Raw genomic sequence first — 72,089 nt, forward strand, 5'->3', positions numbered from 1 at the left:
CTCGCTAAAGAATGCTGACTTCCTTATACTAATCACTCTCATGTCTCCGGATGGTCCCCTCAAAAGTTCAGCCTTTATGGACACTGGATCCACTGTGAATTTCATATCTGCCGTTCTAGCTACCAAGCTCCATCTATCTTTTCATTCTTTGCCGCAACCCCTGGTTCTGACGGCAGTTGATGGTAATCGTGTATCTAATGGTTCAATTACCTGTATCACCAGCCCAGTGTGGTTGCAGGTAGGACTATTGTTTTCAGGTTACCCTGGCTAAGGGTAACACATTCTCCCCAATTTGATTGGCACTGGGCCCAAGTCATTTCTTGGGGTTCTTTTTGCAATAAACACTGCCTCTCCGAGGTTTTCACACTTTGTGACTCAAATACCATGTCTCTCTCTCGTCTCAAGTGGCCCTTCCATAACCCTGTATGAATTTCATGAATGTCTTTAGTAAATCTGCTTCTGAGAGATTCCACATGGAATTGTCCCATTGATCTAGTTCCTGGTAAAAGTATTTCCATAGGTAGGGTTTATCTCTATCCCTACCTGAGACACAAGCCATGTCAGGGTACATATCCAAAAGTCTGCAGCTGGGCTTTTTTTACAGGAGTTCTCTTCTCCGGCAGGTGCAGGCTTATTTTTTGGCAAAAAGAAGGATGGCTCCCTAAGACCTTGCATTGACTATCGGCTCCTGAATGTCACCACGGTCAAAACCCATTATCCTCTTCCTCTTATCTCGAAACAGTTTGAGCACGGATTTTCTCTAAATTAGAACTCAGAGGAGCCTACAATTTAATACTTGTTCGTTAAGGTGACGAGTGGAAGACCTCCTTCAACACTCGTGATGGGCATTATGAGTAGTTAGTGATGCCGTTCGATCTCTGCAATGCCCTGCTGTATTCCAAGAATTTGTCAATGAGATTTTACGAGATGTCCTTTACCAATTTGTGGTTGTTTATCTCGATGACATTCTTATTATTTCTTCAAACTTATTTTCCTCCAATCTTCCCACCCCCTGCAAGCATGTTAAGAAGGCAATTACTTGTCTACAGGTCAATCGCCTCTACTGTAAACTTAAGAAGTGTCTTTTTGAAATTCTATTTCTTGATTATTGGGTCACTGGAACTGGGCTTCAAATGGACCCTAAGAAGGCAGAGTCTATGCTCAACTGGCCGCAACCCAGCGGCCTCAAAGCCACTCAATTCTTCATTGGTTTTGCCAACTATTACCACCAGTTTATCAAAGGATTATCTACTTTTATTGCTTCCATCCCTTCCCTAACCCAAAGAGGAGGGTGGTAAATATTCTGGCCTCAGGACACAGTCTCTGCTTTCAATTCTTTGAAAGAAGCCTTCATTTCCACCCATGTGCTTAAACAACCAGACCAAAGCAAACCTTTCTTTCTAGAGGTGAATGCATCTTCGGTTGGTATAAGTGCAGTGTTATCTCAGAGATCTTCCCTCGAGTTTCTATAGCTCTGCAGCTTCCATTCTAAAAAATGATCTTCCTGTGAAAAAAATTATGGTATTGGACATAAAGAACTTCTGCCCATCAAGGCTGCCTTGGAAGAATGGTACTATCTTTTGGAGGGGGCCCAACACCCAGTTACTGTTATGACAAATCACAAACATCTTCCCTATTTACAAAATGTGCAATGCCTCAATCTTCGCCAGGCTCGTTGGTCCCTATTTTTCTCTCATTTCAACATAATTTTGACTTATCATCCTGGTACTTAGAATCCAGAGTGGACGATCTTTCTAGATCATTTGACAGGTCCAATCTGTTTTTCCTCCCTGAAAGTGTTACGAGCCACCGCGGCTCGTCTCCTGGTTCTGCTAGCGTCCCGGCCGACCACCTTGACGACCGGGACGTCACTTCCGCTTACTGGTTGGCCGTTGCCAAGGCAACGGTCCGACGCCGTTAATCTAGCGCTGCGTCCCGGCGGTACTAGTGGCCGGGCGCATGCGCGTAATTTAACACAGCCTGTGGGCTGATTAATGCAATTATCATGGGGGCTGTGTGAGACTCAGAGCTAGGCTCTGATTGGTGGCTTGTGGTATTTAGGGCAGTGAAGTCTGCAGCCTCACTGCCGGTTATAGCGTTCTGTCCTCAGTTCTGCTGCCTGCTTGTGCTATCCAGTTTGGTTCCTGCTACCTTGGATTTGACTACCCGTGTTTTGACCCCTGCTTGTTATTGGACCTGTGACCCTTCTCTTCTGACCTTGACCTTTTGCCTGGAATTCGGATTTTGCTTCTCTGCCTGTGAGTTTGACCCTTCGCTTGCCCTTGGATATTGCATCTGTGCCTGTGACCTTTTGACCTAGGATTCTTCTTATACTACAGTCCACCAATCACTCCACTCCTGGGAACTCCTTTAAGTCAGTATACGTTACTCGACCCTCGGTCGGCCCGCAGCCCAGTCTGTCCCCACCACTAGGGGCTCCAGCGAACACCTGGCCTTCTGAGTAGTTCCCGAGTTTCACTGTACTGACTTGGGAGTTCCTAACAGAAAGTAAACCCATTATCAGTCCATCCAAAGTCATGACCTTGACTGGTTTTTCGGTGAAATCTCCTCCTGTTGGTCGCTCTTTTGTGAGCCCTCACATTTGTCAAATTTTCCGGACATGCTGGCTCCAAGAAGACCATTGGCCTCCTTTCCCTCAGCTCAGATGTCTGCAAGTACGTGCAAGCCTGTAATGTCTGTGCTCAGCATAAAGTCCCTAGGTATTCTCCCTCTGGTCTTTTCCTTCCTTTTTATGATTTCAGATGCTCCCTGGACCAGCATTACCATGAATAACTGAGTTACCTCAAAGTCATGGCTATGATACCTTTTGGGTCATTGTGGACCGTTTTGAAAAATGGCCCACTTCAATCCTTGCAGAGGATTACCATCTGTCTCCGAACTCTCTCATTTGCTCATTAAAAACATCTTTCACCTCCATAGTTATCCATGTGACATCATCTCTGTGGTGTGCAGTTTGTTTCTAAATTTTGGTGGGCTTTTGCAAGAATCTTGGTATAAGTCTTAAATTCTCTTCTGGATATCACCCCCAGACCAACAGGCAAACAAAAAGTGTTAATCAGGACCTTGAATCCTTCCTTTGCTACTACTCGTCTGAACACCAATCTTCCTGGAGTGACCTTCTCTGCTGGGCAGAGTTGTCGGATAATAATCATATGCTTGCATTCACTAGTTCCTCTCTTTTTTACAATCTTCAGCAGACATCCGGTCTTACCCACTGTTGCAGAAGCACTTTGGTTTGTGACTTCTCCCAAATCTGGATGCAAACTCAAGCAAAACTCTCCGAATCCTCTCAAACTGTCTGCTGATCGTCACTGGAGGAATTTTCTGCTACTTCAAGTAGGGGATTGTGTGTGCTTATCCATTCGCAGTCTTAAGTTTCTATAAAACTTGCTCCAGGTTTTACTGGTCCTTTCTCCATCTCCTAGGTTCTCAATGCTGTCTCCTATAAGCTGTCATTACCCATTCTCTTAAAATTCACAATTCCTTTCAGTTCTCCCCAGATAGAGAGAAGGGGTACTGTCAGGTGCCGTCCCGCATCTCCTCTATGCTGCAGGGATGGCCGTCTGTCATTTCCGGCCATCGGGCACATGCAGTAGTGCATCCTTGGCACTGTCAGCGGTCAGAGTCATCACTGACAGCCCCACATTCCCCAGCCAATCTGTTCCCTCCTGTCTCTATTTAAACCTGGCTCTAGCACCAATAGGGTGCCAGAGTGTCAGGTCTAACCTGCCTCCAGCATTCCTTGTTGCCTTGTGCCTGCACCTAATACCGTTACTGCTTCCCTTTGGCTTCGACCCAGCTTGTCTCTAGACCACTCTCCTGGATCGCGATTTGGTTATTGTAAGCTCTCCTTGTTTGACCCTGGCCATTGCCGACCATCCTTGGTACTGTTTTGTCCCGATTGGCTTGACCTGGACTGTTCGACTACTCTTTACCACAAATACAATGGTGACTATCCTGGAGAACCGTGACCTGCACACTCCTTGCAGCCAAGTCCAAACCCCATTTGTGGAGGGTATGGAATTTCAAGCCTATATTTTGAACTTTATATATGAGGAGGGAAGTAGGGATTCTTTCTGGCTTTCAATTAATCTAAATAACAAAGGAGTCCAAGCCTATTTGAAGCCATGTTCCCTATTGTGTAGGTAGTATGTAATTTTCTCCATGACACCTTTTTGCCAGATGTTCTAGCAATGAGGAAAGGAGGTTTCTTCCAGTACCTGGCTGGAGCACATTTAGCAACTGCCAAAACGTGTGAGAATAATTCTGCAGAGTATTTATTAAGCTTCTTTTTTAGCATGGGGTAGCAAAGGGGATGACATTAGGATCATATATTGTTTTTTTCATAGCCATACAATTTTTTCGACATTTCTATCCTCTTAGTTTTGAAGCCAAGATTTTATCTTCTTTATCACCTTTTTAATATAAGACTTGAACTATTAGCTGAGCTTTCCTAAACCTGATTAAACAAATATTTGAATGTTTTTATTTTAACTAATTTGCTCATATCTTTTTACACAGAAAAAAGTGTGTTATGGACGTGAAACATGAGAAATTAGATGAGCATATTCTTCAATCTAATTCAACGCACAGATGTGAATAGCTCGATGCCTACGGCCAGCAGCAGCCAGCTGTGTAACCTCCAACACAGCCCTGAGCTATGGTGGTTTACCCTAATGAGAAGGTAAAATCAGGGATATTTGCCCAGTATTCAACTATGTTTCTATACAACTACAATTCATTGAGGACTGGTGGACTTTTGTATGGCTACAAGCCCAGCACATCCTGGAGGACGTAAGGTCCAACAACCGCTGGAAGCGACATTCACTGGTTTCCTAGGTAACAGCCACGACGAGGCTTGACCCGCACGCGGCGCATGTACCAGAGGAATATGACGTCACACACATGCGCCGTTCCTCGTGTCGGTGCCGGGCTAGCGGTTGTCAGGAGTGGATCTGTCTGCGGTGTCGGGTGAGAGACGTGACAGGTGGACGTTACATCAGCTGGAGATTGGTTTATAGTTATGGGGATCACCAGTGTGATGTGTAGAGAAAGCCAGCAGCATTGTATAGTGACTGTGACCTCTGTCAGCCTACAGGACACAGTGATGTCTCTACCTAGTGACCCCAGACAACATATGCATACTACAGCATACTACTAAGCACATTGTAGTGTTATTTTGCCAGGATACGAGGTGCTGTTCCCAGGAGAATAACTGTCCTTTATTAATGGGACCCTACTCCCTCTGACGTGCTCAGTATCTATTGATATAGGGACACACATTAATAGTGTCAGACATCCATATGCCTGTTTATTAATGTATCTATGAAGTTTAAGTAGAAATGTCTAAAGAATTGCTTTCTTTTGGAAGGTTATTCTGAACCAGTACAGGGTGGTCATTAAAGGTTTTACATTATTATTATTATTGCTACTTTTAATCTTTATTTAGTGCCTACTTTTTACATCGAATATTTAATCATTCACATCTCCCCTTGCCCCTTCGGAGCTTGCAGCTTAAATTGTCTTAACACATGAACACATACATTGGGTTTAACATTTTTTCAGCAGCCATTTCACCCAGCAGTATTTTTTGGGACAGTGGGAGGAAACTTGAGCGTCTAGAGGAAATCGGTATTATATGCTAAGGACTTCAAAAGGGTTATGTATTTACAAAGTTGCTAGATGTACCTAATTTCATCGACATATACCAGGCATTAAAGTTTTGTCCTGGGAAGGTGTTTTTTTCCAGTGGAGATGTCCCTACTCAATATTGGGCACAATACTATTCCATATTTTTGCATGCTTTGTGCATTTCTTCATCTCTATGATGTTTGTGTATATATAATATATATGTGTGTTTTAACTTTTTATGATGTTGAGTATTGAAAATGCCAACTAATTATACTGTAATCAAATTAAGTGAACATAATATGGGGATTGCAATGCAACAAGGTCCACCAAGGCACAGGCATATTCAGTGCTCTTGAAAAGTATATTGAAATGATGACAACTATAGATTTATATTTAGTGTTTTGTTTGATAGCTAAGATGGGCACATCTGCATCTACACCGCCTACCACACCGCCGGCTCCTGCTGCATCAGTAACTAAGGAGTCAGTAATATCTCCACCGGCAGAATGTCCGATGCACCAAAAGAAGATGGAAGGTATTTATTTAATTCCTGTTCATGGAATGGGGGCACCATGAATGTTTGGCTCCCATGCCCCAGTTTACAAAAATACTCAGAAAATTGTTTGTGAATCAATTCTTAGCTTGTTCTGCCTTGTTATAGATGTGAAATGTAGCATTGTCTTTGACTGGGCCTTTAAAAATTAGTAATTGACCTCCACTGTCAGAGATTAGACTGACCAGATACAGCTCTAGTGACCATCAAATGATCTTTTTATCTTTCCATCTGTAATGTTAATGTTTAACACCAACCAACGATAAATTTTCCTTCTGCGATATTATCCGGTGATAGTCATCATTGCGGTAGTATTCATCGCGATGACTACATTTGCGACATTACTTTAAACGACAGGAAAATTACAAACTAGACATGTTGTAAAAACAGACTTGCCACAAAAAAAGACGAGTAACGTATCCGACAGGTGTGTAAAATGCGACAGCAGGAAATTTCGACAGTGGAGATTTGCGTCACGCTATAGAGACATTGCTGGTTTTAAAGCAGCAATGCCAGGACCGATAGATAATCTAAGGAGCGGTTAGGATTAGAGTTTTCTGCCAGGTCCTGGCATTGCCGCTTTAAAACCGACAATCTCTCTGACACCATGGCAAATCCCCACTGCTGAAATTTACCAAACCTGTTTGATATGTTTCCTGTCTTTTTTGTAGTTAGACTGTCTTTACAACATGTCTAGATTCTAAACATCACAATTTTCCTGTCGTTTAAAATAATGTCGCAAATGTACAGTCGGAAATATATACCCCACCCATACTATGGCTAATAGCATGGTTCTCTTTTTAATTATTGTAAAAGGTGCCGACGAGTGGGAAGCTTCGAGTTATTGATGGTTATCTCCACTTATACACCAGATACTACACTGTATATTAATGATAATAAAATAAAAGTGAAATCTGCTCAAGTCCTCATCCAGCCCAGTGCTAGACAGAATATCTTGCATTTGCTCTAATTCTTTACATGTTACTTCTATTCGGCAGTAATGATGGAAATGAACATGCATGTCTATGTCCAAATAATGTATATCTGGTTGATTGGTGACATTATTATTTTGGCATTTAATTTTTTTAAATTTCTTTTTAAAGCGACAGGTTGTCCAATGCAGAAAGAGGTTCCCCAGAATGCTGAGAGCCAGAGCTGCTCAGGTCCAGCACATCAAGAAAGGGCTTATGAATATGTCCAGTGTCCAATGGCATCAAGCAGAAAAGATGACATTGATCCCAGCAATATGGTAAGATGTTACTTGGCTTTCAAGAAAAGCATGTTTGAAGATCCTCTGTGCAACACTGAATACACAGTTTTATAGTTGATTATTTTAGCTCCTAGATTTTGTTTGGTGCCATACGTTGGGGATCAGGGCATTGATTTGTCCTTAGGATATTGGCTAAAATTAGGGATATATGAATGTTGTGGATGTTATGTAAAGTTTAGGAAGTTCAGCCTTTAGATGGTATTTCTCATTACAGAGGGCTTTGTTCTAATGTAGGGAAGATGCTGTCTGTAGGTAACAAGTCACATAGTATCAGAAATTGACCTGGCCTGATAAAATTACAGTCAGAATTGTTTTGCTCAAAATATTACTAATCGTTCCCTTGCAGCTGTGGTACACTTGTGTAAAGCCGCAATCACACACAATTTTTTTTTTTTTTAATTATACTTTATATAGAAAGTTAAGTACTTTAAAAGAGTACATCTGCTTGTATGCTTAGCTGTCCTCCAACAAATACTTATCTCCTTTTGAAAGTCTCCCTTGAGGGCAAACAATATGGCACACGAGGGGGGGGGGGATTTACAGTGCAGCTGGAGCTCAGATGGGGCGTCCCAAAGCGCCTCTGCTAACTACATTGTGTGCCATGTGACTTTGGTTGTCATGGTACTCGATGACACTGTGTGTACTGTGCAGAATTATAAATCCTTGATAGCAGCCTGTAAAAACAAATGGAGGAAAATTATATTTACAAAGCTTCTTCTTATACTCTGCCACAGTGATTTATGTAAAAAAAACAAACACATTTTTGCATGGAATTGCTGCTTTAAATCAAGTTAATGAGGTATTCACTTTATGTAAATGGAGATTCATATTGATCTATATTTTTCCCCCAATTACAAAATGATTTCAGTTTTTGACATAGATTTTTCATTGATATGGGTGATGTTTTGTAATTGATTTCTACGTTGCTCTCTTCTAGATCCTTACACTTGCACTTCTCAATATAACATTTTTGCTGCCAGGGCCTACGTAGCTTGGCAACTAAAATGTCAGGTCTTAATCTGTAGTATAAGTTCTAAAAGACATGTCATATTTAATTTTCTACATATTTTTATTTATTTAAATGTTGAAAATTGTTTGGTGTTTTAACAACCACTTATTTTGCTTGACCTCTGATGTTGGTGGAGTACTTTGTTTCATTTAAAGTCAAAAAGTCATAGTAAAACATTACGGTAAGTAGTGGAGTCTACTTAAGGCTGAGTTAGCGTGCAATTAGATAATGCTGATTCTTAGTAACAAGTAAACAGTGATTTGATAACACTATACACAACTGTCCTTTTCTCTTCAGATGCCTCCTCCAAACCAGATGCCAGCCCCAGATCAACCATTTTCTCTTTCACTAGACCGAGAAGAGTCCAAAATTCCTCGGGCTGACTCTGGAAAGAATTGGGTTTATCCATCGCAGCAGATGTTTTGGAACGCGATGCTGAGGAAGGGGTAGGTTGTTCAAAAGGGATTTTACCTTCATTCTCTAGATCACCACTTTGACATCACTATGTTAGTGCTATTTACTAAGAAAATAGAAATGTTCAGTAACCAGTATCACTCTCACTTATGACCTTTGATCATCTACTGAAAGTTAGTTAATAAAGCAAATGTCTGATTGGTCTCTCCTGTATTTTACACTTTAGTCCTTTATTTGTAAATAACTCAGTTGTTTTGTGCATTATGAAGACTACAGAAAGGCAAAAGATGTCCCTATGAACACATATTTCAGTTATTCTTAGGTGAGATGTGGACAAAACGCGCCCCCCCGAGCCTTCATTTGCCGTCCCCTCAGCCGGCTGCTCCCAATTTTATCAGAATGGGGACAGCTGGTTTCCGTGTCACATGACCTCCGCTGCGCAGTGCAGGGAGGTCACATGGCATACCCCGGAGAGGAGGAAGTGCAGTGTGCTCTATCTCCTTCCTATGTGCGGCCCCTCTGAAGGCTTGAAGGCGTTCACCTCTTTCATGTTGCCCCTCGCTGCTCTAGTTATGTCTACTGTGCAGATCATTCTGATTGATGAGTATGGAATGTGAGAGCTGCTTATCACATCATCGTAAAGTCACAATTACTGTGGTTCTGTCTTTCAGATGGAAATGGAAGGAGGATGATCTTAAACCTGAGGACATGGACAATATCATTAAGATTCATAATCAAAACAATGAGCAGGCCTGGACTGAAATTCTGAAATGGGAAGCGCTCCACGCCAAGTAAGATTTCCTCCCCTATGCTGGTGTTCTGGGCTGTTTGGTGTAGAGACAATAAAAATAGATTTGTGTATTCTACTTGCACAGCTCTGGTAAATCAATCCTACTGGTTCTTGTTTACTTTGTTACCGGCAATAGAGAACAATGTGTACATCTCACAATGTTCTTAATGCACCAAGTATGTGGCAGTGTTTAACCTGGTTACAATTGCCATTATTAGGTATTGTTTTATTTGTTCTGTAGAAAAAGACCAGAGTCTGTGGAGGGGTGTTTAGGTATGTCTTTGGTATCATTGTGGCCACAAACCGCTCAACCCCGCCCCTCCCCCCATGGGTCCTCGTTCAGTTTGGCCACACGTGTGGAATGCTTTCCACTGAGCAATTTGGGAACAACAAATTAAAACTGAAGCCCAACTAGGTGACTGTTAGTGCTGCTATAATTAGAAGGGGTTGTTAGGGTTGGTGTTCATATTAACAAAAATTAGACACAAAACTAAAAACAAGTCACGATGCTCTTATAACATTTAAAATAAAGGTTGACATCCTTTCTTGTACAAGAGGCGCCTCTATAAACATCTGCTATAAACATACAGTATAAATACTTCATGGTAACATTGTCCATCTCTCTGCGTTTTAGGGAATGTCCCTGTGGTCCAACTCTGGTCCGTTTTGGTGGTAAAGCAAAGGAGTTTTCTCCTAGAGCACGAATCCGATCATGGATGGGGTATGGGTTTATTTCCTTACCTTTTTTACGTTTATTTCAGTTATATACATCACAAAGCTGTTTTAAATCCTCCTTTCTGTTCTCCACTACAGCTATGAACTCCCCTTTGATCGTCATGATTGGGTTGTTAATCGTTGTGGAACGGAAGTCCGATATGTAATTGATTACTACGATGGAGGAGAAGTAGATAAGAATTATAACTTCACAATTTTAGACGTCCGCCCTGCATTTGACTCCATGACCGCTGTCTGGGACAGAATGAAAGTAACCTGGTGGCGCTGGACCTCCTAATCTATTAAAGGAACAAGATTTGACTGTTTTGTCCATCATCTGAAGACTGCAGTAACTACAGGGCTTTATTTCAGCGTTCCATCACCAAACGCAGCTCAGTATTTAAATAATGAAATGTATATAGTAAAAATGACTTTTAAAAAAAAAATAAAAATCTTAAAATATCTTTGTCTGCATTTTAATATGGAAGAATTATAAGTTCAAGAGCGACTCTGCAACGTGTGTGTACACCATCAATTTCTGTATAGTGTGAGAGTTAGGTAGAAGAGTACATTAATATAACATGATAGCAGTGGTCAATACTTATGTGTTACAGACCACACTGAAATAGTCCCCTGTACACTCTACAGACGTGGGAGTGTTACAGCCTTTCTACAATATAGTTGGTTGTGTTTCAGTTGTATCCATGGTTTACTTTTCAATAATGCATGTCTGTCTTATGAGATTATTTTTTTTTACTTAAAATGTGCCATTCACAGTGTTTACAAAGTTAGTCATTTACAATATTATGACGGCCCCATGTGTAATCTGTTCTGTAGATAATGGAAAATAAGGTGCTGTAACCCATAGCAACAGATCAGATTGCTGTGTATCCATTTTCCATGTGCTTAGAGCACTGCTACCTTCTCTACACATTCACCTGTGGAAGAGTTTTCAGCTAAATGTTCTACAATATCTGTAGCCCGGGGACTAGTAGGCTCTGCCACCTGGATTTAGACTTAAATGCCAGCTGCTGAAATAGTGGGTTTGAATAGAATTGTGGTGATGTGAGTGTTGGATGCTGTACACCGCATAATGGATATAGCACATCATACAATCAGTCTGAATCAAGAAGTGACCATATAATTTAATTTCCTTTCTATATGACACATGGGGGTAAATGTATCAAGCTGAGAGTTTTCTGGCGGGTTTGAAAAACCAATCAGATTCTAGCTATCATTTATTTAGTACATTCTACAAAATGATAGCTAGAATCGGATTGGTTGCTATAGGCAACATCTCCACTTTTCAAACCCGCCGGAAAACTCTCCGCTTGATACATTTACCCCATGGTCTGGTGAAAGTCCAGTTCCTGGTAACCTTTGTGCCACAATCAGAGAGTGTTTCCTTAACCTGCATGAGCAGGACCTTGGTTCCGAAGGCCCACATTGCATCTTTCACATTGCTACCAAGCTCCAGATAGTCACCATTTCTACACAGAGCAGCTAACTCTATAGCTGTCCTTTACTTTTGGACAAGGCTCAGTTACTGCTCTCGTCTCACAACTAGCAAAGGAATCTTGTCTTTCACTTTTGCATAAGACCCAGGGTGCACCCACTACTCCCAAAAGATGGTCTATACCAGGCCTGTCCAACCTGCGGCCCTCCAGATGTTGTGAAACTACAAGTCCCAGCATGCCCTTCCAGCTATCAACAGGTTGTCTACTGGCAAAGCATGCTGGGGTTTGTAGTTCCACAACACCTGGAGGGCCGCAGGTTGGACAGGCCTGGTCTATACTGTGGCAGTACTTTGGTTCATACACAATTATTACTCTTAGAACATTACTGCTTTAAATATCAGGTTCACTCTGCAGGCATAACTGTAGGGATGGACTTTCAGCAAGGAAGTAGACGGAGTGTACACAGCCTAAAGCACAAAACTACCATACTAAGTAGGCCAGCCGAAGTAAGACCTGACGTTAGCCACCTCCAGGAAGAAGTGACCTAAACCCAACTAGTGCCACCCACCTACATGTCCCTAACTACGTCACTTAGTCACATTGAGGAGTGAACTACATACAATACGTTAAACCACTGTCATTTAATAAATTCAACTATTGGACTTTGCTGGGCAGTAGCTGTAACAGTGCCCTCTCTTTCAGTGAAAGGTGATCGATTGTATATACTGAGAGCAAATAAACTTACATTGCTTCATGATGAACAAAAATGTTCCAGACACTGGAGTGATTTCATACCCAAGTCCTTGTTAAATTAATATTTAATTTAACATCTTTAAAATAAGTCAGCTGCCTACAGATAGTGAGTGGAGCCAGCTATTTTGTGGGCTGAACCAAAAGCTGATTTGGTCACTAGGAACTAGTGACATGATTTATGAAGCCACTTTTGTGGCTTCATTTTAATTCTCTCTCCCTTTCCCGCAAATTCTAAAAGCAGAATCTCATAATATCTAATCATCATTACACTGACATGATGGGAGTCGTTTTAAGCGACAGAAAACACTTCCATATGAGAATCATGTTTCTCAATACTTTCCTTTTTCTCTTTAGTCATGTTGGATCCTGAATTGTTATGACGTTATATTAAAAATCTGGACCAACTTCCTTATCTCCACAGATTTGCTCCATACTGCCAATTCATTACATCCTTTGTACCTCTCTTTCATGTGGTCATGGCAACTAATTTAGGCTGTGGCTTCAGCCAACTTTTGCTCACCTACTCCAGCAACCCTCCTTACAACTGCCCCACCTTAAGCTTGGGCTGCTGTTATTTTCAGGTGACTTTAAACCACCAAGGAATAGATGGGTCATATTTGCTTGTCACTAGTAAAAATAGTTCCAACTTAGTCCTACGCTGCCTAAAGTCCCTATCCCATCTCCTGACACTGTCTAGTAGAAAACTTCATGTAAACCACTATGCCATTGTAGTTTTCTTTCTAGCCATTACTTTCACTTTAGACAAGTTTAGGGTATCCATGTGTCCTTATTCTCCCAGGACAGCCTGCCTTTTCACTCCCACCAAAAATAATAACTTATACTAGTTATTTTCCTTACTGTAAATGCCTGATGAATCCAAATTTTCAAAATAAGTGGGATAGTAATTTACCTTATTTGTGACCTAACAAGAAAGGGTGTTTTACGGCTTGAGTTGTGCTATTTCTGTCCTGGGGGTAAATGTATCAAGCTGAGAGTTTTCCGGCAGGTTTGAAAAGTTGAGATGTTGCCTATAGCAACCAGGTTCTAGCTATCATTTTGTAGAATACTAAATAAATGATAGCTAGAATCTGATTGGTTTTTCAAACCTGTCGGAAAACTCTCAGCTTGATACATTTACCCCTTAGTATTTTATTTCACCATTATGGGTGATATACAGATTTATACAGGGCTAACATAATTTAGAAATTAAAAACCAGATCACCCATGCGTTTGCCCATACCCCCATTGTTTACCCCATAGTTTTAGGTCACATGTAAGGTAAAATGGCTATAAGAACATATACCAACTTATTCTGTTAATTTGGATTTATCAGCAAATTCAGCTATGGAAAAATAAGATTTGCAAATTACAGATGTAGTTTAAAAAAGGAGATTGTGCTTTGAGATCCACAGGCACATGGTAAAAAAAAGTATATCTCACTTATTAATTTATTAAAGTTAATTATATATTTCACGTTGCTATACAATTAGGTTCTATATTCCCATTTGGCGTCCATAGAGCTGTATTTCAGAGTGGCTAATAATGTTTCACATATACTGAGAATTTAATAGAAACGTCTCGTCATTTTCTAAATAGCGAACAGCACCATCTTGTGGTGCTTAGCGTAAATACGCATTTTATATACACATAATGGAAAAGGCTGCCACATAGTGGACACTTTCCGCAGTGCAGGAGTGACAGAAGGCGGAAAGGGAAGTTCTAATCGTAATCTGAGTGTAGGTAGAACAAACATGTCAGAGGTAGCGTTGGAGGAGATCTCTGCGCTGTCAGCCATATACTGTGAGCCGGGGGAATTTGAAGTCCTCTCAAGTTCAGGTGAATGGCCCGGTGTCATGTTTTTTTTTAATCTCTCATTGACACTAGATAAATCAATTGATTTTTCGTTATTTAATGTGTAGATCGTTTTCATCTTTACAAAAGGTGTTTCTTATGTAACTATTAGTTTCAATATCCAGAGCCAACATATTTTGCAGTCCTATGCAATGTTCTAACTATATCAAAATATACATCTTTAATGCACACAGAAAATCACATAATTCCAGTAGTACAAAAGTTGTAGCTAAAACAAGATCTCACTACATAAATTAAAAATAAAAATATTTGTTGTGATTCTAAAATAATGCACATTTGTTTACCCCTAGCTTCCAAAGACTGATTTTATATTAATCTCTACAAAAAGGGCAGCTGCTTTATGATGTGTTGCACCTGGACCCATAGATTGTCACCTTGCACGCAGGGTCTTCTCACCTCTTTGTCTGTATTAACCAGTTTTTTTATTGCTGTGTTTGTCTCCAATTTGAAAGATCTATGCAGGGCCAGATTAACCCTAGGTCTAACTGGATTAGAGCCCAGGGGCATCTGGGAGGCCCCCCGGCATTCATCGGGTCGGGGGCGTCCCCGCCCCTGGCTCAGATTGTCAGCTGGAGAATGGCAGACAGCTAACAGCAAATGTTATGCTGTTAGCTGCCTGCTGTCACTGTAGTGCAGTGTTGGCTAACATGTGACACTCCAGGTGTTGTGAAACTACAAGTCCCAGCATGCTTTGCCAATATATAGCAGCTTATTGCTGCAAGGGTATGCTGGGATTTGTAGTTCCACAACACCTGGCGTGTCACAGGTTAGCCAACACTGCTGTAGTGCTTCTGCGGCGTGCAGTAATCTCTTTACTGAGGAGATCTCGTGAGAGTGAGACTATGACTCATAGGGGCATATTCATTTGTCCGCGGGATTGACGAAAACGGTAATCCTGCACGGAAAAAAATGTTAATATGGTAATTTACCCGCTTGATTTCTGCTCGCAGCTCGGAGCTGCGAGCTGAAATACAGCGAGAGATTACCGTATTAACGGTAATAGTTTTTCCGTGCTCGAACCCGCGGACAATTGAATACCCCCCCCCCAAAAGTCTCACTCTCACAACATCTCCTCAGTAAGGAGATTGCTGCGCGCTGCAGGAGCACTACAGGGAGTGACAGAAGAACGGAAGGAGGCACAGTACCCTTAACCCGGGGGCTTCCAGTCCCTTAATCCGGCCCTGGAGCTATGGAATTTGCTTGTGCTGTATAAATGTTGACGATGATGATACACTTACTTCAACACAATTGTACTTGGTTTTATTCGCCACCCTGATTGTAGCAAGTATGTATCCAGCTTTTGTAAGGAAGAACGCACCCCTCGCTTTATTAGCGTAAACTCTTGATCATGACCGTCTTGTTCTGGAATGTAATATCTGTTCAACCCTTACAAATGTTCCAGTGATTGTGAAATGTTGGTGCTTTATAATTTATTTATGATATTAAATACAATAAATGATAATAAGCACGTTAGCTTGATTCAAGCCTTCATTTGTTCACAAATTACCAACTTCCTTTTTCACCCCCTACCTCCGATGCATTTACAGCTACAATTAGGTTTAACCTCGATGTAGTTGGACAGTTTGATTGTTTTCAATAACATTGTTTGAACATTCCTATGTGTGAGATGGGGTGCATTCTAATATGAGAGGTGATGGGTCTTTTTATAAATATTTGACTATAAAACATTAAAAAGGTGTTTTGGACTTTTTGGTTTGCCATGTTTGTCCTGCAAAACCCATTGAAAATCACCCCTGTGAGTTGGCCCCAAACGTTATCAACTGTTGTTATGTCAGACACCATGTGGCGTTAGAGGATCCTTTCATCGCCCCCCTGGTGGAAATAGATGTACTGTGCAGGAGCACTGCATCTGTTTCCTCACTTCCGGTGACAGATACCAATTGTGGGCACCCTTGAGCTTGGATGGGGATCCCTAATCTCTTAGGAAGCCCCCCGTTTTTTTATTTTCGTCAAGTTGTTGGGGAATTTTACCTGTCTGCAATATCACCTGTAATGCCCACACTAAGCGACCGTTACAATCTTCCAATCTTTGATACCCTCGTAAGCGCCCTGCTTGATCCTCTCAATTAAATTGGACACCTTAAGCAGCCAATATCACCTTACTGCCATCCATGTATGCCCCAAGTGACGGTTCCTTTTTACTTGTGAACACCTCTATACTAGCCATCAAACTTAGTATCTTTCACTACGGTGGCCAAGTTAGGACATACCTCATTCATATCAGGGTGTTACAAAGATAACATACTTCACACTTATTCATAGAAGTTGAACAATACTTGAAGCTTCTCTGCTTCATTCCTCTCTTACTCCATTAAATGTATCTCCGGTAGACTGCTGTGTAATTATACTAGCCCTGTGTATCTCCCTGTCCCTTCACCCATGCCTGTTACAGTGATGCTTTTATATAGACACGGAACTTCTTGGAGACTTGTTAATATCCTTGTATTGTATGATATGTGCTTAGTGATTAGCACTCCTGCCTCACAGCGCTGGGGTCACGAGTTCAATTCCCATCCATGACCTTATCTGTGTGGAGTTTGTATGTTCTCCCTGTGTTTGCGTGGGTTTCCTCCGGGTGCTCCGGTTTCCTCCCACACTCCAAAAACATACTAAGAGGTTAATTGGCTGCTATCAAAATTGACCCTAGTCTGTCTCTCTCTGTCTGTATGTGTGTGTACATTAGGGAATTTAGACTGTAAGCTCCAATGGAGCAGGGACTGATGTGAATGAGTTCTCTGTACAGCGCTGCGGAATCAGTGGCGCTATATAAATAAATGATGATTATCTTACATTTATGTTTTTGTGTGTCACTGATCCTTTATCTAAGCTATCTTACAGGGTGCATTTTCATCTAATAGTCAGCTGTCAGTTTTATGATGTTATAATATGTTTATTTGTAGAAAAACTCATTATGTTGTAACAGTCTAATCTTCAGCATTGCATAACTAGCTTTTAGAATATAAATTATGAATTGTTTTCTGGGTCATGTAATCTGTACTGGATATTGTTTGTCCATGTCAGTAACAAAACATAATCTTGATAAATTGTTTTTTTTTTTACAAGTCTACGTGCAGTTTATGCTAATTCCTGTGCAAATCCTTTTCGATGAATATAGTTGGAAAATATGCTGATAGTCACATTAAGAGCAAAAACGACTTGGAATTTGAATGAGGTCTTACGTTTTATTCACACAGTAAATGTCACTCGAGTGATAATGTACTTGTCTGTAGTGACAGCCGTTTCAGCAGAGGTTATGTCAGCATCTCAATGCACCAAAATATCAATTGTATCTTAATAGAAACAGATTTAATAAAGTACTAATGTGCCGAAAAGAGATAAAGATAATAAGTTAAATATTTTCTATAATGACATAATTTGTCATTTTTGAGGAAATGCGCTTTATGAAAATCTTTTGGTAAATCAGAGGTCTGTCTATAGGTGGGTAGCAGGGGCACAGACAAGACAAGTTGTGTACGGAATATAATATCATTTGGTAAAAAAAATGGATCAGTTGGAGGATGGGGCAGAATGGAAAAGAGAAATCACATTGCAATAATAAGTCAGGTCTGTGCAGTGTGATTGTACAAGGAATTCTTTGAGTTTACTCTGTATATACTGCCACTCCTATAGTGCTTTTCCAAATTGTTATTCTACCATAGATATCATAGTCTTGCGTGACATAGGATATTGAAAGCAGAGCAGTGTGACATAATTGGGGCAGCACGGTGGCTCAGTGGTTAGCACTTCTGCCTCAGCACTGGGGTCATGAGTTTGATTCCCAACCATGGCATTATTTATGTTTAGTTTGTATGTTCTCCCCGTGTTTGCGTAGGTTTCCTCCGGGTGCTCCGGTTTCCTCCCACACTCCAAAACATATTGGTAGGTTAATTGGCTGCTATAAAATTGACCCTAATCTCTCTTTGTCTATGTGTGTGTGTGTGTGTGTTAGAGAAATTAGACTGTAAGCTCCAATGGGGCAGGCACTGATGTGAGTGAGTTCTCTGTACAGCGCTGTGGAATTAGTGGTGCTATATAAATAAATGATGATGATGAAAGGAGATGTGGTCTAAACTTTTCATTATAAAACCCTGCTCAAGCTGCAGAGACACCTTTCCTGGGTAAAATGCCAATCTTATAATAAAGGCTGCAGCATGTTAATCATCCTATCCCTAGAATAGGCTCCAGAGCAAGGGGTTCACTCCAAGCTTGTGATTTTGATGGTAGTTCTCTTGAGGTCCCAACTGGTAACATATTCAGTACTGCTCCTCGCCATGAGTGGAGAGAGAGCTTCTAGCAATGGAGGACCCATAGAGCTCGTTAACATTCACTGAAGTGTGTGTGAATGCCGTGGCTGATTGGACAGGGCATAGCAGCGATCCAATCAGGTTCCACACTCACTGCAAGTTCACCGACAGGGCAGGTTTGGCACTGGAAGCCCTCTCTACTGATACCAGAAGGCTGTGCTGAGCACAAGCTAATACTGAGTCTTCTATAGGAACCCCATTGAATTATTACAAGGGAGGGGGAATTTCTAAGGAGGGTAAATGTTTCAAAGTGTACAACCCATTTAACAATGCAAATGTAGTAATCTATGTCTGCTGTACCTGTACAATGGGCGAGGTGATGTCAACGGTTGTTGAGTAGAAACAATAACACAGTTTTGTTTTTCAGCCAATTTTATAGGTGGATTGAAATATTGAAAAAAAAAAAAAAAAAAGCCAATTTAACAGTTAGGGTATACAAGAGAAATCAATTCCCTTCTTAGGGGCATATTCAATTCTTTATTTTTCCCGCCGCGTTAAAACTATTACGGTAATAGTAAGCTGTATTTCAGCTCGCGGTTCAGGGAGCTGCGAGCTAAAATCCAGCGAGAAAACTACCGTAATAACATTTTTTCTGCGCACTATTACCGTAATAACGGTAAAATAACAGTAATAGTGCCCCATAGAGCACACACACACAGTGGTCGAAATGGAAATTTAGAAGTGGCGGTATGAAAAATGTAATGGGGATGTAAGTGAATGGACTTTGACGTTTTTACAATGAAGGCAGCAGGAGAAACAGCGATATGGGATACCACCATATGCACCCCCTTCTTCTAGATATAGATGGATGCTATATGCATGAGATACATATTAAGTTTGATGTTTGAATGAAAAGCCCTGAGAAACCTACAAGACAATTCCTCTATTGTGATCAAGCAGGCTGATGGGGGGTGGGAGGGGGGGGGGTAGTCCTTATGAATAGGGAATACTACTTCAAGGAAGCTTTAAATCAGTTTAATGATTTTTCCTTTTATAAGCTGTTGGGGCAGGATTCTACGATGGAATTTGGGAGTCAGTTCAAGATTTTATTGGAAGACGCCATAGCCAAGGGAGTGATTTTGTGGGATGCTTTTCACTTTTTATTTATTAAACACCCTGTCACACCTATCTTTTATCATTTACCTAAAATTCAGAAATCACTGTTTAATCCACCGGGACATCCTATTATTTCTGTATAGGGTCACTCACGTCTAACTTATCTGCTTTTGTTGATTATTATTTGCAGAAATATGTGGTTTCTCTGCGGTCCAATGTACGAGATACTATGCATCTTTTGAATATGATTGATGGTTTTCAATGGCATTCCTCTTACGCCTTTTTAACATTGGATGTACAAGCCCTCTATACAAATATTCCCTATACAAAAGGATTGCGGGCTGTAAAATATTTTCTGACCTTGGATACAGGGATCTCAGGGAGACTACGTAAATTTATTTTGGATTCTATTCTTTTTATGTTAACTCACAATTACTTTATGCTTGACACTTTCTACTTACAGATTCTTGGTACGGCCATCGGCACCAGGTTCGCTCCGACATTTGCAAATTTATACATGGGACTATTTGAGGAGGAGTATTTCTGGAAGGGACCATGCGGAGCGAACCTTGTGCTATATGGCCGCTACATAGATGATCTGTTTATTATTTGGGACGGGGATTCACTCTCTGCATGTGACTTTGTTAATTCTCTGAATAATAATGAATTTTATTTGAGATTCACTCATCAATATAATAGGTCTACAGTTAATTTTTGGGATTTTACTATCTTGGCTCGGGACACAAAAATTACTACATTTAATTATAACAAACCAGTGGATAGTTGTAAATATCTTCATTTCAATAGTGGCCATTACAGGTCATGGGTTTGACATATTCCCAAAGGTCAGCTGAGCCAAATTAGGAGGAATTGTACTGAGGATTCTGAATTTTTTGATCAGGCTAATTCATTGCTTAATAATTTTTCACAAACAGGATATCCAGAACCTTTATTACAAGAAGCCTTTTTGTCTATAGAAGACAATAATAGAATGGATATGTTAATACCAAGGAATAGAATAAAAGATCAGTCATGTTTGGAGAAAGGTTGCAGGAATAGGACCTTTGGAGGAAAGAATTGGGTTCCTATTGTTTCGAGATATAATTGTAAATTGTATCAAATTGCACTGCAGTGATTAGACATCCATTGGAAATGCAGATAGGTGCCAGCTTGTCCTCTGCAGGGTAGTGGATGTGGGTCTTTCAATTATTTTGTTTTAGGATGGAACCCCTTTTTTTAAAATTTCTTTTTTTGCAACCAAGTTGCCCCTGCCCCTAGCCTGGAGACACCGTTTCTTCTCTGTGCAGCCATTTTCCCGAAGGCTCATTGTTTCCTCTTATGGCCCCAGTTGAAAACAAGAGAACACAGCTTTTGATTGGCCCCCTTTCCCCCATCTGCTGTCAGTTTAATGTGACAAACAATATATATTTGCTGCCGAGGCTCCAACTAGGGGGAGGAACACCTTGGACAATATTTTTAAATAAAGAAAACACTTTCTAAAGAGCTCCAAAAATAGAAAAGAGCAGCCCTAACAATAAGTATCACTGCACCTAAATATGAACAGAAACAGGAATATTGCCCACTATTTTGTGCCTCATGAGAGATGCAGAACCTACAGGTGGCAATAAATAATGAAAATAAACTGTGATGTGTATTAATCTTTTACCTAGGTGGTAGTGCAGTGTGCGTTTTTAATTGCATTAATAGTGAAATGAAATGCACTAAAAATATCATTTTGATTTTCTCCATAAATACAAAGCAGAACGTTTTTTTCGAATGACAGAAAGTTCAGTAGTTTAAATAAACATAACAATGGGCCTAATTTTGTAAAATGAATAATACTTTTGTGTGTGTGCGCTTTTTTTTTCAAAAGTGATTGAGCTCACCGATAGAAATATGAAAGTACACTTAATATACTTAGTGGAAGAAATCCAGGGTAGGTCAGTGACTGGTAATTAGAGAGAGATGGCGGTAAGGTACATACTTCACAATGGCAAATAAACACAACTACTCAGGACAAAGGGTCATTGATCTTTGCACCGAATCATTGTTAGAACATGAAAGAATTGTTTGAAATTGGCTTCCTGCTTCTGCCTATTTTAGTTTTAGGGTGAAATAGACTGCCTCAAGAAGCATGGGTTCCTGTAATGTATATAATGTGTATGCACTTTGTAGAAGTCAGATCCCTCTTCATAGAACAGTAATGCAGTTCACTTGGGTAAGCAAGTCCGATGCATCATTTAAAATCCTAAAAGAATTTTGTATCCTCTAAAATAAGTTCAATCAACTTTAACCCCCTTTGCCGATGAGGCTTTTCTCACTACCATCACCAAATGAACACTACTGAATTTGCAATCGAGAAATGCCAAATAGGGATTTTAATGGGTGCAGGAGCTTTTGTATTGTGATTTGGTGCCCAGTAGAATTTCCGTAATTAGACAACTCTCATGGTAAACATTTCAATCCTGGTTCTTTAAGTTATTGGACATGATTAGTTTTGTTCTTAAATATAACTAATATTGTTTATATTGTTGTAGGTTCCTAACACTTTAACAAAAATGGTTTTTACAGGCATTGTGAATGCCTAGTTAGGTTATTGTTTCCAAGACCCTATTTAAATTAGATACTGCAAAAGAAATATTGACTGAATACACCCTAAATTAGTCATTGTTTCCCTGCATGCTCATATCCTTCTATTCAACACCACCTCCTCCTTTTATTTTTACATATCAAGAATGAAATAAAATATGACAACATGTTAAAATGTCCATCTAAATAATATAAAAAGAAATATATAGTACTTTCACACTGCTTGAACAAAAATTGGATTTTATAGCATTTTGATGGCAAGTTATTTATAACCTTAAACTGTCCATTAATGTTTGATCCTTGAAGTCCTTAACAAAAGACGAATGATCCAAAGAGCTATTGAAAAATGTAATTTTCCTCTGATTTATTGCTGTCGGGATATTGCACTGTGGCTGATTGAGTTTCCATGTTTTGCAGAGAGTGGAATAACTGTAATGATTCAGACAAGCGTGCAGCGGGTAACAGAATCAGAAATTCAACTACGACTAATATTTGATCTGCCAGTTACGTATCCATCCTGTCTACCGAACCTCTCTGTCAGCTCTGAAAAACTTACCAGGGCCCAGTGTAAAGGACTAAGAGACAAATTACTTGACCAAGCCAGCAAGCGTCTCTCACAGCCCATGATACATGACTTGGTTTTGTGGACGGAGCAGAATATTAACAGTCTAATTGGGGATTCCATCCAAGATGAAAACCACCTTCTGTCAGCAGTGACTGACGATGGGACATGGACAAGCCTTTTACATTTAGATCACATGAGGGCTAAGAACAGATATGTCAGAACTGTAGAAAAATGGACAGCTGATTTGAAACTGACTGGAAAACTAATGTTCATGAGCAAGTTAATACTGATTCTTTTGCAAGGGGACAGAAGCAGTATCCGGGTGAGTAGGAAAGGACCCTTTGTCTTTTCACCTGCGTATATATTTAAAATAAAAATATAAATGATATCAACTTTATCTAAGCCATTGTGTAAGAAATTAAGTTGTAATTGTGGATTTATTTCATAATTGCCAACTCCACCGGAATGTCCGGGAGACTCCAGAAATCTGGGTCGATCTCCCGGACTGCCGGGAGAGCAGTCTCCCGCATGCGGCCAATACCTGGCCATAATAATGCGATTCGCGGTGAATCGCGTTATTTTGGCCCCACTCCCCGCATCAAAACATAATTTCCAATGCAGGGGCCGGGGCCAAAATTACGCAATTGACCGCGCCCAGCCCCCTCCCACCCTCTAGTCACGCCCCCTGTCCGGAATCTCCTGGACTTCATAGGCAAGTATAATTTATTTTGTGGATAAAGCTAAAACCTATAAGATAAGGCCATTTATTTTGAAGGTACTATAGGCCTCCTTCGGAGATGGACATTAAGGTGCGCCGAGAACATTCACTTGTAGGTATTTTCAGTACGTACTATTATCAATTTATGTCTGGCATAGAGATGCTTCCTTAGCAAAGATACAGTAGTGATCATCATGGTGACTGCTGTATCTTTCATTGTTTAAATGAAATATATTTTTTAAAAAATCCATAAGCAGCACCCGTGCTAAACAGAATGTGGTGGTTACCGCAGAGGGACACTGAGTGTGGGCTCTTCCTAGACAGGCTGGTCGGCCACAATATAAAGGGAAAACCTGCAGCCTGTAAAACACTTTTAACAATGAAAGTTGTGGAAGTCATCATCATCATCAATATTGTGCACTAGTCTTATGGATATGTGAAAGAAGGCACATTTAATTCTGAACGCTGCTCTATGGGGCTGGCTTAGCTTGTGTGTGCTACGCCCTTGCTGTACTCTACTTGCATGTGAATACCACGATCTGCCTCTCAACGTGCAGTGGGCTAGAAGTGCAAGATACGTTTAACTCTAAATGCGATGGCAAGTTTTGGTGCATGTGCAATGCTGCAAAATACATTTTTATTTTGCTCAAATACAATTTCGTCCAACACTACAGGAGGCCCTATTTGCACAGAATGGACCTTTGAAATTCACTCTTTGGCTGGAGATAGTAGGGCTCATTTCTTAAGTGCACTTGGGGCTAGATTTACTAAACTGCAGGTTTGAATTCTAGTTATCATTTATTTAGTGCATCCTACAAAATCACAACTAGAATCTGATTGGTTGCCATAGGCAACATCTCCACTTTTTCAAACCCGCAGTTTAGTAAATATACCCCTTGATGTGCACTAAGAAATGTTTTGTTTTGCACACTAAGGTGAAGGCATGGTGTTGGGAGACATCTCTGGAAATTAGAAGCACAGACAGACTGATAGATCTCAAGTGGTGCACTGTGCAAAAGTTTATACCTCTATTGTTTTTTTCCTAAAATACTGTTCTGTCTGGCCTCATTCATGGCTGGACTTAATCCTGAGAGAGAGGGGACAATAGGTCAGTTTTATTGCGTGTCACTTTTGTGTGTGTGAAGGTTATTACTGCATTGCTCGGAATGTGCTTTTCCAGTGACGCACAAAATGGGACCCATTAAAAGTATAGGATGAGACTCAAAGGGCTACATTTACTAAACTGCGGGTTTGGAAAACTGGAGATGTTGCCTATATCAGATTCTAGCTTTCATTTATTTAGTGCATTCTACAAAATGACAGCTAGAATCTGATTGGTTGCTATAGGTAACATCTCCACTTTTTCAAACCCGCAGTTTAGTAAATATACCCCAAAGACTGCCAAATCTGAGCTGGCGCAGTTACTTGCGCAGTGAGAAAATGGAAAGACCCCGCAGCACAGCAAGGGACCCGCATCTCTTTTCAATAATCACTCTGCAAAATTAAATCTAATTTTTGTACTGCTTCATAAAACTTGGTGCGCTCTGCCGACACACGTTCCTGTGCAAGTTTCCGTTCCTCCACAAATGCCGCCAATTTACTCCACAATTCTATGTGCTTTGGTGTAAATCTAGGTGCCCTTAAGTGAATTGAGGCGCCCTGTGGGACCAAAGCTGATTTTATGCTTCATAAATGACCACTATTGGAGGCAGACATTGTGTGGGCTTAATACCCATGAGCGTGCAGTCTATCATTTCTGTAGGAGGCATAAAGTGCCTCAGTGAGGTTACTGCTTCCTAGTGAATGGATCGGCTACATCCTTATAAACATTCAACCCACAAATTGCGTCTGCTGTGTGTTCCCATTACTGCCATCCACATTTCTGCCTTTATTGGGCGATGCTCTATACCAACCTACAACTATCTGAGGATAGAAAGTCTGGCACCAGACATGTTTGGAGAGTTGGGGCACGCAGCAGGGACATAAAGTGGTCACTTTGGAAATAAAACAAGTTGATGGCATCATTCATTGTGTGAGGTCTGTTGTACTCTAAGTACAAGTATGTTTCAGCAAAATGGACCAAACTGTTGTACATTTTACAGATCATTTAAACACTAATTGTGAATACTGAGTAATTGAAGCTTAACATATTTTAATGAACATAGTAATCATTTAATTCTTGGTCTGTAATGGATTAGCCAGACTCAATGTTAGTAAGGCATCCAAAGACTATTGAGAATGAACCCATTGATGTTACTTATTTTCAGCATCTGGTTATTTTGCTATTTAACAAACAACGTCTGGGCCTGTTGATCTGCAGTGAAACTGTTGCGTTTCTTTATGGTATTATGTAATCTTCAAGTTTTGCTGGATTCACAATTGAAATAAGAATACTTGGTTGGACATGTGCAAATTAATGCTGACTAAGAGCTTTATTTAGAATTAGGAGCAAGTCCATCTAAAGGCTGCAATCTTACACTAGGTAAACTATTCCTACGCAAGGGGTGCAAATGCAACGTTTTTGTATGCTGGGAAAATGCCGCCTGCATATGAATGTAGCACACACATACTGGGTCTCTTCATTGTTACACTGCGATGTTGAGTTAAGCTGGGACATGCCCCCCTCCCAACTCTAAATCTGATCACTTGTTTTACCTTTTCCCCTCCTGCAGCTCAACATGGTTTTGCCGAGGTGCAAATCATCATCATCATTTATTTATATAGCGCCACTGATTACGCAGCGCTGTACAGAGAACTCATTCACATCAGTCCCTGCCCCATTGGAGCTTACAGTCTAAATTCCCTGACATACACACACAGAAAGACAGAGAGAGAGAGAGAGAGAGAGAGAGAGAGAGACTAGGGTCAATTTAGATAGCAGCCAATTAACCTACTAGTATGTTTTTGGAGTGTGGGAGGAAACCAGAGCACCCGGAGGAAACCCACGCAAACACGGGGAGAACATACAAACTCCACACAGATATGGCCATGGATGGGAATTGAACTCATGAACCCAGATCTGTGAGGCAGAATCGCTAACCACTTAGCCACCGTGCTGCCCAGATGTGCTGGAATTGCTCCAAACTATAAATGAGTGCAACATGTACTGAAAGTGCCGTTTATGGGATGATACTTTTATCATGCAAATGACTGACTTGAGGCAAATGAAATGTTACACAGTGTCAAGGATTCAGACCATCATTTCTATTGTATTTTTGAGCCAAAATGCACTATAAGTAGTGTCTAGTCCTACGAATCAGTCAATACATTTATGTGATGGAGTGTCCCATATAAGAGAGTCTGTCCTTCCTCTGTTCTGTAAATACTGCTTTCCCATGTATTTTTCACCCCACAATTTTGTGATTTGCAGGAATACTTGGTCCTTCAGAAAACCTGTAAAGTGGATGTTGACTCCAGTGGAAAGAAATGCAAAGAAAGAATGATCAGTGTTTTGTGTGAAATGAAATTACCTTTGGAGCACAAGAGGTACTTTGTGTTGCTCAACAAAACTTGTCTTGTTAAGATCTATAAAACAATATAATTATTATTAAGTATTCTTTCTTTTGTCATACAGATTTCCAACATTTGAAGTGAAAGAGTATTCATCAGTTAGTGAGTTAGGGAAAGAGTTTGAGACAGCGGGACTCTGCAAAATGTTCTCAGCATTTGTGTTAGATCTTGTCTGAAGAATGGGAAATGCAACCAGCATATGGGATTGGTGTAAGTGAAATAACACACAAAGAAGATTGGAAAATACAAGATCTGCATTTTTAGGGCAGACATTTTTACATTTTATTGGTTATTTCTAATCTGATTTGAAAGCTTATTAACATTTGAAATCCACAGCTATAGGTTAATAGTACATGACAGAATATACTTTGTTCCATATTCTTGATATTAAGCAGTTTCCCAGATGTGTCATATCTTATTAAAATTACATTTGCTTTTGAGAAGGGATTTAGTCAATAAATTTACATACCATCTGTGGTGACAGTCCTGCTCGTTTCAAAGTATTGTTTAATAAACTACTAAAGTTGAGTGTATCTATTATGGGACTGATTTTCAATGTTGTCTTCATATTTGCTGTTCCAACCATATGATACCAGACAAGTATAGAATATATAATGAGTATAGAATATGGATGCCTACCTTAAAGCTGTATTAAAACGTAGGAAATTATTTTACTAATGTGCCCCCTCTCCCTAGCCAGAGCCCTGTGACTCTTTGTGGGGGAATGTGGTACATTAATTTCAAAGTACAGCCGAAAAACAGGAGAGGGGAATTACAAGATGCAATCAAGTGATTGTAACTTGTGATTGGCCCCTCCCACTCACACGCCCTCTGTGCCGTTATTAATAGATGGTTAACTTAATTGTTTTGCTGCTTCTGTATTACAGAACCAGCAGTGCTCCAGTAAAAACAGCTGCATGTAACCAGCCCTATGGCTCCGGCTAGGGGTTGGATATACGTCAGTAAAATATTTGTTTAGATGGTAATTTGATGCTAAAGGCTAAGGGTCATTTTATATAAAACAGTACATTCAATATCTTCTCTCTCCTTCGTGGTTACAGAGGCTTCCATGGCAAACCATTTGAACTGCAGAAGAATATTTGTAAGTCATTTTGCAAACATCATCAGTTCCATGCACCCCACCTATCAATTCAGACACTTCCCAAAAGAAAACATTCTAAACAGTCGGGAGAGAAGAGCTGTTAGTTACACTGTAACATACAGTGTATCTAACCAACCAGAAAAGCCAGACAGATAATTATTTTACAACTTTTTTTTTTGTTTTAAATATAATTTATTTCTAAAGTTGGTTTTAGTTATTATATCTATGGTTCAACATAAATGACTTATGTAGCCATGACTACAATGAAGTTATAGATCAGGAGATTTAATACAAAATGGGTTTCATTAAAAAAAACCCACAAAGGCTAAAGGAAATTGTTGTTAAAGGGACCCATTGTTTTTATTTTTTCTTTTATAAATAAATTGAGCATTAGATGCAAAATACCATTTTTTTTAAATTAAAATACACTTAACATTTTGCTTTTTACAATTTGTATAAATATAAAAGTATTCTATTTCCTAGTGGCAATTCCTATACTGAATGGCAGTGCCCCAGCTGCAAGCCGTGGAGCACAAGTTTTTGCAGTGCAGCAATTGTTTTAGCCTTTTTACTTTGGTCAGATAACACTGACAGTAGCCCTGTTGAGTAAATGGGGAAGTCGGCTGAAGTGACGTCATGACGTAACAACTTTCTGCTTCACTTCTGCTTGTCACCATTAACTGCTCCCTGAATACTCTGTGCCGTGTGTAGGCTCCAGCAAACCTTTGTTTCTAGAAGATGATATTTCTACTGCAGTAGCGGCTCAACATCACAGTCTGACCTCTTCCCTGGCCTCTCCCCTGGTCATCATCTGAATCATCTTGCCCACCCCATGACCCTTGCCAATGTTCTCCATTGATGGCGTATCCTTGTATTTCCATCTGCTATAAAACTATAAGTTAAGTTCCAAAAGTTTGTGCCAGCGAGAGGGCCACAGGTTGCCGTTGCATGCTGCATTATATTAGGCAAATTGTGTTCCTTGAAAATAACCGGAGAGTCAAAGGTTCCTAGTTCCTCTGATTATACTGCAGTGTACTCGCTGACCTATGACTCTACAGCTGTTTTCAGACTATGAGTCTCCTAATGTTGGAGCTCAGAGATCCACAAGAGCGGAAGTGCTTAAGCAACCTATCTCCAAGTGGACTTTTCTAAATTCCTTAAAGGCAGGGTCGTTTCTGGCCAACATGCCTCCATATACCACCGTGCCCCAGCCGGCACCCCACACTAACATGGGGAGCAAATATTTTTTTGATATCGCAGTAAATAAGTCATTTTTTGTCCGAGTTGCAAATATGTGCCCTGCTCCTCAAGCAGGCCACCTGCACATGTGCTTTCATTTCCTTCCATAACCCCCCCCCTCTGTTTTTCACATTTGATGCTATTAGTGATAAAATCCAAAATTGAAATGTTGAAATATAAACCATGAGACTAAAATAAATAAATCAGTGTTACCTTACATTCCACTGCAGCTCTGTTAAAAAGTGAAGCACTACGTCCGCACTGCATAACAACCGAAGCATTTAGTTACGTTTAAACCCTTCAATTATTAATGTATCTTATTCAGCTCAATAATGCACAGTCTTTGATATATATTAATGTCAAAAAGTGTCTTTAATTGCTCTTTAGCAGTCTGTATAATGTACTTCATTTCACTCCACTCTATAAAAGCTGTCTTATTCGTTATCGATCTAGCGTTGCATAATATAGTTTTGAATAGAGCAGACATCCTGCAACATTTAGTGTAGGATTCCTCTAGACTGAGGTTAAAGTGGAGGATTTTGCAGATTTTGGTCTTGCTCCTTTGCAATCTCACTCTGGATAGCACTTGAACTAGGCTTCCTACTGTCATTACTGGGAAGGAAAATGCAGATTGCGTGGGATTGATGATTGTGTTTGACTACCGACCTCTTCCGCTGGTTTATCTGATCTCTAAGGCGCTCCCTATGGCTAGGTACACACTACAAGAAACTTCCAACGATGCGATAGTTTTACCAACTTTCTCCACGACATAAAAAAAAAAGCCCCGATCAGCTTGCAGATACCTGTGTACACACTAGAACGATTTACCTTCAGATCTGTGTGTGTCTCATACATGTGACAGGATCCCTGGCTGAAGCAAGATGCCGGCAGCACCAGCTCTCTGCGCTGTCCACTATGTGTCTCTGTAATAAATCTCCTCCTGTCAAGCACTTTGAAGTCATGTGCTCTCAGGGGTGAAGGGTCTGCACTGAAGTCCCGGCTTTCTGCAGTTTGTCACGCTGTCAAGCAACTGTCTTTCAGCATGTAAGCATACACACTGAAGCGATATCTGGCCGAACAGTCGTTTATCGGGCGATTGGCCCAATAGTTGGCTGAAAAAACGCCAGTGTGTACCCAGCTTATGCTAGACAGCCAAAACTATTTGGGACCCTTAGGTTCAGTAATCGGGCGTCTCATGGGAAAGACTCTTGTACTATTATCAGGTTTGGGAGTGGATATCGACCATTACTCCAGCTCATATGCAGCTGTTTCAACATGTTAAAATGCTTACAACGTACAATGTGGCTATTTACTTGTTCCATAATTAGGAGGACGTTAGATTTCCACTGTAACATACCCTTCATGAATAAACTGCTGTGTCTATGTTGCCAGACACTCAGACATTTCCCGCAGTGTAATACTATCTTTATAGGGAGGATTTTTCAAGAATATGCCGAGGAAATCGTGTCACTCAGACAGGTCAGTGACTATTTTTTTAAATCAATTTGCGAGTGTCTGAAATAATACACACTTTAATCTTTCATACTTCTTAACAAGTATCCATCTACATTGTTTTTTGTGACGGAATAACTGTCAGTTTGTTTAAGAAAAGCCATATCTACAATTTTTCTAAAATGGGAAAGTTCTGTGCGGGTGACAGCTACAACTCTAGGACTGACTATAGATTTTCTGCTTAATCTGGCATACTTTAATAACCTTATACTCTGGCAGGTGATGTGAGTACAGCTTGTCGGCTGTTGAAAAAGAACATAAAAGCGAATGTCCTTTTATTCCATGAAAGATAGTGCTTTAACCTTCTAGTCAATCTTCTTTGTATGATGGGAATGAAGAAGCAATCTTGTGTGAAGGTGGTGAATGCCTATAATATTATTTTATTAAAAAGTACATTGTGTTATAGATGTACAGAAAAAAGAATAGCTCCAAGGTATATGTGTATATCTTATTGTTTTCAATATTTGTAAGCCCGGTGTGAGTGTGTATACACACACACACACACACACACACACACACATATATATATATATATATATATATATATATATATATATATATATATATATATATATATATATATATATATATATACTACATGACCAAAGGTATGTGGGCACACCACCATCATATGTGCTTGTTGAACATCTCATTCCAAAACCATGGGCATTAAAGGGGGATTGGTCCCCCCTTTGCTGCTATAACAGCCTCCACTCTTCTGGGAATGCTTTCCACTAGATTATGGAACATGGCTTTGTATCTATTGAGCCACAAGAGCATTAGTGAGGTTGGGCACTGATGTTGGGTGATGAGGCCTGGCTAGCAGTTGGCATTCCAATTAATCTGTAAGCTGTTCAATGGGGTTGTGGTCTGGGCTCTGTGCAGGCCAGGCAAGGTCTTCCACGTCAAACTCGGGAAACCATTTTCTGATGGACCTCACTTTGTCAATCGGGGACTTGTTTTGCCGAAACAGGAAAGGGTCTTCCCTAAACAATGTAACTAAGGGGCCAAAGCCGAACCATGAAAAATAGCCCCAGAGCATTATTACTCCATCAAATCTGGCAGTATACATTCTGGTAGGAACCATTCTGCTGGCATCTGCCAAACCCAGATTCATCCGTCAACCAGTGCTATGCAGAGCAGCAGTGAACAGGACATACCTCCCAACTTCTGGATAGCGGGACAAATGTCTATGGGAGGGATTGAACCTTGAAATCAGGACTGTCCTTCCTAAATCGGGACAGTTGGAAGGTATGTATTTGTATCTATTAGCTTTAGTGGCTGCAGCTAAACTGCATAACCAACAAATATCCTCCATAAACTTCAACGGATTCCTGTCTCCCAATGGGCATATTCTACTGAAAAAACTGTTGAATGTTCGACTTTCTGTAGCAATAACATTTGAATAAATCGGGGATCGTTTAAAATATTCACAAACAATGGGCCACTAGGCAGAAGCTGCTATACTATGTTTGTGGTCATCGGTCCAGCTAGCATAATTCACGGCCCATGAAACTGCCCCAGGAAAATCAATCTATGCCTAGCTGTCAATGCTCTTGTAAATGTGCCTTCTCCATCCCTTTATCTCATTTAAATAATCTTATCCTGCAATACAATCTTTTTTTTGCATGCTTGTAGAAAGGTGGGTCTAATGCCAAATTCACTCAACTCCTGTCTGATCGTGCAAACTTCCAAAACACCGCAGATGCAGGAATCTTTGCCCAGAAATCCACGCGCTTCCTTGTAAGACCAAATTGTGCGCAAAAGTAGGTGTGTGAGGTCATAAAACATCATTTGTAATGTAGGACTGTAAGATTTATTATGTCTACATTTTGTGTTTTGTTGATGCTTGTGCATTGTAAAAATGGTGGCTTTGTACATATTTTGGATGGACAATGCACGGATCAAACACATTTTCTGCACATATCACTGTGCAAATGCTCAAGAACAATGGCTGCTTTGAAAACTATATATACAAATGAAAAATAAGGATTTGACAAAGCAGTGTTTTTTGCAGCTTTTTCAGGGTGCAAACAGTCAGTTTTGTACACTTGATGGTGACGGAAACATGGTAGTGCATTAATCAATGGAAGAACAAAGTGTTTGGATCAGAGACTTGATCGGAAATAAATTTATTGTAAAGGTTTAAAGTGACAGGCAAGATACATGAATGACACGAACAAGCTCATTTTGTCAATTCATCACTCCAAATTATTTAATCACAATGTTAAAAACAAGCATATCTTAGTAATGCTTCCTTAATGGGGGGGGTTCATAGAAAAACAGTCATTTACGGCATGCAAAGAGGCTCACAACTAGATGCAGGAGAACTAGGAGGCACATTCTGTTGTGCATCATAAATTATTTGACTTGGGACCATTATATTTTATACAGGAAAAAAAAATTCCACAAAACTTATATTGAGTTCGCAATAAGTAATGTTTCATTGTAATGCCCCTTTAAGGAATCTTGCAGCCATTATCAGTAATAACCTTCTCTATAATAGAGAAACTTCTACAGCAATTCCAGCACACTAAAAGGAAATTTGAATAAGTGCTTTTTTTGTACTCAATGAAAGCACTTAGGGTACAGAAAATAATCTATGAGACTCTGGCTTATTTGATCGTGAATCAAGTTGAAACATAGCTAGAAGTACAGATGCACATAACATTAACTAAATATTTTGTGAATTGCAAAAAAAATAATGAAAAGCATATATAACTGAAAGCTGAAATGTCTCCGGAGAGAAAACTAAAAATTGAGTAGTCTTACTTGTCAATTTCTCATGTTTTTTTTTTTCCCCATTCGTGCCTCTTCTTTAGAGATCAGCTCTGAAAGATTTAAGATGGATATCAACATGGCTTCACTGTGAATTAATGTCTGAATATTTTCTACAAAGATGGTCTTAAATTAAAGAGTTCCCAAGGGAGGCTCCATTTTTAATTAAGTTGGGGATTTAAATTTTCCATTAATACTTCAATCTTATTTGTGGTCTAATACACCTTCACATTTTAAAATTGATATATCATTAAATAAAGCCTGTGTTAATTTGACTACTATTGTAATGTATAGTACATTTGCAAGAAATCTCCAAATACAGTAACACATGTTAAACCAAATATTTGCAGTTTGATCTAAAATATGTCAAAAGACACATTTATCTATGATGGACCTGCAGCTTTATACAGGATCTTAAATTAGTTTGTCTTACATAAAGAATCAGGTATGACCAGGTGTCATGAATAGAATTTGCACTCCTGCACCTGGGGAGAGTAGAAGACTTTTGACCTGGGTGGCAAACACAGGTAAGTGCTCCAAGCACTTTTAACCACGTCCTTCAATGAAAAAATGGACATAACCTAATCCCCTCCTTTGCACAATAAAATTAATTTGGTAGGAGCTCCTCCCTTGGGACTCCCGCCACTTGTTCTATTGAGGGAGGGTCCATAAATCATTGGGTCTCTCTGGAACAGGGGAGGTCTATGGCAGAAGCTGATTATGAATCAACCAGGATTTGAGTTGAGTATGTGCTTTATAACTAATGTTACCATATTTGAGAGTCCATCCTTTGTTATAACTGATGTTTCAATTAATTTTTTTATGTTGAATAATTGATGATAAATATATGCTACATGTTGAGATAAATATACATGTGTATGGGGTTTAATTGCGTTGTCTGTTATACTGGACAGTAATTGTGTTATTTTATAGAAGTTAATTTATATAACAAAAATTGTTGCTTAATTGATTGAGTTTTTAGTGCTTTAGATTCAGTTTTCCCTAGACAGAGGGGACACTGAAAATCAAGGTCTTTCAAAATACAGTACAGACTTATGGGAGTTGAAAAGTGGACCTTTTCGCTAAAACCTTCCAATGCTCAATGCTTTGTCTACAAAGTGTGGACAAAGGGAGCATGGGACCCGGCCCATCTGACCATCGGCCCTTCAGAAGTGCTAGATGGCCAGTCCGGCCCTGCTCAACACTCCATAACACTATTCTTTGGGGTGGTTACTCTGAGTTCAAAGCCTGCTCTGGTTACTATGTGTGAAATGATTTATTGGACTTGTATGAGGATCATCACACCCTTCGTTTTTGGAATCGTTACAACTGTGGTTGTATTATAAAAGAGAAGAGGGGATTCCCTTTCCCTAACAGCCTATCTGCTACATGCGGTGAGATCGTTGTTTTTTTTTTTCCTAACAATTCTGTGAATATAGCTGTTTGTATAGATCCAAGTAGGTTGGGGCACCAATCGATACCGAATAAAGCTATTGTGTTTAGAAAGGACATGCATACAGTGGACATTAATTGTTTTTAAGAAAGGAGTGGACTGGCCACCCACCTTTTATGATTATAATTTCTTGAAAAGCACTTTAATAAAGATGCAGAATTTTGTTTTGACAACTAAGATACATTTTTGTTAAAGGTGCATGCATGAGTATGTTGTAGTTTCTGAATCCTGTTGTTGACTCTCGTATATCCATTAGTATTTAAATTCAGTTGTTTATTATAAGTTATTTTTCAGATATCGATATCTGTTTATATCAAGTTTTTGAATAATTATTTTATTGGTGAAATAAAAAAGTATTTTTAATATATAGAAGCACACGATTTCCATCATATATCTGAAGATTATTTCTAGATTTCTTTATTGTTTCAGGTTTTTAACCCAAATAGCTCCTGTATGTCCAGTTTGGCCATTCAGAGTTTGGTTTGCCCAGATCAGTGATTTGCACAAGGACCTCAAAATTCATATTGGGTTCTCCAAGGACGGGTTCCAGGACATTCCTTGTTTGTTAGAGACCCTGCCCTGCTGCATGTGGATGGTACCTCAAAGAATTTGACCATTGGCGATCTCAGACAAACTCCGTTCTCATCTTGTTCCTTCTGCATTTTGCCCTATAATTACTAGCAGCTAAATACAAGGCAGTATTGGCATCCATCTCATGGATCTGCACTTTCTCTAGTAGTTGCCAATGTAACAGAGAATTAGTTATATCCTGCTTTGTACCTCTTGGGACCTAATTTATCTAAATACTCCACATGGGACAATACTTTCTTGGCTTTTTTGGCAGATACAGATTTTAATATTTATCATCTAACAGAAAAATTTGCTTCTCTGTTACCATTGGCCTTTTCGGATAGAAGGTCAGAACTTGTTCTCATTCATGTTACAGACCCCTGGTTAATGCAGACTCCAGGGGGTTATCATGTTATCTGGAAATGTCACACTATTCTCTTTCGATCAGCCAGTTGTAGAACTCAATCTGAATCCAAGACGCTACAGAACCGACTTTGTGCATGATGTCTTGCTGGTCTTCCCTACTTATCCTTACAGCTTTCTGAGGGAGAAGTCTTTCAGCTGTTTCTGACCTGTTAGAAACCCATCCGACCTGCTAGTTCCTTCATTATTAGAGGGTATATTGGCGCGATTATGAGGGAAGTCGCTATCGATACTAACAAACTCACGGGTCACTCACTACAGGTACAGCTACTACTAAGGCAGAGAGAACATGCCCTTAAATGTCTGCTCGCTGGTGCTCGACTTGAACTTTTCTGGAGACCTTCTGGTTTCAAAAAGATCAAGTTTCTCAGAGCAACCACCAGGTATGAGGTAGTCTGCCCACCAGATGCTAGTTGACAAGTCTTCCGATAAATAAAATACAAGTCTGCAGGAATCTATAACTTGCAAACTAGTTTTGTTCTAGGAAAATAGAATTACTGCAATCTTGTATTTTCTTCCTTACACACAGCAAGACTTACTCGTCAAATTCATTAGACCACACAGCAGCATAATATCATTAGTAAACAATAAGAACAGTTAATGAATAAATGTGGGATTCATTAGAAAACATGCAAAGCCACTTATCCCAATTCACTTTATATCTTGTGGAAAGCACACAGTCATGGCCAAAAGTTTTGAGAATGACACAAATATTATTTTTCACAAAAAAGTCTGCTGCCTCAGTCTTTATGATGGCAATTTGCATATACTCCAGAATGTCATGAAGAGTGATCAGGTGAGATGCAATTAATTTCAAAGTCCCTCTTTGCCATGACAATGAACTTTATCCCAAAAACAACATTTCCATTGCATTTCAGCCCTGCCACAAAAGGACCAGCTGACATCAGGTCAGTAAGTCTCTTGTTAAAACAGGTGAGCGTGTTGAGGAGGACAAGGCTGGAGATCTCTCTGTCATGCTGATTGAGTTAGAATAACAGACTGGAAGCTTTAAAAGGAGGGTGATGCTTGAAATCATTGTTCTTCCCCTGTTAACCATCGTTAACTGCAAGGAAACACATGCAGTCATCATTGCTTTGCACAAAAAAGGCTTCACAGGCAAGGATATTGCTGTTAGTAAGATTGCACCTAAATCAACCATTTATCAGATCATCAAGAATTTCAAGAAGAGAGGTTCAATAGTTGTGAAGAAGGCTTCAGGGCGCCCAAGAACATCCAGCAATCGTCAGGACCGTCCCCTAAAGTTGATTCAGCTGTGGGATCGGGGCACCACCAGTGCAGAGCTTGCTCAGGAATGGCAGCAGGCAGGTGTGAGTGCATCTGCACGCATAGTGAGGCAAAGACTTTTGGATGATGGCCTGGTGTCAAGAAGTGGTAAAGTCATTTTTTGTCCAGAGAAGAAAAGGTGAGCGCTATCATCAGTCCTGTTTCATGCCAACAGTAAAGCATCCTGAGACCATTCATGTGTGCCTCTCAGCCAAAGAACACAGCCATGAATAAAAAATGGTACCAAAACATCCTCCAAGAGCAACTTCTCTCAACCATCCAAGTACAGTTTGGTGACAAACAATGCCTTCCCCAGCATGATGGAGCACCTGTCATAAGGCAAAAGTGCTAACTAAGTGGCTTGGGGATCAAAACATCGAATTTTGGGGTCCATGGCCAGGAAACTCCCCAGATCTTAATCCCATTGAGAACCTCCTCATCATCATCATCACCATTTACTTATATAGCACCACTAATTCTGCAGCGCTGTACAGAGAACTCACTCACATCAGTCCCTGCCCCATTGGGGCTTACAGTCTAAATTCCCTAACACACACACACACAGACACACAGACTATGGTCAATTTGTTAGCAGCCAATTAACCTACAAGTATGTTTTTGGAGTGCTGGTGGTCAATCCTCAAGAAGCGGGTGGACAAACAAACCCTCCAATTCTGACAAAACTCCAAACATTGATTAGTCAAGAATGGGCGGTCATCAGTCAGTATGTGGCCCAGAAGGTGATTGACTGCATGCCATGGCGAATTGCAGAGGTCTTCAAAAAGAATGGTCAACACTGCAAATATTGACTCTTTGCATAAACTTAATGTAATTGTCAATAAAAGACTTTGACACTTATGAAATGCTTGTAATTTTACTTCAGTATACCATAGCAACATCTGACAAAAGGTCTATAAACACTGATGCAGCAAACTTTGTGAAAACCAATATTTGTGTCATTCTCAAAACTTTTGGCCATTACTGTATATGATCACTGTGGGAATAGGGCAGCTCTAGAGCCCTGTTGAGCTTTGGGGTGCAGTCTTGACTGTCCCAATTAAGATCTCACCCTGCATGGGATTAAAATGATTATAAGTATTTACTAATCACCATTTTAAAATCCATAGCTAGATGCCTTTAATACTGAATTGAGTTTTGGTATTCAATTATATTTTAGTTTATAATAGGTGTTTACCTTTTATTTCAAATAAATTTGCTCAGCACATTGACTTTTTTAGTGAACATCTTGAATTTATGAGTTGTTGCTAGATTATAGATTCGTATGAGGCCAGTCTTATTATATCTGACCTTTCAGGAACCAGGTCTCTTAAGCACTGCAATGTATTGCCATTTAACAATGTTTTGTCTGTGAAATTGGTAGTGATTGTAAACAACCATATCAATTTGTAGACTTAATTAGACAATTTACATTTCTAAAGGTGAGGCTTAATTTTATCTTATCATTTGAAGAATTTGTTTTATATCTTCCATGCATGCATTGGTGATTTTTAACTATTGCACTGTAATTTATTTGTTTTCACAATAGCAGATTGTGTGGGAGAAAGATAACAATGAAGGTAATTTATGAATTGTAAAATACATGGGGATGCAATCATCATCATCATTGTCATCATCATTTATTTATATAGACTCAGAGATTCCGTGACACCGGACATAATTTACATAAATGGAAACAGAAAAAATCACATGGCATGCAGAAAAAAATCAGCATAAGACATGTCAAGAGACATTGAAATGAGCAGAATAATAATTGCATGAATTCAATTAGAAAAAATCACACAACATACAGGAAAAATTCAGCATGAGATATGACAATGACCAAACAGGTAAATGGAGAGAGGATAGAAATGAGACAAGGTAGAGAGACAGACAGTGAAGCTAACATTCTAGAGGGGGGGGGGGGGGCAGGGATATATTGACAGTAGGTTTATGCAAGACAATTTAGTTTGGGGTGTGGACCAGGCGGTGGAGCAGTGTGGAGAGACGTGGAAATCATTTAGCAGTCTACATGATGGTGTAGTGAAGAGGCAATGTAATTCTATTTGTGTAAATGCACCTAATTGGTCACCTCATGCATAGGAAAGAACATGCCCTATGGCAAACCTTCATTCTGGTTTGTGGAATTGCATCAGTAAAATCACACTGCATGAGCAGAATAAATATGTCAATAATATATACTGGTTCCATAAGAAACATATAGGAATAATGTTTATCACTAAGCAATAGATATAATCATGCTTCATATGCATATGTGTAGAAAATCATACTATGTTTGGTGGACTTCATGACATCTCTCTGCTATGTTCCAGAAAAGAGTTATAATATTTATAGAACTCATTGGTAGATCTGTCCTGGGCAATAAAGCGATTGTAAAACAGAATAGCATACCAGCATACCTCTTGCTGTGATAGCATATAGAAATGTGGTCTGAGCAAAAAATGACAAGGTTTAAAAAATGTTGAATAATTTTAGACACTGACAGTTTGTGGGGATCAGTATTCTACTGAAGAATTGTCCATACTGTCTAAGCTTGTATGGGAATAGTTGTAAGCTTGTTGGCAGAGCCTTCTCACCTCTTTGTTTATTGCTGTGTTTTTCCCCAATTGTAACGTGCTACGGAATTTGCTGGCGCTGTATAAATAAATGTTGATGATGATAATGATTTTGATGAATGTGCTATTACTGTTTCTGTGTTTTATTTTAAGACAACTGTTTTGCATTCGTATTTTGTATGTCAATTTGTTATCACCATTTTATTATTCAATAAGCAGCGTGACTTTTTGTCATCATCATTATCTTCTTTTATTTATAAGGCGCCACAGACTTTACAGTCACCATTACAAGTCATACAAAATACAGATAAACATAACAATTACATATGAGATAGGAAAATATGGTGCATTACAAGACATGTAAATACATATTACTTATTAAACAAACATAATAAGAACATACAAGGTTTTTAAAGGAGGTGTGATCATGAGAGAATTTATAAAAATAAATTCTCTTTAATAACAGTGGAATGCAACGCTTTGGATATTTCTAAATGATGTCGGAAACGTCACAGCAGTGCTGAGGATTGAATTCATACCGAAAAATCGGGCTGTTTTAGGATCTACAGAACTACCATCTCTATCCAGCTGTGGCACCCACAGAGCTCAACTGTCATTGATGTTTCAACATCTGTTCAGCTACTCACTGAGCTTGGTTGTGTTTGCTGTTACCATCTCTGTTTGGCTGCTAGACCCTCTGCACCCAACTGTCAGCATCCTCCTGGAACTCGCCCTGTCAGAGCGGCAGAAACTGCCTACTCCATTAACCCTAGCCAGGGCGCGGTAAAGTATCCTTCACCTCTTCCATTGCCCCACACAATTTGGATTAATTGTTCCTTTCTACTCTCTCATTACCTACCCTAGCTAATACAAATTCATTCACATCTCTCCATCATGCACCTACTCAATTTGCAGTCTCTCCTATTTACTGTCACTATACTCCTCTCTAAACTCCTTTTCTTCATCATCCTATTTTTGTCTCCCCAATTATGATTTCCCCTTCACTACTTCCTGTTACAAATTCAGATTACCTGTATCAATATCGATTTGTGCTGGCAGACTAGAGGCATGGAGTCTAACGAACTCCCTGGTATTCTCTAAGAACCGCTGCAAGGCGGGATGGGCTTTGCTGCTGGGAATCCCCAGGTCGCGGCCCTCTGAACAGCCTCAGGATGTAATACAAGGTCAGAACCACAGGAGGGAGTCTCGAGTGGAATGAAGAAGCTGCCGCTTTACAGGTGGAGGTATGAGCAGGCCGGATGGAGCAGATGAGTAGGGATCAGGCACAGAGTGGTCAGAAAAGCTGGGACTAGTACACGGATATCAGTCAGAGCGTAGTCAGACAAGCCAGGACTGGTACACTATCAGACAGAGAGTAGTCAGGCATGCCGGGAACTGGTACACGGATATCAGGCAGAGAGAAGTCAGACCAGCCGGGAACTGGTACATGGATATCAGGCAGAAAGGTAGACTTTGAGATTCCACACACTTGGTCAGACAGGCTATACTGGTACACGGTTCAGGCAAAAGGGTACAGTAGGAGATTCCGCAGACTTGGTCATACAGGTGATACTGGTAAACAGAGATCCACAGGAATACAGCAAGGAACGACAGGGGAGTCAGAAGCACAGCAAACTAGTTGCACTGACACTGAGCAAGTGTCAGTACAGATTTAAATAGTAAGAAATTTAGAAATACCTCCCCAGGGACCCGATCATGTGACCGCATGGCTGGCCAAACATCGCAATCCAAATCCCACTACCCGGAAGTGCTGTGCGCGGCATAGTGAAGCTGGCGTTGGAGTGGGGAAGGGTAAGTTTTTGTTACTGTACCCCTGGCCACAAGGGTGGACTCCGAACAACCTAATAGGGTTTGTTGGGAAACTTCTCATGGAACTGTTTAAGTAATGGAGTGGAGGCAAAGCTAAGGACTAGAGAATTTATTCACCTAGGATTCACTAATAAGGAAATCTCCTTTTGCAAGGCTCCAATCTGAAGTATAAGTGGGATTGTTTGAAACTGAATTAAACCCCCAGATATCTTGCTGCCATCTATGGCCGTGAGACGTACCGGCTCTTTCAGGGGAAAATTGGGAATGCCATAATTCGAAATTACCAAAGCAGAAATGAAGTTCCCTGTAGCTCCAGAGTGTAAAAGGACATATAGGGAAATAGAGTGTCTCTCCGAAGAAAGAAGCACAGGAAAAGAAGATTTTTTATTTTTGGAAAGAGTTTGGGAGAGAGAGACTAGATGAACCTAACGAGAACCCTCCTTGACACGCTAGGCTTTTTTGTTTCCCAGATGAATAGGACAAGCACCAATAAAATGGTCATTCCCTCCACAAAAAAGGCATAATTTGTTTTTAAATCTTTTCTTTCCTCTGGAGATAGCCGAGGCCGCCCTAATTTCAGGGGTTTTTCAAGAGGTGCAGGGGAAGTCTGGAACTAAGAAGTAAAACGAAGGTTGGGCCGCCAAACCCGCTCTCTCCCTTGGGATCTCTCTTGGAAACGTAAATACACCTTTACACATATAGAAATAAGATCATCCAGAGAATAAAGGAGTTCCCGGGAGGTCAGCTCATCCTTTATCTTATCCGACAACCCTTTCCAAAAGGTAGCCACAAGTGCCTCATTGTTCCAATGCAATTCGGAGGACATAGTTCTGAATTGAAGGGCATATTGTCCAACGGACTGGGATCACTGACATAGGTGAATTCCTGAGGCTACACTAGAAATCCTTCCTGGATCGTTAAAAGTCTTCTTGAAAGCCTTCAGGAACTCTGCATAGTCCAATAGAAGGGGGTCATTTCTCTCTCACAGAGGTGAAGCCAAGGCAAGAGCCTGGCTAGACAGAAAAGATATGACATAAACCACCTTAGCATTCTCGGTGGGAAAATTAGTAGGCAACAATTTAAATTGTATAGCACATTGGTGTAAAAATCCTCTACAGAGTTTAGTATTCCCGTCAAACATTGGAGGCTTTGGGATACGTAACTGCGAAGTAGAGGTGGAGGCGGAAACCAAGGCGGACTCAGCTAAAGTGGTTGCCTGGCGGGGTGGTGTAAGGGTATTTTGCAAAGAATCCAGCTGAACTCAAAGACCCTTAAGGAACTGCATGAGGCATTCTTTATTGGCCTCTTCTCTACTCTTCCCAGTAAATACTGTAAAAGATCTTATGGAGAGAGATCTCCAGCTGGATCCATCTTAATGGTCAGTGCAAACTGTTACAACTTCAGATTACCTGTATCAATCCCGATTTGCACTGGCAGACCAGAGGTGCGGAGCCTAACGGACTCCCTGGTATTCACCAAAAAACGCTGCAAGGCGGGATGGGCTTTGCTGCCGGGAATCCGCAGGTCGTGGTCCTCTGGACTGCCTCAGGATGTAACGCAAGGTGAGAACCACAGGAGGGAGTCTCAATTGGAATGAAGAGCCATCAGTGTACAGGTGGAGATATGAACAGGCCGCATTGAACAGATGAGCGTGGAGCAGGCAGAGAGTGGTCAGACAAGCTGGGACTGGTACACAGCTATCAGGCAGAGCATAGTCAGACAAGCCAGGACTGGTACACGGATATCAGACCGAGAGTAGTCAGACAAACCGGGAACTGGCACAGATATCAGGTAGAGGGTTGTCAGACAAGCCAGAACTGGTACACGGATATCAGGCAGAGAGTAGTCAGATAATCCGGGAACTGGTACACAGATATGAGGCAGATGGTTGTCAGACAAGCTGGAACTGGCACACTGATATTAGGCAGAGAGTAGTCAGACCAGCCAGGAACTGGTACACGGATATCAGGCAAAATGGTACATTAGGAGATTTTGCAGACTTGGTCAGACAGGCGATACTGGTACACAGGGAGATCCACAGGAATACAGCAAGGAGCAACAAGGGAGTGAGAGGCACAGCAAACTAGTTCCACTGACACTGAACAATTTCTTTCTGTTTAAACCTGTCAGTGCAGGTTTAAATAAAAAGAGTCATGTGACCGCATGGCTGGCCAATCGGCGTAATCCAAACCCTGCTACCTGAAAGTGCCATGCGCGACAATGAGAAGCCGACGTTGGATCGATTAAAAAATTTTTTTCGTTACACTTCACCCCTCGCTAGGCTGTAGACATGAACTGTTTTGTCTCCTACACACACCACACCAACCAACCAAATAAACAAAAATAAACCTCACACTCACAAATCCTCCTTGCATGTCCTCTTTCTCACCCTGCTCCTTTTCATAGCTGCTGGTGATATCTCGCTTAACCCTGGGCCCCAGTACAATCCCGATTATCTGCTCACTCTCCTCGCTCCACCCCAAACCTTTCCATCCACCCCGTACTTCCAATCCCGCCAACCTTATCCACATATCTCCACTACCTTCTCTTCCCTTCTCCTGTGCACTACGGAATTTTAGATCTGTTTGTAACAAACTTCCATCCATCCATGATCTATTCATTTCTAAATCCCTCAACCTCCTTGTCATTACAGAAGCTTGGATCACCTGCTCTGACACTACATGCCCTGCAGCTCTTTCATATAGGGGACTCTCCCTCAGCCACATTCCCAGACCCGGAAGCAGACAAGGTGGTGGAGTAGGCATTCTACTCTCTCCAAGCTGCACCTTCCAAGTCATACACTCTGAACCCTCCCTCTCATTTTTTTTCCTTTGAAGTCCACACTATCCGTCTATTTTATTTTCTCCACCTTCGTGTTGCTGTCATCTATCGCCCCCCCGGTCCAGTTTTCTAATTCCTTGACAACTTTGTTGCCTGGCTCACTTATTTCCTAGTCTTTGATCTGCCTACACTCATACTAGGTGATTTCAACATTCCCATTGATAATCCCATTGTCTCTTCTTACACTAAACTTCTTTCACTTACTTCCTCCTTTGGTCTCTCCCAATGGACCTCATCTCAGACCCACTGTGACACAGTTCTATCCTGGTTCACTTCCTACCTAACGAACCGCTCCTTTAGTGTTTCTACCTCTGGCACATCCTCCCCTTCACTCCCACTATCTGTTGTGATCCCACAAGGCTCTGTTCTTGGACCTTTACTTTTTTCATTGTATACCTCTTGGGGCACTAATTCGCTCATACGGTTCCAATATCACCTCCACGCTGATGACACCCTAATCTATATCTCCTCCCCTGACCTCTTCTTCTGTAATATCTTGTGTAATTAACTGTCTTTCTGCTATCTCCACATGGATGTCCCAATGCTACCTAAAGCTCAACATGTCCAAAACAGAGCTTATTTTCTTCCCTCCTGCCAGAGTACCACCTGCCTTTAAATCTCCCTTAATGTCAACAACACTACAATTTTCTCAGTCTCCCAAGCCCGCTGTCTTCGTGCCACACTTGACTCTGCCCTCTGATTTATTATTAACATCCAGACTCTTTCCTAGTCCTGTCGACTCCACCTTAAAAACATTGCCAGAATACGCCCTTTTCTTATTCAACATGTTCCCAAAACTCTTATTCATTCTCTCATAATCTCCCGTCTTGACTATTGCAGCCTCCTGCTATCTGGCATTCCTGACACCCATATATCCACACTTCAATTCATCCTAAATGCTGCTGCAAGACTGATCTTCCTCTCTCACTGATCCACATCTGCTGCACCACTTTGCAAATCCCTACATTGGCACCATGTGTCCTCCAAAATCAAATTCAAATTACTCACCCTTACCTAGAAAGCCATCAACAACACTACCCCTGCATACATTTCAAATCTCATATCAAAATACTCTCCCTCCCGCTCTCTTAGATCTAACTCTGACATGCGCCTTGTCTCGTCTCTGGTAGCCTCCTCTCACTCCCGCCTACAAGACTTCTCCCGTGCTGCTTCCAACTAATGGAAAAGAGTTTGGTCTCATATTAAAGCTTATTTCACCAACCTGGTTTCAACAGTGTAGCGATCGCATCTAGCGGTCACAATTTATGAGCAATATGAGATTAATACTCAAAAGTACTTTGTTTATGGGTCAGTTTGAACTGGTTATTCTTTGGGAAGATATGTAGGCAACAGTTGGGGGAAGTTGCCCCCCACCCTTGGAGAAGAGATCAAATGAACTGACCTATGATCAGCAGACAACTGGAACATTGTTAACCCTGGACCAATGAAGACCTCTCTGAGTGTTATCTGTGTAAATAGTGACATCATCAGTGTTTTTTGTTAACTGAAACTGCATATAAGCAAGCTTCTAGGTCATTGTTAAAATCTCTATCTTCCTGACTGCAAACTACATGGACCTGGGCCCAGGTGAAGCGAAGCGCTAGCGAAAATGTATTCGGTTTTTATTCTTTCCTGTTTATTGTCATATCTTTTATGCTCCAGCATGGCTTGCTATAAATCCTGCTATAATTTGCAATTAAATCTCTTTGTGCGTTGGAACCACAATAATCGCACTGGACAATGTTTATTGGTAACGATAAAACGAATAAAACATATTTAAATATTTCTAAGAATTAGACACATTGCATTGTTTCACCAGCAAATAATATGCTAAATGGCTAAAGAACAACCCAGTAACCATTTCAAAATAATTAGAAGGAATTGCAATAATCAAATTAGCATACATGAGAAGGGGGAGTGTTTCACACAGATGAATTCAGTGCTTTTGACTGTTAAACTGCCCCCATCCCTCTTCTCTTCCCCTAAAACTATGCATTAATTGCTGTGTGCACCTGGAGCTTGCGACACCATTCACCTCTGAGCAGCAGTGAACAGGACATACCTCCCAATCATCTAGCCTGATTGATACAAAGCTGTCATGGTGGGACAGAGCACTCAAATTGAACAGTAGTTGTTAATATGGAGCACTACACTCCGCCTCCCATTTTGATAGTGGTGCCCTGTGATCTAGTGAAGACAGGAAGTGGGGCAGCGTCCAGCCATCCGCATTGCTTACTGAGCATGCAGAGACAGGAAGTTCAGCTCTCAGCAGGTTCTTCCAAATAACAGGTGAACTGTAAAGAGGTTAGAACTAGAGTTGCACCCTTTTTGTGTAAACTTATATATAGATATAGAGGCACATATTATATATATGAGCAACCTGTTCTCTGACATTGCCCACAATATAAGCTAACAAACATCTGCATATATTAATGTACTATAATAGTGTTAAGTACATTAACTGCATAAGCTTGTCAGACTGCCTGTCTCCTACAGTTAGTATCCACTGTGAGCAACTGTATAAATGTATATATCATTGGTTATAACAAGTTCTGAAATAAAACCAACAAATTGGTTAAGTCTAAAAGCTTCTTGTGGTTTATCATCTACTACCAATGCCACTGACACCTATTATTTATAACAGCACAAGTACCCTGATGTTAGGTTTCTGCCATGAGTAGGAAGGTATACATATGCAGCATATATATGGGTTTTATTATGTCAGGTACACAAAAGAAAACCAAAAGTATGCACTATGGAGCACAGAATTAATATACTCTTAGCAAGCAAATATGGCATGTAATGTTGCTTGGAGCAAAATTATACTGTGGCTGCTCATACCATGAAAATGGATTCACATAATTTTGTTAATATTGTTTAACTTATAATTTAGCTGACAGTAGAAATTGGATAAAGCTGCTTCCATTCATAGCAAAATAGAAACAATAAAATATTTATTAAACTAAAGTAAGATACAAGTAGCAATGTGGAACAGCTCAATCTCAACTGCAAATACTTGTTACAATTTTTTTTGACTGTAAAACTATAAATCCAGCACACATCATGCTGGAGCAACCTTTTCCTGAAGTATATGGCTTGAGGACAGGTAACCTCCTCCAACACAATATGATGTCCAATAATGTGGTGTAGATTTAGTAAACCTTCTAAAAAACAATTTGTGAGGTTTCCTTCGATTTTTTTCTCGGTTTGGGGGTGACTAGTATGTTCATCAGGTTTATAGATTATTTTGTAGCTATGTTCATTCAACCTTACTTTCACTTTACAAGGATATTGTACAAGGTAAATTAAACCTTTTGTGTGATACACCTGTCGAAACCTTTCAAAGTAAAGAGATTACTTTATTATATATAAACATATTTATATATAATGTAGCCTCACATGTTGTCAATCAAAAAGTCCACCAGCCCTATAGGATTGGAACAAATTCCATCTTAGTTGAAAACACTGAGGCAGTGAAAATCTTAATAGATTTTTCAAATAACGATCACATCCCACAACGTCTTTATATTAAAAAACAAATCTTATCACATTTTAAAGATATTTATCAATATATATCTGTTGTAATATTTCTACTTTACATAAAAGTGAGTCCATGGTGATTAGCATCTATATCTACTAGGTGCCTCCCCAGGACCAAGCTATGAGAATTTAGAATATTTTTGTGTTTACAGTAGTAATTTTGACTTTTTATAAGGACACAACATTCATCACTCGCTTATTGATGTTACTTATTAATATGCTCATTGGAAAAAGATAGAGGCATTTCCTCCCTAATTCACTCCCTTATGAGTTTATTAAAATGTAATTGTACGGATTATACCTGGACAAGTAAATCAGTTATCCATTATTTCTTTGCTCTTATATTGATATTAGAAATGAGTGAAATGTTAAGCAAAATTTTAACTTTCAAAAAATGTAAATGTTTTGTGGCCAGCAAATCATTTTGAAAAGATGGAGCTGAACAAAATTCTAATTTGGAACCAAATAGGGTATTTGAGGATTATTTGAATTGTGATTATGATTTGCCTGTCACAGGGTTATATTCTAAAAGTATTGTCTTTTAACAATCATTTTTTTTTAAAATAAAAATAAATTAACAATTGAAAAATATATATAATTCCATGAAAAAAATGAAATAACTACCAAACCATGATTCCATAATTTTACATTTTCTTGGCTGGACTTTACACAATTCTTTCCTAGACCAATGAAAGTCAAAAAATGGTGATGTAAGCAATTGGTTATATTAAGATTTATATATGTTTTAATGTAAATAATCAATGTATTTAACATATACTAAACAGTCATAATAGATGGTTATCTATTTTTTTTTACATATTTATCCACTTATATCAAATTATGATCCCCACACCAGCCTTAATATCAGATGTGTGGTTATTAGAGAGACTTACAATAAATAACCCTTGATTATAGCATCATGTATATTCACAGTTGTAGTGATAGCCTTTAATTAGGGTCTGGGAGATTTATGACGAACAATGAATATTCATGAGGAACAACGATCATGCGGTAAAGGTAATTTTAATACAACACATAATGTTTATAAAATGCATACTACACAATAGTCACACTTTTATATTCCTGAGATTAGTATCATCCCAATATTCCCATTAGACTGTTTTAAGAGTCAATCATTTGGTTACATCAACACCAATGGTTACTAAATCATGAACGGCTTTATGTGATTTTGAGTTGCGTTTATCTTAAGATAAATGCAACTTTAAATCTAGGGCCTGATTCATTAAGGAACTTAGGCAAGAAATTTCTTACTTAGAGTCTCCTGGACAAAACCATGTTACAATGCAAGGGGTGAAAATTAGTTTTCTGTTTTGCACATAAGTTAAATACTGACTGTTTTTTCATGCAGCACACAAATACTTGATAGCTTATTTGTACACTGAAATTTAAAGTTAATATTTGTGTGCTACATGGAAAAACAGCCAGTATTTAACTTATGTGCAAAATAGAAAACTAATTTTCACCCCTTGCATGTTAACATGGTTTTGTCCAGGAGACTTAAGTAAGAATTTTTTTGCCTGAGTTCCTTAATGAATCGGCCCCTAGTGTATAAATCCAAACAGGATATATGCTGTAATCACCATCAACTTGAAAATTGCACCTGTCTTGTGTTGGGGCAGAATGTATGTTATGTGTAACCCAAAATAAGAGGCATTTGAACGTGACTGCTTCACACCCTTACTGCAATGCACATGAACACCCCTGATCCCCCTCTTCTAGCACAAGGGGCTGCAATTGTCAGATATGTGCAGTTCTAAATACTGTTCCAAGTTGTACGCTTGTGCAGTGTGACATGCAAGATGCATATTGTAAATTCACTTGTATCTAATTCACCCCCACAGTCCACAGACACTTTTTGAAACCACATGAAACAACACAGATGGAGAGAGCAGAGTAAGTTCAAATTTATGTATATCTGTCAGAAAATGTAATACAACAGACTGATAAAAAGAGTCTAAGGGCTAAATTTACTAAACTGCGGCTTTGAAAAAGTGGAGATGTTGCCTATAGCAACCAATCAGATTATAGTTATCATTAATTTAGTACATTCTATAAAATGACAGCTAGAATCTGATTGGTTGCTATAGGCAACATCTACACTGTTTCAAACCCACAGCTTGATAAATTTACCCCTAAGCCTCCTAATATATAACATTGGCTCAATGGGACCAATGTAAATCTCATGTGCAGCATGGTGAGCATAGTGTACTTGACTGGGCTTATGCTCCTGAGAAATTCAGCCTATAGACCATTGCATAGTTGCCAGCTCTACCCCCAATATATCTGCTGCCACAATCCATGTCTGTGCTTGGCATATTTCAGCCACATTGGGAGTACTTGAGCATCCCCAATTACTTTAAAAGTTGTCTCCTAAGGACCAATGTCATTAGTGGACATTACTCAGGATATGGTCTTCTACACCACTCTGCTCTACTTTTATTTTCTCTGACCACCCATTTAAAAAAATAAATAAAACATAAGAGTCAGATTTTTTTGAAAGTGAATGCTGGGTAATTTTTTTTACAAGGACATCTCTCCAAGTGCATTGCAGTGTATAGTAAGGACTAGATTTACTAAGCTGCGGGTTTGAAAAAGTGGGGATGTTGCCTATAGCAACCAATCAGATTCTAGCTTTCATTTATACTGCTTTCATACTGCCGCCCCGGCAATATCCCAGGTTTTTCAAGCCGGGTTTTTTCCAGGGCTCGGATGGTCCCAGCTCAGAAACACCATTCATACTGCACCTCGGACCCGGGAATTTCCCGGGTTGACCCCATTCATACTGCACAAGTCTGTGCCCTGGCAATTTGTGGGAGTCATCACCAGAGAAGTTTTCATTGGCTGAAAAATGGTGATGTCATTGAAAGGTGACTGGTTTTTTGACGCATAAAGATGATGCAAAAGTGGGTGGTGATTGTTTACCACATTACTTTTCCTCATGGCCGACGACTCACTTGGCAGACAGCCAATCAACTTGTTTTCTGTGCAACCCGGGTTGAAAAACCCGGGTTGCACCATTCATAGTGCAGGCAACCCGGGTCCGACCCGGGAATTACCCCTCGATAAATCCCGGGTTGAAGACCCGGGTTTTTAGACCCGGGATTTTTGACTTGTACCATTCATACTGCACCAAGACCCGGGTCGTTTGAGCTCGCCCCGGCAAAAACCCGGGATTTTGGTGCAGTATGAATGGAGTATTATTTAGTACCTTCTACAAAATGATAGCTAGAATCTGATTAGTTGCTATAGGCAACACCCCCACTATTTCAAACCCGCAGCTTAGTAAATCTAGCCCTAAGACCCTTACCCTGAGTCCACTTTACATCTTGTTAAGGTTTTTCTTGCATGGCTGAGTGTGAAATGTCTGAAACCCTTTTATGGACCTGGCCTACCATCCAAAATAACCATCTTGTCTTCCATTGCGATGGATCCGTGTAATTCATAATGGACCTTACGCATTAAGGAATGCTGATACATGCCCTATTTTGCGTAAAATCGCTCTGGGCCTGCCCAGAAATGAACCATACACCAGAGAACGTCCAATTCATTTTTGAGCACAAAGGACCCCTACTACAGCCTATGATTTCATGGGCGGAACGGGGAGGGGAATGGGTGTACAATTTACGGTAAGGGTGTGCCAAGTTCGACCGCACACAGCTTTGGGCATCTCTAAGGTACGTGTTTTTCTGTTGTATCACTTTCACTTGCTACAGGGCTGGTGTAATTGCCGATTACTAATGATGACGGCTGAGTATGCATAATAGAACATGTGTTTACAATCAGGACCAACTGCATGTATTTTATGTACAGTAGACATTCATATCATCCTAATTAACATATTTTATGGGGAAAAATCCCCCCAGAAAACAAACTTTTAAATTTGTTAATGTTTTGTCATTAACAACTATATTATTAACAGGTAACATTAATTGAATAGTTTTCTTCTGTGCGTTTTTTTCGGAACTTTATAGTCCACATATGTAGTGGACGTTTCCTGCAGTGTCTTGTCTGTTAGAGCAGAGTAGACGTAGACAAGTTTATAAAACGCACAATACTACTAATAATACTATTTTTTTAATGCCTTAATGAAATGAATCAGGCCTTATATATTTACTGATTATTCATTGTGATACCAGTTTGCTGATAAATCTACCTGTATTCTTTTTTCATTCATGCTTCCTAAAATCTCTCGTCCATCTTCCATATAATTTATATCACTGTACATTCACGCAAAGTATAACCCTAGTTACTGCATGGAGAATACATCCTGATACATTACGCTGTGTATATAATGTAACACTGGATTTGACAGGTGACGTGTGCCTAATTTTGCCCTATACCACTATCTTAGAAAGAAAAGCAATATAATGGTGTCAAACAGCTGAAGATATGGTACACAATATTCTGCTACCAAACCTTGGCACAGTTCGTAGGGTAAAAAAAGTGCAGTACTCCTTGCTTTGGGTGTTACCAGCAGTTGTCAATAGTTTGCTATCATTTCTGTAGGCGACTGACTTTCACCAATGTGCAGTTGAGTCAACTTAAAGTTCTAGTCAGCTCCTTCTGCTACTCAAGCACTGGAGCATTTGATCTGTTTTGTAGAGGAGTTGTGGCCCTTGCTTCCATAGGAATTCCTTTAGTCTTGAGCGTTCTTGTCTGATTCCCCGCTATGGGTCAGGTACGTATTGCTTTTCTATTCTTCCATTGCTGCTCTTTGCCTATTGATTCATGCTTCTAATCCCGGACTCTTTTGCCCCTGGTCTGCGCTCTTTACCTGCATCCCTTATCCACGGCCTCTACTTCTGTTTCCTTTTCTATGTGTTGCAATTTTTGACGTTATTTGTTTACTGACTATTTCTTTGCTCTTTTATTACTATTATGTATTCAGTATTGATAAATGTGGGTATTATAAATTATTTACATACGTTATATTGGTGTTGTTCTAATATATTCTGCAGTTGCAGCCTTGATATCTTCAAACTTAGTATTATTCTGAAACGTTTCCTGCATGGTAGTCATCACACTACATTGCATCATTTGTTAAAATAAAAAATAATTCACATGCAGTTTGCACACATATTCTACTTAATTAGCATTGTTTAATACAGGGGTGTATTGCTTATCTTGTCACACATATGGACGTTGACATCTACAAGCAATGAGTAATATTGGAAATGGTCTGTTTTGCAGTATAGGTCTGATAATGTTATTGCATTCAATCTATTTTCTGCTCGTGCGTGTGTGCCCTGTTCATTAGCAAAGCAGATGATTAGAGTATTCACAGCAGCAGGAAATGGGTGTACTTATCATGCCACTCATTTGTATGATTATGTTAGTGGGGGCAGGGCTGGATCATATAGGGGCAGTGTCATGATGGGGGAATGGAGGTAGGTAGGAAACCACAGACTGAGAGTTAGATAATGGATGGAACAGAATCCCCAGCAGCACAGAATAGTGATATGAGGCTCCTGTCACACTGGTGAAGAAAGATTGTGTTCTCAAACTCACCTCTATATGAAACAAAGTCTATTGGGGAGATTCAACTGGCCACGATGTGCCATTGGAGATCAATGCGATGACAGACCAGTACAGTAAGGAATCTCCACTCCTTTTTTTAGGGGGGTGCGAGGAAAGATGAGCAGAGATTCCATTCTTGGCATCGGCACGTTGTGTCTGGACTGTCCCGAAGACACTTTACACTGAATTGAATTCCCCCTCTATATGTCCAACTTGTTCTCTGTTAAAGGTGACTTTGTTTTCCATTAACAAAGCAGTTGTTTACTGGTGAGTTCTGAATATTCCAGAATTAGATGGTCATTGGATGTCACTGTTCTGTTGGTGTCTATGAATAATACATCCTGCTATCTTAATAATACATGAAAATAGGAAACAGGCTTGTCTGTAGTGAAATAATAAATTATCCCATTTGTACTAAAGATTTTGTGAAAAAAAGAAAGTACATGTATGTACTTAAGTTACTGTTAAATCTGTGTAAAGTTTTGATGGCCTCGTCAGTGTTTCTTCAATTTATTTTTCATTTTCAGGTTCTCAGTTGTGAGGCTTTGCAGCCTCTTGATGCATAAGCAGGAGAGTGAAGTTAAAGAAGTAAGTGGTGATATAAATTACACAAAAATAGATATAGGCCAGGTTGAAAGAGCAGTGTTACAAATAAAAAAAAATATGTAATTGTGAGTTTTGACTTGGAAGTAACCAGAAAAATATAGTTCAAATGATGTGTAGATATAATTAAAAAAAATAATTGCAATTTTTCCTTTTCTTGTAGTTCAAAAATAGAACAGAGTCAGCCAATTACAAATTGTACAAGGATAAAATAAATGCAACACACATTCGCAGGGCTCTCTGCTTGATTTTTAGAATTCTAATTATTATTCTTATTTTCAAGTGTCTTTACAATGTTTAAGCCCGTGTTATTTGTGTTTATGCAAAAATGAAAGTGCCGTTTTCAACTGAACATTCATTAAATTTGCTTTCTGTATTTTGTTGCAGTGTGACAGCCAAGCCATTAGCAGTCAATTAGCATAACAAAGGCCTACATTTATACATGGTAGAGGTTGTATTCTTATCTTGACAAACCAGTAACAGCAGTTTGATGGCAGTGCCTGCGTACCCCCATAATTTGTAATTTTTTTCATCTCAGCATGAATGTGCAGCCCTCACAATTATGTTGGCATCACCACTGCAAAGGCAAGAATAAATATCTATGAGTCCACCAGGTGGTGCTGTTGTACTTCCCATTAAATGATAGAACAAAACCCATTTAATAAAAAAAAAAAAAATCTCCCAAAAATCACATACAAATAACATTGTGTATCTGACGTTGAGTAAGTGTCAGGAGTGCCACAAATGAAATACCTCTTAGTACTTATCATATTGCATACATCACAAACATCAAGCAAAAGCTATACAAAGACAGGTGTCCATGGAATCAAAGAGCCCTTTTAATTATTCTTTAACCATATTGCATGAAGGTTCTTAGTTTATATCACTATTTGTAGCTTCTTGCAGTGGATGTTTAATGTTTGGTATTGGCTGCTTGACAATTACATCCCATCCTTGCAGCAATCATAATTTGAATAGTTCATTTAATGTTCATTTAAAAGGACGACAATTTCATCCAGAGATCACGAAGACACAAAACTTGGCAGCGTAAGGAGAAAATAATACCTTTACTGGTAAACATTATTAACGGTAGCAATGCCTAATAATTAATCACACCACCGAGGTAGACTAATAAGATCCACTTGTAATTAGCCACAGTTAAATTTAGATTGCACTACACAGACAAGGTTTTGTGGGGAAATGGTTATTTAACAAGTCTTCGTAAATGTAAAATATTATGTTTATCAGCTTAAAGTGTAAGGTGTGTTGATTGTACATAATTGCAATCACAAATTAGGTTGACAAAGTGTAGTCTATTCTTGCCCAAGTTGTAGAGCATCAGGTAATTAAGAGCTTGGTTATAGCTGTTAGTGCAAACTCCATTCTGAAGAAGTCAAAATACTCTATGTCTAACTTGCAATTAGTTCAGATGCATTCTGCAGCACAGTAGCTAAGTGGTTAGCACTTCTACCTCATAGCGCTGGGGTCATGAGTTCAATTCCGACCATGGCCTTCTCTGTATGGAGTTTGTATGATCTACCCGTGTTTGCGTGGGTTTCCTCCGGGTGCTCCGGTTTCCTCCCACAATCCAAAAACATACTAGTAGGTTAATTGGCTGCTATCAAAATTGACCCTAGTCTGTCTCTGTCTGTCTGTATGTGTGTGAGTAGGAAATTTAGACTGTAAGCTCCAATGGGGGCAGAGACTGGTGTGTATGAGTTCTCTGTACAGCGCTGCGGAATCAGTGGTGCTATATAAATAAATGGTGATGATGCATATTGCACAGTGTTTTCCAGAGACAATGTAATCATACACATCAGTGTTCGCCCCATTGGAGCTTACAGTGTAAATCCTCTACATCACTTGCACACCAGACAATTAGCATACTAGTGTGTTTTGGGGCTCTGGGAGGAAACTGGAGTACTCAGAGGAAACCCAGGCAACTTTTTGCATAGAGACCTGGCCAGTGTTGAACCAATGCCCTCAGCAGGCTGAGGCAGCAATGCTAATGACTGTGCCACCATGGCACCCAAGACATGCATCATTCATGTGAGCTAAATGCAATTCAGACATGCAACGTGTGTCGTTCACATGCCCAGGTTTTAATTGGCTAAACTCTTAACACGTTTGCTTGCCCTTCAGCATTACCTGTTAAATGTATGATTATTAGTCTATATTTAGATAGTAGTCGGAAGCACTGTACAACCTATTTTTATTCATGCACTTCCTGTGCTAGAGTATTTTATAATCCTATTCCCTACTAAAGACACTTAAAACACAATGTCAAATGTCCTTGCAACATGGGAGGAACCAGAGACCCCAGAGGAAACCCACAAGAACATGGGAAGAACATACAAACCCCACACAATTAGTACTTTGATTATCGAGTCAGATCCAGGGCCTCAGTGGTCCAAGGTAAACATACTATTCACTATACTGACTAAATCCTGTTTTTCCCAATTGCCTTCTGATTACAATAACCTAACTGAATTAAATATGTAATAGTAAAAATAACCATTAGGACTTGTTAACACAGGCATGTTTCAGATAGGCTAGGAAAACAAGGCGACTTTATGTCATGTGATTAATCGAATTGGATCTACTATAGGCGCCTTTGTGTCCTGAACGGCCTAACATTGCCTATGAAATGTGGCTTCCATTAAAGTCAATGGACAAGATCAATCACTGGAAACTCTTGTAATGCGATGAAGTTATTACATGGCATGACTGTCTGATACTATCGCACTAAAAAGCGATTGGAAATCAGGGGTAGAACAGCTGATTGACAGCAATTTGTTACAAAACGAGCGATTGTTATGTGATTCACCTCACAGAGTCTTATAACTTAATATTGCTTGTGCAGCCTAATAGTGTTTTCTTCCAAGACATTGCTCATGTAATACAGACTGCTCCTACATGGAAGGATTCCCAACATATATAGGTATCATTGATCCCTAAGGAATACACTGGTGTGTAATCACATCATCATGGTCTGCTGTCCCGTATGCACATGTGAACAGACATAAACATATTACCTAGGTATGAACAGTCTCTATATAAGTCATACTTGCCAACTCTCAGGTCGGTCTCACGGACTCCCGGGAGAGCAGGCAAGTCTCCCGCCTCCCGCAACTGTCTAGCCTAAATGACGCGATTCGTAGCGAATTGCGTCATTTTGGCCCCACCCGGTGATAAAACAGCATTTCTGTTGCGGGAGTGGGGCCAAAATAAAGCATTTGGCTACGCCCCGCCTCCTCCCGCCCTCTAGTAACGGCCCTCTCCCGGATTACACTTGCCGAAAGTAGGCAAGTATGATGTAAATTAAATATTCTTACTCATAATCTGAAACAAAGCATGTACACACGCTGTTCACATCATCCCAGGTAGTGGAACAGGAATATTAGAGGAACAATAATGATCATACCACTGCCTGACTGATAAAATGTGAAAATATATGTTTTTTAATGTACTTCCTACATGTTTGAATAATATTTATAGCAGGGATTGTGTGTATTGCATATATGAAATATGTTGATTATAAGCTTTAGTCAGATGTAAAATACATTAATACATTGATTTCTACAGCGTCGTTCGTTCACACCTCATCCCTGACAGTATAGTTCTCTGCATTATTTTCAACTCAATGGGGGGAATTTTTTATCCTGTAATTAATGTTTTGTTTTTTACATTTAACATGCCCCTTACTTTGAAAAAAAAAAAAAACAGGTACAGACGTGGGAAATGGGGACTGACTAACTTTCAGTGCCCTTGGACAAGTTATGAGTTAAAAAAAACACCTATGACATCTGGATATATGGGCAGGACAGTGGCTTAGTGGTTAACACTTCTGGCTCACAGCACTGGGGTCATGAGTTCAATTCCCGACCATGGCCTTATCTGTGTGGAGTTTGTATGTTCTCCCCGTGTTTGCGTGGGTTTCCTCCGGGTGCTCCGGTTTCCTCCCGCACTTGAAAAACATACTGGTAGGTTAATTGGCTCCTATCAAAATTGACCCTAGTCTGTCTGTCTGTCTGTCTCTCTCTCTCTCTCTCTCTCTGTGTGGTAGGGAATTTAGACTGTAAGCTCCAATGGGGCAGGGACTGATGTGAATAAGTTCTCTGTACAGCGATGCGGAATCAATGGCGCTATATAAATAAATGGTGATGATGATGATGATATAGCTTTAGTGCAACATAATCATTTGCATGATTTGAAATTTTAATTATTGCAGTGTATTTGCATTATACCGGTATATTACTATATCTTGTATAGCAACCTGTGCTTTTGCGCACAGGAGTTTGCTTTGGTTTGTCTTAGATCATTGGAAACATTGTAAGGTATAATTATATTATTCCCTGGTCCCACTGATCAGTTATCAGGTTTTTCAATACACAAAGCATGAATGTCATAGGTTTATATTGAATTGTTAAAGAAATGTTTATGTGTGCGACAAATTACGTATGTAGTCATTTTGCTTTTTTGTCTGAAAAAGGAACGGCGTGAGTAAATTGAGATGATTCAAATCAAACTATCCAGCTTTGTACAAGCTCTAGATCAAATTTGTGTGTGAGGTGATCTTTCATTTCTTGGCAAAGGATCAGACTATATCCTGACAGGCAGTTTACTTCTTTCAGATCAATCTTTTCCACGCAGTCTGTTGACTCTTTTAATTATCTTAATTTCAACAATATCTCTTCTTCACAAACATTTTAAGTGATATATTCAGTATACAGTACATGTCATTGGAAGTTATAACAGATATATATCTTGCCACCTTATGCAATTTTGTGAGTCTGTTATTTCCTTACAAGTAAAATGTATTCTGTAAATTCTGTAAATCTATGTAATCTGTTAGAACAAACAATGCATCTTATTTTACCAGAAACTAGTTACTTCTTTTCCATGTTCTCTTGTTTTCTGGAAACAAATCAGTCCCTTTCCTTCTACTAACAAACAGATTGAATTCTGCTGATTGTCTTAATCTGATAATTGATTTAAAGACTTCGGTGTTTAGATATATTTTTAGTGCATAATATCCAGTGATTATACATCTCATATTGTCCAAGTTGTCCAAGATATTGGGTTGGAAGATAACGCTATACTTGGTTTTGAACTGCACTTGTATATAAAACTGTGGTCTACTGGTTTGCATTTCATTATTGACATGTATTTATTCCTGTTCCACAAGACGACGCATAATGCTGTCATACGTTATGTTTTGAAGATCCCATTCTCTTTAATAAAAGCCATAAACCTTGGTCTTAGTTAGGTGAGGGAAGGCCAACGGGACTGATTAAAACTGTGAAAAAATTATTTAACAATTTCTTAACACTATAATAAATGGAGTTGATATCCCTAATGTCTAACGCTTAGACATTGTACAAAGAGAACCTAATATAGGACAAAAATCTCAAATGATAAAGCATAGTATGCCAGTTATGCATGCTGTGACATCGTCATGTACTGTATAGTACTACATCAAGTCTGCAGTCTTTATGCATCATTTCTGTTACCTATGGGGCTTTAGGTCATTCGCACAACCTCTGGTTTCTGAAGTGTTCCTGGTGATGTAAGGTAGATAAAGACTGCTCTCCGTTCAGTGGCGGAACTACCAGTGGTGCAGCAGGTGTGGTGCACCGGGGCCCATTGAGATAATAGGGCCCACTGCACAGGGGACTAGCGAGCTGTGGGCCCTGTTTCCCTCCTCCCCGCTTCCCGGCACTGGGGCCCAAAGCTTGCTCTTTCTGCCTTTGTCTCTGTTGGCTGCTTTATCTAAAGATAGGCTGGCACGCAGGATAGAATTAGTGTAACACCATACCGCTCAATGTTCCGTAAAAAAAATATTTGAACATAAACTGCCTATTCTGTGCTCCTGATCTGCACAGCCATGTCCTCTTTTTGCTGAGACCACATCCCCAAAATCAGTCCTTATTGGCGCCTAAAACACAGGACTATTAAACACATCAGGTATATTATTTTGCTCTGTACACATGATTTAATATTTATGTCCAAAAGAGGCTTTTCTTGCTCTTTTCTTTTCCAGCCCATGATATACTGCAGTGGCTGATTAGAAATGCAGATGTTATATACTCTTGTGCTGGGTACATTATTCCTCTGTTTCCATTTTCCCTAAGAAACTATTTTAAATGTTCTCATTAGTACACAAACCCCTTCGCTATATGATCTGGAGCTGTTTTATCACTTTAACAGAGGAGGAAAAATATTTAATTGTCTACATATTTTATTATGTTTGATAAACTTTATCATTACCTCAAGTTCATTACTGACATGAATACTTTCAATATATTTTTTATTTTTTAGATATATTTTTTCCTTCAACAAATCCATATCTAACTGAGAAAATCAAGAATCCGCTTTATCCACTAGTCTGAATTTCCCATCATCTGTTTGTCCCCCTGCCGTGTATAGATTCATCATCTGTCTAACCACAATGGTGGAGAACGAGCATGACATGTATGTAACATATGATCCACCCACCTCATGTGACTGAAGGTGACAATTAGTATAAAAAAAGAGAATGTTTTACAGTTGCATTAAATGACGCAATGTAAACACAAGGTGGTATATTTAATAAACTGTGGGTTTCAAAAAGTGGAGAAACCAATCAGATTCTAGCTTTTATTTAGTACATTCTACAAAATGACAGCTAGAATCTGATTGGTTGCTATAGGCAACATCTCCTCTTTTTATAACCCACAGTTTAGTAAATATACTTCAAGGTCCATTTATGGGTACATTCATGGTTCATTCCTTACTTGATATTTATGGGCTGAATAGCATATAATACTTTTTTTGCACAAACCAGCAGAAATGTTGTGTTTCGGAATGGAAAAAATAAAAATCGTAAAGCTTGAAAATGACTTTTATATGAGGGGAGGATTTACACAAACATATCCATCAGTAGGACTTCATTAGTTAGATCCACCTGTATCTTATTCTGCTGGAAAAGCTCAGAGCAGCAGAGACAATGTAAAGGAAAGTAGTGCCTGATTGGATGAATCACTTCGGCCATCTGTCATGTGTCAACATTGTAGAGCTTTTCTGACTCAATGGATTGGCTTCAGGAATTATTGCCAGCAGTTGGCAGTTTAAGAGGGACGCCTGCTGACTTTCTCTATCTGGTAAAGGGGATTATGTAAAGATGAATCTCTCTTTAAGGTTGGGATGTTTGCTAAGACATTCCAAACAGCAATATTCCATCTACTTCAGCCATCCTGATGTATACTGACTTGTGTGCTTCCTCTAATTGTTATGCTGTGTCATGTTAAGCTTCAGCCAATGAACAAATTTTATGATATTTTTTTTAATTTGCTGGTACAATCCAGAATTCATTGGTCAAGTTGTGCAAGTGATGTAGGTCTGGAAGCTGTAAAGCAGCAACAAACAATCATATTCCCGCTGTAATGCTTCAGGATAAGATTCTTTTTTTTAATTTTAATACAGCATTTTCGTTTTCTCCAGACATAACATTTTTATTGCAACCAAAATGTTTCACTTATGTCTCATCTGCCAAAAGGACATTCAGGGGCTTCTGGATCTTCCAACCTGTCACTGGCAAACCTAAAATGGAGATCAATGTTATTTTTGGAAGCAGTGGTTTCCCGCTTTGCATTTTCCATGCTCAACTCTCATGTTCAGGGTTTTTCTTATCGTTAACTAATGAGTGCTGTCATCAAACATAAAGAAAGTCCAGGAGAACCTTTGCCATTACCCTGGGTTTTTTTTGTCATCTGCTAATGTACTTCACACAATGGTCTTGTAGTGATTATTGTTCTAGGACTGCTCCTGGGAATACTAACAAAGATGTTCTCTTTTTACATATAATCTGTCAGACTGTGAACTGATGGAGTTCAAAGTCTTCAATATATTCAATGTAAAGGTAGTCATAGACAACAATTTTTCAAATTTTAGAATGAGCCATTTGCTTTATATGTGACTAGATAAATGTGATGTCACAGAAGCTGATATCACTTTTTTTTAAAAAAGATGCAATTTTTGAAGGAGGCCTCTCTCTCCTCTCTATTACTATGCTAATCAATTACACCATGTGATTTCATGGCACATTAATCCGGGTTTGAAAAAATGGGGGATATTGAGAATGCCATGACCCCGGAGACCCCAGTGCATTACTTACCCTGGCTATCCGAGTCACACATACCTGCCTCCGCATACGAATGTCCCATGAACTGATTTACACACTTGATATGGGATTTTGTGAACACTCTCTTTAAATTGGTCCCATATCCCTCTCCTCTGACCCCAATATGGAGACACCCCCAGTTCCCTCCAGGTAATCTAGATTCCATAATTACACCCTGGAAATCAAGAAAAATCATCATCATCTATTTATATAGCGCCACTAATTCCGTAGCACTGTACAGAGAACTCATTCACATCAGTCCATGCCCCATTGGAGCTTACAGTCTAAATTCCCTAACATACACACACACACACACACACACACACACACACACACACACACACACACACACACACAGACACAGACAGAGAGAGGGAGAGAGACAGAGACTAGGGTCAATTTTTGATAGCAGCCAATTAACCTACTAGTATTTTTTTTTGGGAGTGTGGGAGGAAACCGGAGCACCCGGAGGAAACCCGCGCAAACACAGGAAGAACATACAAACTCCACAGAGATAAGGCCATGGTTCGGAATTGAACTCATGACCACAGCGCTGTGAGGCAGAAGTGCTAACAACTTAGCCACCGTTCTGCCCCCCAAAAATAGATTGGTTTCTCCACGCAATGGGGACATTTGCAGAACTATGGCCGAGACATGGCCTTCCAACATCTCTGCATTTCTCGTACCTACAGATCCGTAGCTTTATCCATTCGCAAGTACACACTAAAATCTCCGATAATTAATACCCTTTGAGTGTAACTGTATTTATTCAGTGGAGCATAGAGGAAACATATAAATGCTAGACCGCTTTCTCCTCAAGCTAAATTTCCCCCCAATGGATCCCCATGAAGAGGCATGGTAGGAGAACCTTGGACTGACCCTGGACAGCGAGCGATGGTCAGCAATTCGGAAATGAGTAGCCAAAGCATCCATCAATGCGAGTGTTAGGGAAACAGCTTATAAGGTATATTTGAGATGGTACCTAGTCCCAACTAAACTTCACTTCATTTTCCCAACAACATCAGACAGGTGTTGGCGAGGCTGCGGCACAGAGTGTGAGAGTGATGGAGGGGACAGTGTGTGAGAATGAAGGAGGGGACATAGTGTGAGAATGAAGGAGGGCACAGAGTGTGAGGATGAAGGGGCACACAGTGTGAGGATCAAGGGGCACAAAGTGTGAGGATAAAGGGGCACGCATTGGGAGGATGAAGGGGCACAGTGTGATGATTTTTGTACATGTTCTTGGACTTGTACTTATTACCACAGCCTGCATAGTTGTACTTGTACTTATTACATACTTGCCAACTCTCCCTGAATGTCAGGGAGACTCTCTGAAATAGGGGTGATCTCCCTCACTCCCTGAAGAGTCTGGCATTCTCCCTGATGCTGAGCCAGTACAAGACGTGGTTGGCTTCGCCATCTGTGGCATGATGACACAGTTCAGAAATTGTGTCCTATGTCCATGTATTGATGCCTATGGAGGTGGCCATTTTCATGGAGACCTAGATTTAATCAAAGACTGACAGGTAAGAGAACATGACTTCAGTAATGGATACAGAAATGTAAAAGACACTTCAGTCTCTAGAGATTCATTAGCTGCTTTTCTTTAATGTATAGTTGTCTACTCTCCCGGAATGTCCGGGAGACACCTGCATTTCTGGGAGGGCTCCCGGGAGAGCATGGTAATCTCTCGGTTCTTGCCCCCGCAATAGATAAGTTGAGGGGGCGTGGCTTAATAACGCAAATATCACATCATCTTACTCCCACCCCCTGCTGTAACTGGCCAAAATTGTGACAATTGTTTAGGGAGCGGGGTCAAACTGATGTGATTTGGCAAGCCCCTCCCCCACATGCCCACCTCCCCCGGGATCTCCCTGAAGCCAACGAGGAAATGTTAGCAAGTATGACTTATTACCACAGCCTGCATGCTTGGACTTGTACTTATTACCACAGCCTGCATTCTTAGACTTGTGCTTAATACCACAGCCTGCATAGTTGTACTTGTACTTATTACCACAGCCTGCATGCTTGGACTTGTACTTATTACCACAGCCTGCATAGCTGTACTTGTACTTATTACCACAGCCTGTATGCTTGGACTTGTACTTATTACCACAGCCTGCGTAGTTGTACTTGTACTTATTACCACAACCTGCATGCTTGGACTTGTACTTATTACCACAGCCTGCATAGTTGTACTTGTACTTATTACCACAGTCTGCATGCTTGGACTTGTGCTTATTACCACAGCCTGCATAGTTGTACTTGTACTTACTACCACAGCCTGCATAGTTGTACTTGTACTTACTACCACAGCCTGCATAGTTGTACTTGTACTTAAGCCTGCATAGTTGTACTTGTACTTATTACCACAGCCTGCATAGTTGTACTTGTACTTATTACCACAGCCTGCATAGTTGTACTTGTACTTACTACCACAGCCTGCATAGTTGTACTTGTACTTACAACCACAGCCTGCATAGTTGTACTTGTACTTACAACCACAGCCTGCATATTTGAACTTGTTCTTCATACCACAATCTGCATCTTTGAATTCATACTTATTACCACAGCCTGTATATTCATCTGTGATCACAGCCTCCATATTGCATTGTGCTCATTATCCTACATATGAACTCTTGCTTATTACCAGTGCTTTATTGATGATTACCATATCCTATATGTTCCAGCCTGCATGATGGTTTACCCTGATAACTCTACATATGGACTTGTACTATTTACCACAACCTGCACAATACATTTATACCTCCTACTATAACTAGTATTATTGGATTACATGTCTATGGGGTCTTCAGCCATTGGGATCTTATTCAGGAAAAGACTATAATGACAGATGTTAAATAAAAACAAGAGCAGCATTATAGTCCCACTAACACATTGCAGCCGTTCTGGGACCAAAGGCAAAACCAAGCATAACATTCCAAATAAAGAAGTCCGACAAACTGTGCTTGGAATATATAGCATGGCACGTTTAGCATGGCATCACTCTCTGGATCCATATAATATGAAGTCCCAACGAGTGGAAAGTAGGAGAAAAAACCGGGCTCTTCTCCTCTTCTGCGACTGCGAGGGAACTAAGACAATATCTCATTTGCAGGCTCCGCGGGTTCAGTGGTACTGGATAGTATAAGGATTTTGACACACAATGCATTTATTAATGTAAAAGTACCAATTAGTTATGGTTATTACTGGTTCAATTTCAGAAGAACTGGACTGGGATGTAGGGTAAATAAGAAACCTTTCTGTCTGGCCACATTGAGGCCTCTGAGCAGCAGTCCATCTGGAATGTACTGGTACCTCTAGGGTTATTCTAGAAGAATTTTTTATCTGTAGCGGTAATATGATACAGTACGGGTAGAACAAAGAAATTTGTCAGCAGTGGTTTAGATTTCGATTTTTTACACATTGTGAGTCTTTGAAGTACAGGGTAGAAATAGCTTCCAGATTACCTTTGTAAAACTGACGTTTTGTGTATAGAACAAGTGCCTCAGTGATGCTCAAAGCTTCTAATAAATGGACAGGATGCATCTTTTAAATATTATTTCAGTGAATAAAACACTGCCTCCATTATGTGTCAATGGTGGCTAATCTATAAAAGTTGAACGGAGTTTTGCAAGTGCAGAACTCTACCTATTTAGAGCTATATGTTTAAGAAAGGATGTAACTATTTTGCTGTCTGGGGTAACAACAAAAATGGCGCCTTCCTCCTTCCTTCCACAGAACAACGTAATAATTTATTTTATCCAGTAAGAGACAAAATACTTTGATAGAAATAGGAAGATACTACTAATTCATCAATAACATCAAGGAAAAAAATGTGCATTTTAAAAAAAAAGGATTCTCAATTTGCTGCCCACCAAATTCTGAGACAACTGCTTCAGTCTTCATTCTGTTTTTCATTCGATAATTATTGTATATCATGTGCAGGTCTCCAGGGAGGTCAGTGGAGGTCAGTATGTTCAGAGCCTAGAGAAATTACTTGCACTGGTTAGAAAAGAAGGCATGTTTGCAGAGGTGTAGTGGTCCTTTTAAGTCAAACAATAAAATGAGTGTTGTAGTAACATACAACAACAAGTCTGAAAGTACAAACGTCTAGTTTATGCCGTATTCAGTGCAGTTAACGTGAGTAATGTCCTGCGGATAATACAATAAGCCCCACTAAAAAGTAAAGGTACATACGTTTTGTTTAAGTATCAAGGAGACTTTTTTTTCTTTAACTAGAATACACTTTGAAGAAAGCTTTTAAGCTCCCGAAGTATATTCATATCCATGAGTATAGTATCCTGTCAAATTCTTTTTTCCCTATGCACTGCCTGTCGAAATATAGTTGTTACAGAGCATGTGTACAAAGTGGAAAGAGAACCAACTTTCATCATTGCCTATGTCTATACTCAGCCACCGGCTGGCAAGCCATGCTGGGACTTGTAGCTCCATAGCAGCTGGTGAGCAAAAGGTTATTCATTTGTTATGGAGAAATGTAATATTCTTTTGGCTTCTGCTCCTGCGGTTACTACAAATAATAAAACTATTTTCTTAACTTTTTCTCTATCAGCTGTATGGATTTCTTCTCTTTAGTGAGTTTCTTCAAATAGCTTAGAGCTCTTTTGTTACAAAAGGGGTGTTTTAGGAAAATTACATCCTTTGAACTGTTTAAAAACAGTAGAAAATGTCATATATCATTATTTCTGTCAAGGTCTTATACACATTTTTCTAAATGTTAGTCCTTAGCCAGCAATGAAGTGTTACAAGTAGGCTCATAGAGGATCATATTTTTAGATGTTTTGGCTAAAGCGTGGGTGCCTCATAACATTTTTTTCCTCCAATTATAGTGACATCCTATATGCAATAATAAATACAGCTAATGCAAAACACCACTACACAGACAGCAGATTCAAGTTAGACAGGAGTCACTTCAGGTGTCGTTGGATTACATACAACAAACAAATAACATATGCTCCATCTGCATATTGGCATCACCTCATATAAACACATTTTCAAATAAATGGATTGATCTTATAAGTTATTAAATTATTATCCTGTTTTCCTGTAACCTATCTTTAATTTTTGTTATTATTATTATTATTATCGTAGATTTGTAAGGCGCCACAGTGCTCAGCAGCGCCATACAGTAGGGAAGACAGGTAAGATAGGTTCGATAGGTAAGATGTGAACCAGATAAGGATAGTGTCACGAAGGCCAATGGAGTGAAGGGTGTGTAAGAGAAGAGGGTAATCAACAGTATAAAAAGCAGCAGAAAGGAGAATGAATATGGAGAAATTACCATTAGATTTTGCAGTAAGTAGATAATTGGTCACTTTTGTGAGAGAAGTTTCAGTAGAATGTTGGGGGTGGAAGCCTGATTGCAGGGAGTAGAGAATGGAATGAGAGGAGAGAAGAGAAAGTGAGACAGGCATTTGTACACTAATCGCTCAAGTTGTTTGAAGGCAAAGTGGAGGATAGAAATAGGGCAGTAGTTGGAGAGAGAGGCTGGATCGAGTGATGGTTTCTTTAGAATAGGTGAGATGAGCGCTTGTTTAAAGGACGATGGAAATGTACCAAGAGACAGGTTGAAGAGGTGAGTTAGAAGAGGGCATGCAGTGGAGGAGAGGGAGCAGAGTAGCTGGGAGGGAATATGGTCGAGTAGACAGGTTGTAGGGTGAGATGATATGATGAGTGCACAGACTTTGTCTTCAGTTACTGTAGAGAATGAATTAAGGGTGGATTGGGGAGTGTAGGTAAAGGTGGGTAGAGTGAGTTGAGTGAGTGGAATTTTTCATGAGGAAATATCTTGTCAAATGGTGTCAATTTTGTTTTTGAAATAGGTGGCAAAATCATGAGATAGGAAGGAGGAGGAGGTGCAGGTGGGTAGAGAAGTAAGTTGAAGGTGGCAAAGTGGCGATGTGGGTTAGAAGACTGGGTGGATATTAGAGATTTGAAGAATATTTGTTTGGCAATTGGAAGGGCAGTGCTGTAAGATGAAAGGATGAATTTATAGTGGAGGAAATCGGGATAACTTTTGCAGGTAGCAGGTCTGTTTGTTATGCCATGGTTGGGGTTTGTATTGTCGGAGACTATATGTAGTAGCTGGAGCTGCATTGTCTAAGGCTGAAGTGAGTGTTTAATTCTATTTAGATCTGTTTTATTCTATTCTAGTGTCTATTCTATTTAAATTGTCCTTATCAGGGTGACACTTTCATACTGCACCTGTTGACTGTACTCTTGATCTCCCTTTTTTCCAGGGCTGTATTTAAAGTTAACCCTTCCTCAGTTAGTTTAAATGTATATGCCCTAAAGTAGAAATTGATAACTGCCCACTTTGTATATTCCTTTATCCAAAAGCCCACCATCCTTCATTCCTACAGGGGAAACATAGATGGCTCTTAAAAAGCAAGTCACCACTTGCTCAACAGTGTTTTTTTTTTTCTATAAACAGTACTACCCCAGCCATGTGCCTAGTTTTCCTTTAGGGTAAATACAGCTGTACTCTCCTCTCCAATAGAGCTGGTATATCAGGAAATGTTGTGCTCCTAGACATGAGTGTAGCACATGGTCAAAAAAAGCTTTTGTGTCATTCACTCTCCTTTCTCTTGTCCACCCTGCCTGGTTCTGTTTCTCCCTTCTCAGCCTTTTCTTACATGATCTTTTTATGTTTGCTTCAATCTTCTTTCTCTCTAGTCATTCTTTGTGGGTCTCCGGTCTGGCTGCGTCTGATGGACTGTCACGAGTGTTTCATTCCAAATCTCGGCAGCAGCTAGAGCTCAATCCATTTTCTGATTGGCTAAAGTGATAGAACCGGTGGGATTCTCATATAATATTATTTACAACAATCTACTATATAAATGCCTAGTGGCGTGTGTGAAAAAAAAACAACCAAGCTGCAGCGCCACCTGCTGGGCAGAGTTATACACTGACCTATATATTTCTTGAAGGAGAAGTGACAGTTGGGAGTGGTTGGTGGTTGCCGGGGGTGACAGTGGGGAGTTTTTAACACCTTAAGCAGCTTGATGAAGGATGTGGCGATGAAGATGAAGGATGAGGTGATGGAGAAAAATGATGAGGTGGTGACATGTGGACAAAACCACGTTAAAAAAGGGCGCTTGCGTCGGGAAGTAATGCTCTTCCCCTGAGAAGGCCTGGGCTAGGCCCAAATGCATGACAAGAACCTTTTTAACACCTTAAGTAGCTTGATTTGACTAGAATGCATGAGTATCATGCACGGGTTAACTTGTAAAATATATATACCAAATCTATCTATCTATCTATCTATCTATCTATCTATCTATCTATCTATCTATCTATCTATCTATCTCTATAATCTACTAACGTCTTGTGTGTAGAACTGTTCCAAATATAAAGTGTAAGATACGTTTTTTTATTACCTGAACCAATATTCAGGAGAATGCCTTTCACTCATTCTCAACAGCTGATACTCTTGAAACCACTGTGCTTACATGTGTGGGTATATAACAATAAATTTGGGGTTGGTTGCTTATAGTTAAAGGGGAAAAACTGTACTAATTAAAACCAACAGTAGCACCAAAAAGTGCAGGGAATCTTCCTAGCTACAATTGTGCCATTGATTGCTAGTGTACCTGTACACTGAAATGTGACATATTTTATTTAAATTTCCAAATTTGTCAAACAAGCTTTTGGGGTTAATGAAGACCTTTGTCTTTGCACCCCTTTTCAAAGCCATTCTTTCTTCATTTCATGTAGAGAAATATAGAAACATGCTTAAATGATATGCCCCTAACAAAAAGTAGTGTATTCTAAAGTAAAAGAATTGTTCCAGATAATGAGATGAATTCAGAGTTTCATGTTGTTATTTAGATGAAATAATCGTGTCAACCTGTGATCTTGTTCAAACATAAGTATGGTGTCAGATATGGATGATATGGTTTCCTAGATACGGTATTTCTGTGGGCGATAGTTTACTATTTCAGTCATCTGCAAATTAAATTACATGGTCAAATAACAAGTGTGTATGTAGGCAGGGGAATATTAGGGAATATATAGGAAAGTCAGGTTTGGATTATATGTATTACACCTGACTCTGATAATCTAATAATATGAGAAAATGCTACCTGTGGTGATGGATATTAAAACTTTGAATAAAGTTTTTCATAAATGAACTATGGAAGAGAGACAAGCAATGAAAAATTACTAACTAGATGAAATACTTCTTTCTAGAGTTAGTAATATAAACTGCAACAATTTATTTCTTAGAGAGATTCTTAGGGCTTACATTAATTCTGAACAAAATCCAAGTAGCCTAAAGTTTGCACAGGCCATAAAATCTTGGACCTTGACACTTATACACCAAGTTATGTAGGAAGATTGTCTTCAAAAACTTCATACTAATATATTTTTGGAAATTGGGATGTTGGAATTTTCTGTATGCGTGCTTTTATAGGTTGTAGCATAAGGTTTTGGGCGCACCAAAATGTAGCTTTTTTTTGTAGGTTCCTTTAAATAGAAAAGCTATACTGTATAAAACATATACTTTCAGCTTTTGATACAATTCAAGTAATGTATTTGCTTTCCAGAAAAATGATAATAAAAGATATAGTGACATAGTCCATGGAAAGCTAAGGAGGGGATGGAAGGAAGGAGGAATGGGTGGTTCAGGCAGAGATTTTGCAATGGTCCCCCATAATCTTTGCTACATTACTGTAGATAAATTGGGGGAGGAAGTGGATTGGACCTACCTCTGTTAGTAATACATCATTTGCACAAATTTGCGGGGTGAGGGGTTCAATGATTAGTACAAAGCTAAGCAGGAAAAGGGGGTATCCTTGTCTTGTTCCTTTGGTGATCTCATAGGGGTCGATGTCAGTTCATTTGCTGAAAGTGTTGCAGATGGAAAATGATAAAGGACAGAGAGTCCATCAATAAACCTTACTGAGACGCCCATGGACCTGAGCATTCTAAACATGAAATATGGTCAAATGCTTTTTTGGTCAATGGTTCACCTGGTATTGTCTTGGGATTGTCTTCCTCGGATGAACCCGACTTGGATGAATCAGGAAAGGGAGGTGGGAGATCACTATGTTAGCTAATATTTTCTATAGTCTCGTCCTCGGTAATGTCAGCATTTAATGAGGCAAGTTGAGCATCCAAGAGTTTGAGGGAGAAAGGGAGAAAGTTGCTAATCCCGTCTGGGGGAGGTCTGGGTAAATTATACAGTTAGTCATAGAAGTCTCAGAATTCTTTGACCATCTCTGAAGTTTTGCACATTATAGACCCATTTTATTTTCGTTTGATCGTGTCTATCTTGTCTATCTATCTATCTATCTATCTATCTTCTGTCTCAATTTTCTTGTAAGCATGGAAGCTACCTTGTCAGCTTTGTCATAGAAGCATTGCTGAAGTAT

The 72,089-nt window shown here is 39.7% G+C and overlaps 2 protein-coding genes across 3 annotated transcripts; both read left to right on the forward strand.

Moving 5' to 3' along the window:
- The first annotated feature begins 4,887 nt into the window (after window positions 1-4,887).
- HCCS (holocytochrome c synthase) lies at window positions 4,888-10,866 on the forward strand. Its single transcript, XM_075182327.1, has 7 exons — window positions 4,888-4,992; window positions 6,065-6,187; window positions 7,309-7,454; window positions 8,782-8,930; window positions 9,570-9,689; window positions 10,323-10,409; window positions 10,502-10,866. Exons 2-7 carry the CDS (start codon window positions 6,070-6,072, stop codon window positions 10,698-10,700), a joined length of 819 nt encoding a protein of 272 aa, XP_075038428.1. The 5' UTR covers window positions 4,888-4,992; window positions 6,065-6,069; the 3' UTR covers window positions 10,701-10,866.
- A 3,446-nt stretch (window positions 10,867-14,312) lies between these two features.
- Window positions 14,313-28,452, forward strand: RWDD3 (RWD domain containing 3). Of its 2 annotated transcripts, XM_075182329.1 has the most exons (5): window positions 14,313-14,448; window positions 22,872-23,341; window positions 27,108-27,223; window positions 27,312-27,457; window positions 28,309-28,452. In XM_075182329.1, the coding sequence occupies exons 1-4, from the start codon at window positions 14,364-14,366 to the stop codon at window positions 27,421-27,423; spliced, it is 783 nt and encodes a 260-aa protein (XP_075038430.1). In that variant the 5' UTR covers window positions 14,313-14,363; the 3' UTR covers window positions 27,424-27,457; window positions 28,309-28,452. The 2 variants fall into 2 exon arrangements, with proteins under 2 accessions (XP_075038430.1, XP_075038429.1); XM_075182328.1 differs by lacking the exon at window positions 28,309-28,452 and having other exon boundaries at window positions 27,312-28,272.
- The last annotated feature ends 43,637 nt before the right edge of the window (window positions 28,453-72,089 follow it).

This window comes from Mixophyes fleayi, chromosome 8 (genome assembly GCF_038048845.1).
Source record: "Mixophyes fleayi isolate aMixFle1 chromosome 8, aMixFle1.hap1, whole genome shotgun sequence".
NCBI lineage: Eukaryota > Metazoa > Chordata > Amphibia > Anura > Limnodynastidae > Mixophyes > Mixophyes fleayi.

Excerpts from the sequence above, each read along its gene's own strand:
- RWDD3 (XM_075182329.1), top strand. The coding sequence starts at position 14,364 with ATGTCAGAGGTAGCGTTGGAGGAGATCTCTGCGCTGTCAGCCATATAC. Across the intron at positions 23,342-27,107 it reads GGGACAGAAGCAGTATCCGG|GAATACTTGGTCCTTCAGAA; the intron begins GTGAGTAGGAAA and ends TGTGATTTGCAG. Across the intron at positions 27,224-27,311 it reads TTACCTTTGGAGCACAAGAG|ATTTCCAACATTTGAAGTGA; the intron begins GTACTTTGTGTT and ends TTTGTCATACAG.
- HCCS (XM_075182327.1), top strand. The coding sequence starts at position 6,070 with ATGGGCACATCTGCATCTACACCGCCTACCACACCGCCGGCTCCTGCT. Across the intron at positions 6,188-7,308 it reads GCACCAAAAGAAGATGGAAG|CGACAGGTTGTCCAATGCAG; the intron begins GTATTTATTTAA and ends TTCTTTTTAAAG. Across the intron at positions 7,455-8,781 it reads ACATTGATCCCAGCAATATG|ATGCCTCCTCCAAACCAGAT; the intron begins GTAAGATGTTAC and ends TTTTCTCTTCAG.